This window comes from Pinus tabuliformis, chromosome 2_1, assembly GCF_031772625.1.
Source record: "Pinus tabuliformis cultivar Carrire ecotype Pingquan chromosome 2_1, CPIR1, whole genome shotgun sequence".
Taxonomy (NCBI): domain Eukaryota; kingdom Viridiplantae; phylum Streptophyta; class Pinopsida; order Pinales; family Pinaceae; genus Pinus; species Pinus tabuliformis.
The window spans coordinates 404,080,000-404,152,088 of NC_142299.1; the positions used below are offsets into that span (position 1 = coordinate 404,080,000).

The 72,089-nt window shown below is 36.7% G+C and overlaps 1 protein-coding gene and 1 pseudogene across 1 annotated transcript; one reads left to right on the forward strand and one right to left on the reverse strand.

Moving 5' to 3' along the window:
- The first annotated feature begins 11,219 nt into the window (after nucleotides 1-11,219).
- On the forward strand, nucleotides 11,220-12,068 carry LOC149200590 (uncharacterized). Its single transcript, XM_089399599.1, has one exon. The coding sequence runs from the start codon at nucleotides 11,220-11,222 to the stop codon at nucleotides 11,949-11,951; it is 732 nt and encodes a 243-aa protein (XP_089255725.1). The 3' UTR covers nucleotides 11,952-12,068.
- Nucleotides 12,069-31,647: 19,579 nt separating this feature from the next.
- On the reverse strand, nucleotides 31,648-32,130 carry LOC149200591 (uncharacterized; annotated as a pseudogene).
- Nucleotides 32,131-72,089: the final 39,959 nt, after the last annotated feature.

The following is a 72,089-nucleotide window of genomic DNA, read 5'->3' on the forward strand; positions in this document are numbered from 1 at the left end:
CTGTCGAACCATACCTGCGCTCAACCGTGCTGTCCATCGCTCGGCCCGTCGCTCGCTCGTCCGCCCATCGGGCCCGGGTCGCCCACGGGTCGCCCGCCCATCATGCGCGAGTCGCCCACGGGTCGCCCTTCCGTCTATCGCACCAGCTCGTCGGGTGGCCGCACCGGCATATCAACTCGCCGCCCATCCGCAGCTCGGGTGACCGCACCTTGGTTTGCCGTGCCTAATCGCCAGCTTGGGTGACCGCACCTCAGCTCGCCGTGCCTAACCGCCGGCTCGTCGGCTCGCCGGGTGACCGCACCTGCGCCTCGGCTCGTCGTGCCCATCGCACATCAACTCGTCGGGCCGCCCGCCCATCGTGCAAGGGCGCCCGCCCGGGTCGTGCCCACCGCCCGACCGTCGTGTGAAGGGGCGCTCGCTCGTCGCGCACCTGCCCGAGTCGCGAGGGCCTTACATTCTCCTCCACCTGAAATCGTTGTCGTCCTCGACAACATATCATCTCGGTAGCTCTCCACCAAGATCATCATCAACGGGAAGTCATCTCAATCCATGATGACCAACCATCATGTGTCGTCCTCATGTGAACTGCTACCATGATACTTCAACAAATGCTAACACACCTCTGTACACTACATGTCCCCATGTCTGAACTAGTTGGGTAGCTAATCCAACCGTCACGCCCAAACAATGAGAATGCACATCCTCATGCCACCATCAGTCGTTTCTCAAAGCACCCTGTCACATCCCCGACTCATCAAGAATCAACTCCCATAATCCATGCTCAGGTCCATGAAAACTCCATCCATCTCATCTGCAACATGCTGTCCACGGTGTGTTGGTGTCAATGTGCTACAAGTGATCAGCCACATCTATCCCAACATCATCATGTGCGTAAAGTAGTTGAGTCTCGGCTCAACCCATGCCCAAGTACATCCACCAAGGCATCATCATCATCGTAACTTCAACACTCCAAAGTGTCTCATATCGATCCTCCACATCAAGTCACCCTTCCAAGCCATGCCCATACATGTACTTTGGAAGTATGCATCCCATACTGCATCAAAGTCTCCCGACCTCGGCTCCTCAATGCTTCAAATCCTCTAAGTCCACCATGTATGAAGTCCCCAGAAGTCACAATGATCTCATGTCAACATGAGCTCCAACCTGATGTCCATGACTAAGTTGCCCATGAAGTCCAACCTCGTAGACTCATCACAGCAATTGGTCATTCTCATCCAAGCTGCAATCTTCGGTTTAGTGAACTCGATCACCAACCATATCATCATCTCATGAGTCCCTTCATCACAGCTCCTCCACCAAAGGTCCACCAAGACTATCTCTTGGTCTCGGCCATGAGAAGTCCATCTAAGCATCACCATCACGAGTCCCTTCCATAACAGCTTCTCTACCAAGGTGTCCATCAAGACTATCTATTGGTCTCGGCCATGAGAAGTCCACCCAAAAGTGTACCCTTCAACCTGTCCATGAGTCATGCCAGGCACCTAGCCAAAGTGGCTAAAGCATGACCCAATCATCCACAATGATCATCAAGTTCCACCCTTGTCACGGGCCTTTGCACCTTCAATCATAAGGTCACAAGTAGCCCCAACAAGTCCTGCAATAGTCGACAATCCTTGCTTCCTCGTATAAGGTTCCATCATGGTCATCCATGTCAAGATCCTCCATAGCATAGGCAAACTGGCTTTGCCCTTCCTTGCACACGGTCCATCTACCAAATGTCCAAATGAAACACAAGTACCATTACTTACTTCATCATCATGAGGCTCCTCCATGTGAGTGACCTCATCCATACATGTTGACAAACTGCACGATCCTGGGTCGACCTGATCATCCTCAAGTTCATCCTTCATCGTAGTCAAGCTTGCAACATCTTCATCACGGGAGGGAGCAACAATAGCCTTGCTGCCCTTCAAGAAATCTCGTCCAAGTATCATGTCGAAGCCATTCAACTTCATCACTATGAAGTCCAACTGACCTCTCCATTCTTCTATCTGTATAGGTACATCGTGTACCAAACTGACCACCTTAGCTCTAGAGTCCACTGTCTCGACCTCCATAATAGATGTCAGCCCCGTCTCTTTTGCTAACCGTGTAGTCATAAAGTTATGTGCAACATTCGTGTCTACCAGAGCTTGAACGGTTTTACCATAAACCATCAAGTCTATGTAACCCAAACTGTTCTCCATAACCTTGTCACGAGCAACCCTGCTCAAATCGAGTCTTGAAATCTTCACGAGCAACCCTGCTCACCAGCTCTAGACCGAGCTCTGATATGCTTCAACACCTGAACCTTGTTCAAGTCTCTACGAGCAACCCTGCTCTGATACCACCTGTCACGCCCCCAAACCTACGGTAGTCTTCCAACCGTGTTCGGCGAGGTGCGGCACCACCGTGCACTTTCTTTTTTCCAATACTCATGCACATGGACTACGCCTTTCACATAAACATACTTAGCTTGTTTTTCTCAACCAAGTAAAAGCATTAACCTTTATACTTAATGAAGCCCATACTCATTCATTATCCAATATGCAATTAAACCGAAACAACAACAATTGCACACAAGTATAAAGGGAGGGGCAACTCCCGGTAAAGTCTGCCCGATAATATATTATGAACTTTTCAATAATACATCATACAAGTGTGCCCGGCAGAATCCAAGGCCAACACTTAGAATATTTCACAATATAGGCATAGACAGCCTTTTACGTACAAATCTGTGTACCTTTGCCTAAGAGCGAGTGCCCACACGGGTCACCAAGACGCTCATACAATCCTACACAAATTTATGCTCCAACCGTAGCTCATAACCTCTTCGTTCACCCAAACTCCAAGTAGAAATCCTCACGCATTCACCTTGTCATGCGCATGAGTTATGCGCATTAGAACTGCGCACTTCCCACTTGAGATGCGAAGACAAGAGCGAAGTTCGATGGTTGAAATGGCATCCCAACATGCCATATATATATGTGTATCATTATATTTTCAAAGGGTGCGTACAGCCATAAGGCCGACCCCCAAATCATAACAATATACTTCACATACATGTCGGTTTGGGTAACTTTATATTCATATCGCATATACGCTCTTCATATGTTTTAAGGAGGGGTGCATAATCCATGGCCGACCCCACCATTATACATATAAGCCCACGTATATATATTATATTTTATTTTAATTATTTCCACATATTTACATATGCGTACAAGCCTCCATAACGTATGTTTATGCGCTTTAATATATGCGCTCAACACTTAGCCACATCCCGGCCTAAGTGCCTTTCGTCACATATTTATGTCGCACTGCTGCTCGGTCGTCACTGTTCGTCGCATTGTCCGCCCGTCGTGTGAAGGGGCGCCCACCCGGGTCACCCTTCCTTCGCACTTGCTCTCCGCTGCCCGAACCGCGTCCGCCTATGTTGTATCGCGCCCGCCTGCTGTCGAACCATACCTGCGCTCAACCGTGTTGTCCATCGCTCGGCTCGTCGCTCGGTCGTCCGCCCATCGGGCGCGGGTCGCCCACGGGTCGCCCGCCCATCGTGCGCGGGTCGCCCACGGGTCGCCCTTTCGTCCATCGCACCGGCTCGTCGGGTGGCCGCACCCGCATATCAACTCGCCGCCCATCCGCAGCTCGGGTGACCGCACCTTGGTTTGTCGTGCCTAATCGCCAGCTCGGGTGACCGCACCTCAGCTCGCCGTGCCTAACCGTCGGCTCGTCGGCTCGCCGAGTGACCGCACCTGCGCCTCGGCTCGTCATGCCCATCGTGCAAGGGCGCCCGCCCGGGTCGTGCCCACCGCCCGACCGTCGTGTGAAGGGGCGCTCGCTCGTCGCACACCTGCCCGAGTCGCGAGGGCCTTACAGATAGCATGCAGTGGAAACCTTTGAACATGCCGACTACTATCTGGCAGAACATATAGGGAGGCACACAACAGAGGCAACCAACCCAGAGATCGACCCTGCTTATGCCAACACACTCAAGCTAGCCCACCCAGTTATATATTTAGCTTATGTATAAGCTAAATAAGAAGTGTACATAAGTAAACATTTACTCTGTCAAATTTAGATAGACGCGAGCGAGGAAATTGAAGTTTACTGATTCAGTGCAGTCAACAAGGGAAATGCTATTTCCAATTTTATAGTAAAATTAATGCGGTTTGACATGACGGTTCGATGTTCGATATTTCGATATAACACTCTATTTTTTTTCCTACTCATCATCACTTGCGTGTTATATCTTAATATCAAGCCGCCATATCAAACCGCATTAACTTTACTATAGGATTGGCAACCGTAATCGCCAAAACAATGTTGCACATCAAATCCCATAAAGAGAGAGCCTTCGGCGTAACAAGTAATGACAATTCATTTATTAAAAAACACCATACATTCATAAATAATAATTAATAACAGTTATCCTATCTATTCATATACTAATCATTATCAATTAACCGCAATGTCTATTCGTAATAACTTGGTCTTTTAAAATATCCAACTTGCATCAGGCGTTGAGCAAGTCAAACGCGTGTTGGAGAATGAACCCGCAATATCAGGAAGAAGATTAATGTTTGGTACCTAGTGATTGGTATTTAGTGGTTGAAAGTATCTTTAGGTTAGATGCCACCCACTTACCAATACCCCATGTTTAATAACTCTTTCAATATTCATTCAAATGAATAATGAAACTCCATTACTGCAAATGCATTCAAATGAATAACGAAACTCCATTGAAATGCATACCGTTTCTATTAAATGTACTCATGGCTATGCGCTGACGTGCCAAGTACAATGATAGCACAGTAAGGGTCTAACTAATAGATACAAACAAATTAATTAAATTAACCATAAATAAAAATAAATTTAAATATTATAATGTAAATTTGATAAATAATATTTGGTAAAATCACTTTTAGTTTTCCATGAGTTTTCTAACTAAGTGAAGGTCAACGTTTTTGCCGTAGAGTAATCACCTACTTCCTTCCCTTTTTTTTTCTTCTTCCCTTGGGTAGGAAAAAAGGAAGTATATTTATATTCCAAAACATATGTAATACATGTTGTATAAGGATAGTATATAAAGATACCAATATATTTCTTGAGATACAATACATTCCATAATCGAGTCTTTTCTGACTCGACAAAACATGGTAAATGCAATCATTATCAAATATATGTCTCTGTGCACAGTGGTCTGTACATATAATACAGTCTAAACATACAAACAAAATGATCTAATATATCAGTAATCTAGCCATCTAAAATGTGGGAGAAAGATATGCAAAAACCAAAACACAAAAAATAAGTCTTTGTCACATAATAAATCTCTGAAGATAAATCGTCAGCATTAGCATATGAAAATCTCCACAGAAATAATTGTTATCCTGGTAGTGGAAGCACCCTGGTGTCCATGATGTTTTCCCGCAGCTTGATCTCAATGTGCATCCCATCCAACTCATCCTGTAACCCCCTCTTAGAAATTCTATTTGCATTTTGATTAAAGTCCCTTCCAATGTGCTCAATCATTGAGTCTTTAAAAGAGGCCCAAAGTTGCTAAATTTGATATAGCCAACCATGGAGCGTGGGTTGGTAAACTTTTGCACATCCCAGGACATAGTCGATGATTATCTTGGAGTCCCCAATAATGTGAATTGAAGGGATGTTAGGATATCTAGTGAACCAGAGAAGTCCCGATAGTGCCATGGCTTCTGCCCTCGTGTTCATGCCGCTGCCAACACCCCAATTGTCATGCCCCTATCCTAGCGGTAGTCTTTCAACCGCACATAGACAGGTGCGGCACCACCACCCGATTTCTTTCCACCAATACTTTCAATTGTGGAATACGCCTAACATTCAATACTTATAATATTTCACTTCACTAAGATTCATCATTCATTTTACACAACGAAAACATTCATCTTTGACTTCATTCACATATAAAAGTATACAAGTACACTTAATATTTTAAGGGAGGGGAAACTCCCTGATAAGAGCTTGCCCACAATAATATAACAGTGCAACTTTATAACTTCATATATAGTTCAGCCTCTCAAGGCAACCCCAAAATACCTTTGGCCAAAACAATGCCAAACTGCAATTTCAGAATTTTACCCAAGTTGTCGTTCAGCTCGGCCCCACTATTTTGCAACCCTACTTGGGTTAGTCCACCCTATCATGCGGCCTTACCTCAGTCTCGCCTGCCCGAGTCTCTATGCACGCTCCACTATTTTCTATTGTGTTACCCAGTCTATGGGTCGTGCCAAACTTCCACCCGACGCTTGTGTCGTACCCACCGACAGCGCTCAGTTCATAGTTTTCCTGACCGTCATGTCACCTGGCTCACAGGTCATGCAGACTCACTAGAGTTCGAGTAGCCCCACCCAGCCTTTGCGTTGTTGTGCGAGTGTGCCCAACTCACCTGTCGCACACTCTACTTGTTCACTTAACCACTAACTCGTCAGCTCACCTGCCTTGCCAAGTTACCCACCCATTCGCTCGTCCATCTACTAACTTGTTCGAACCAACTCGCCTGCCTGCCCAAGCTTCTGCCTTCTATCCAGTTGTTCACCCGACTGCAGTTCATCGCGAGAAAACCTGCCCTACTACTACCCGATTCACCCGACTACGGTTCCGCTCAGCCCTTGCACTTTTCCAGTTCTTCTCCTTGCCTTGGCACTTCGGTCTATACACCCACCTGCCTCTCAGCCTTCCTTCATATGTCTTCACACCTTCACACTCCAAGTTGTATGAATTTTGATGCTCTTGCTTATGCCTTTCTCCATCCATGCGTCCACTTACTTATATGCTCAACTTTCCATGCCCCAACTCAAGGTCGGCTCACCCCCTCATGTCGCCCTGCCGGGTCCACCTACCCGACCGCTCATCGTATAAGGTCACCTCCATGAGTTTTACACTTAGCCAAATTTTCATCACTCTGTTGACTCATCTCACGCCAACTCATCGCAACGTCACATAACTTTGCACCCAACTCACCTGCTCACCAACTCATTGCCCACTAACTCGTCACACCAGCTCATCACATTTAACTAAGGGTGCTTCGCTCCAACTCATCACATGTCGCATGCACGACTCATGGGCGTGACATACTCCCCAACTCTAAAAAATTGTCATCCTTGACAACACCATCCCAGCAACCATTATCGCCAAGACTGTAAATCCACCCAAATGTGTGTATGGGTAATCCAGATGTGTCCACCTTTCAACCTGCCTCATGCCATAAATATGCCAAACTTTGCAAGAAATCATGTGTTTGTACCCGTCATGTTGGTGACTAGTTGGGTAGCTAATCCAACCGTACATCGTCTCCATAAGAACGCATGCCCCTACATCATCATGACTTAACACTGCACATTGCATGCCAATCTATGTCCATCTCACCCCAGATGTTTGCTCAAAATGTTGAAGACTCAATGCCATGAGAAGCTAACAATGAGCCGCATCTCCATGATAATCTAAGATGAGGAGGAAGTGGAGCCTGAAGGCTCTTCCTCTTCCTCACATATCAACTCAATCTATCTATCAAGATCCTCCATTTCTAACCTTTTCAAGTATGCTTCTCGATCTTCCGTCTGAACATCTGGTCTAGCATCCTCATCCTTCTCCATTGCCTTTAGTGTGCTTGATAGATCCAAGATGCTATGAGACAATGTTGAAGACTCGCTGCCATGAGAAGCTAACAATGAGCCTCATCTCCATGATAATCTAAGAAGATGAGAAGGAAGTGTAGCCTAAAGGCTCTCCCTCTTCCTCACATATCAACTCAATCCATCTATCAGGATCCTCCACTTCTAACCTTTGCAAGTATGCTTCTCGATCTTCCGTCTAAACATCTGGTCTAGCGTCCTCATCCTTCTCCATTGCCTTTAGTCTGCTTGATAGATCCAAGATGCTATGAGACAATGTGTGAATCACCTGTGACTATTCCATAAGCTTTTCCTTCATAGAAGACAACCTCTTATAGACCTCTTCATCTCGCCTGAAATCCTCCACATTCATCATTGTCAACTTACACTCAAATTTCGTAGCCCCTATGGTTGGCACACCAATGGGTACATCCTCTCACCTGTTGTAAATGTACAACTTCCTCATATGTGGAACTATCTTAGCTTCGAATTGATTCATGAATTCCATGCCCAACACAGCTTCATAGTCATCTATCCGCACCACTATGAAATCGACCTTTCCTGTCCATTCACCTAGTGTCACATCGACCTTCTCAGCCACAACAATCATAGAATCAGGAGGAGAGTTCATTGCTTTCATTTGAGCCTGAACTGGCACAAACTTTAGCCCAATCCTCCTCGCAATATCTTCACTCATGAAGTTATGAGTTGCACCACTATCCACCATCGTGAGAACAGTGCCATTACCAATCTTCATCTCCACATACTCCAATTGGTTTCTCTCAGGATCTCTTTGTGAGATCACTTTCGTAGCCACTGTAGCTCCTAGAATCTGCATAACCCCAACAAAAGTTTCATTTTTCTTCTTCTTCGCATCAGATTGTGCTATTGCTGCCACTTTCGATCTTGAAGGACAATTCTTCACTGTATGTGGTTCTTCACATATCCAACACTTCAATGGTTTCTTCATCTTTGTCTTATCATACGATCTCGAAGGATCTTCTTTTGTAGGCTTTTCTATCGGCTTGTTAGTCTTTTTCTTTCTCTCTTCAGTTCCTTCATCATAATTATCTACCAAGCGATCAACAACTGCAAATGATTCTTCAAGTGTTTTAATCTTTTGCCTCTTCACCTCATTGTGTGCCCAAGGTTTCAATCCTATAATGAAATCGAATACCTTGTCTCTTTTTGCCATATCAGGTAGTTCCAAAACTGCACTTGAGAATTCCCATCGATAAGCTTGTAGGCTCCCTGTTTGCTTTATATACTTTGTCTTCATCCTTGCATCCCGTGTTTCATCTTTTGGACTAAAATGAGTTTGCAAATCCTTCTTCATGTCATCCCACGAAGTGATCTCCGTAACATTTCCATTAGGAATCTGGTCCATCTTGCTTCGCCACCACTCTTAGCATCCTTCGTCAAGAATTGAGCAGCTACTTTGACTTTGGCCTCCTCATCAGACATCGCCAAACGTTCCAAGTATTGATCCATATGCCATAGACAGTTACCAAGAGTTTTTAGATTTCTTGTCGTGTCATAAGAATTAGGTTCCTTGACTTTCACATGAGCATATCCCCCACTAGAGGGAAGACCTGCCCCACTGCTACTTGATTTGCTCAACTGCGGTTCCGCTCAGTCGTTGCGCTTGTTTGGTTCTTCTCCTCACCTTGGCGCTTCGATCTATACACCCGCCTGCACCTCGACCTTCCTTCGTATGCCTTGACACCTTCGCACTCCAAGTTGTATGACATGTGATGCTCTTGCTTATGCCTTTCTGCATCCATGCGTCCACTTACTTATACACTTCACTATGGTTATAACGTGGGTTGGTCTACCCAGGTTGACCTTCCAACTCGGCTGTCCATGCCCCCACTCAAGGTCAACTCGCCCCCTCATGTTGCCTCGCTGGGTCCACCTACCTGACCACTCATCGTATAAGGTCGCCTCTGTGAGTTTTACACATAGCCAAATTTTCATCTCTCCATTGACTCGTCGCACGCAAACTCATCCCAACATCGCATAACGCCGCACCTGACTCACCCGCTCACCAACTCGTCACACCGACTTGTCGCCTACCGACTCGTCGCACGCCAACTCTTCACGTTTAACCGAGGGCATGTCGCCCCAACTCGTCGCACATCGCACACACGACTCATGGGCGTGACACAAGTGAACCCAAAATTCATGTTCCTGAGATAAAGCAATCACGAAACCACATCTGCATCTAATCCTTTGTGTTGCCCCGTCAAAGAAACCAGTCAGGTAGACCATCCTCAGGCCAGTTTGTTTGTGAATGATTTTCTTAAGCCCCATGCCTAGTTGTGTACCAATAGAGTACCATTTGATAATGCGATCCAACACCTACATAACATTTTCTCCGAAATTTTTAAAAATAATATTGTTTCACCATCTCCAGATCTCCCAAAAGAAAATAAGGTGGATTTTTCGCCATGTTGAACTTTGATTGCTCCACCACCTCAAGCAATGAGTAATATTATCAAATTGATTATAAGGGAAACTGATAAAACCAACAAGATTGTTCCAGACCTGAACAGTCGTAGGACATTTCAGGAATATGTGGAAATTTCTCTCCTCTACTTCCCTGCATAGTGCACATATCCCCAGCCCATACCAATTCCTCTTTTGGAGGTTTTCCCACGTTAGATTTTTATCTTTCCAAACCAACCAAAGAAAAAAAATAATCTTAATGGGGATTTTGGATATCCACAAGTTTGGATTTTTGGATTTCTGAAAAGTAATAACTTTGTGATAATTTAACCTCTATTTATTATTATAAGTATTAATCGAATCAATAATGTTACTTATGTGATGCATATTATGATCACTCAGGTTTACCAAATATTTCATAGTGATACCATATTAATATATATGAAATTTGGTTAATTTCATGTAAATTCAAAGCTCTCAATTTCATAATATTGTATTCATTGTTATTTTTTAACTTAAAAGATTACCGTAATTTTAAAATCTAATTAAAAGATTAATATATAATAAATAATAATAAGCTTGATTTAAATTTTAAAAAATTGATTAATATATTTAATTTTGAAATTAATCTCTATATTTGCCAATGTTACTTATACATACTCATTATACAACTAACTCATTTTCTTAAACCATGGAAGGGGAAAAAAATCTAAATAATTTTGGTATTCTTTGACCTCCATTTATTACAAGTAGAATCAATCAATGATGTTAACATATACCGACCTCTCACTTGATTTATATTATAATCAGTCAATTTTAATAAATATTTCACCCCTGATACCGCTGTTTATTAGCGATATAGCACGAGCGTTGAAACCTGCTCTTCCCCGAATTTATATAAATAAGCCGATGCAGTCATAATTGTGGCCCAGCGATCCCAATATCGTCCACCTTCGCATTTACTGAGAGAGAAAATATGTCTGTCATTAATTGAGATTGCGCCTCCTGCATGGCGGAGCCGAATCCATAATTCTGGCCTAGCGATCCCAATATCGTCGACCTTCCGCATTTAGTGAGAAAGAAAATAGGCCTGTCATTAATTGAGAGTGCGCCTCCTTCATGGCGGAGCCGAATTCAAATCGAACAGCCAGAGATGATGAAAAGCAGGGAGAGGGAGAGGGAGAGGGAAAGGTAGGGGAGGAAGTATTGTTTAACGCTAACCGCCATGAGCATGAGCTCTTGCTATTTGAGGGTCTTCCGGCTTACACATGCAGCGGATGCAAAGAATACGGAGCCAACAGGGGTTACAAGTGTAAGATTTCTTCTGGTTCTTGTATGAATTTCACTCTGCACGAGGTCTGCGCCGCCCTCCCTGACGACATCCAACACCCGTTTCGAAGCGACGTGATCATCAAGTTTCGTTCCAACACGTTTCTGAGGCATCACTGCAGTGCCTGCTGCGAGGTGATTAAAGGTTTTGTGTTCGAAACTGAAAGGCATAACAGAAGGCTCCATCCCTTGTGTATGGCGCTTCCTAAAATACTCGACTATGGTGGGCACGCAAATCACAAACTCAATATTGTGACGGGTGATTTAAAGGGGAAAGCATACACTTGCAGCGCCTGCGATGGTTACATCGCTCGTGGTGGTTGGAGATATCGGTGCGAGGATGTGGCATGTAAGGTTTATGTCGATCCGAGCTGCGCTAAAAATGATATTTTTGGACTTTCAGAACATGGTATTCATCGAGTTGCATCCATCGGTCGCAGCACATCTGGCGGTAAAACGGAGACTTCAGCTGCTTTGGTTCAGTCAATCATCAATGGAGTAATAACTGGGCTGCTCAGCTGATGAAAGAATGGTAATGCTTTAGAAATTGGGTGGTATTTGGTATTTGTATGTGAAGGGTAGATTTTAGAAATATTTTAGAATCTGGTGGTATTTGTATGTGAAGTGGTATTTGTATGTGAAGGGTAGATTTTAGAAATATTCCAGAATCCGATAGATTTTAGAAATATTTAGGAATCTGATAATGAAGAAGGGCGTCAATTGTTTGAGACTCTCCTAAAAAGATTTATAAATATTTCCAAATTTACAATCTTTAAGAATGATTATTCATTTTATTATTTTATTTCTTATTTTAGACTTACGAGTATAGGTAAGTTTTTGTTTGTTACTTAAGCATCAGGACCAGAGTATCTATTTGTAAGTTTGAAGTCATCCTTATTATGATTGTCTTGTAAATTTTACTCATAAGAATGAATATCTATCTGTAAAGTTGCAATCATCTTCATCTTGATTGTCATCTTTTTGATTTTATCATTTTACCTTATTTTTGAGTTACTGTTCTTAAAGCATACCTAAAAAAATACCTAAAACATTCCGAATTCAACTATCCTCAATGCCTTGAAAATTAGGTCCCGTAATTGAGGGGAAGAGAGAAAAAATACTTAAAATACTCGGAACTCAACTATCCTCAATACCCTGGGAATTAAGCCCATAATTAAGGGAAAGAGAGGAAAAATGCCTAAAATACTATTTCCGCACAAAGATAGCAGTCACCGGTCACCAATATCGCACACAAACATAGCAGTCACCGTTCACCAATATCTGGATCTCTCCATAAACCACACTCAAATTAAAAAAAAAAATTAAAAAAATTGATGCATTGTTTTCCATTAGCTTTCTGTACTTTTATCCTCTGTTGGATGCAACATAACAGACAGCGAGGACTTAAATTTTTTGTGGATTATATTCATAACTTATAGCGTCTCCGTAACAATGGTGAGTGATAAAAAGCAAGGGGGCAAAGTAACCGTTTAAGGTTTCGAACAATCCACTATTTTACTTAAAATATTAAGGAATTGAGTCAATGGGATTAACAAAAATGACCAGGGTTTCTAATTTTATGTCATTGATGGTATTTATCATTATTATTTGACACAAATGAGATGAATACCATTATTATTTGATAAAAATGAGATGATAGGATTTTTTTTATTTGAAAATTTTATTTTTATAGGTTGGAAAAACAGAAGAAAACTTTTTAAATGGGGTATTTTAAAAAATATATTTTTATTCAATTAATTTAAAAATATTAAAACAAATCATTATATTATAATTTTATTTGAGAATTTGTTTTTATTTTAATTTTATATATATATATATATATATATTATTTTAAATTACCTAAAAATATAACTAATTATCAATTTAATAACTAACTGAATTAAATAAAGGTTATGCCCCTAATCCTAACCAGCTAGCCATTTTCATGGTCAAATTTAACCGTTAGTCAATTTAGTCGTTACCTGGTCAAGAAACATAGTGGTTGGTTGTTCTGCTCTGACTATTTAATATGGATAGCTAGATCTGATTCTTCAACTTCCTTTTCATGGTCAAATTTAACCGTTAGTCAATTTAGTCGTTACCTGGTCAAGAAACATAGTGGTTGGTTGTTCTGCTCTGACTATTTAATATGCATAGCTAGATCTCATTCTTCAACTTGTCCTGACGATGAACCACACTGGTTGGTTCGAAACACTTCGAGAAATGAAATACTATGTGATTTATGCCAAAAAAATCTCTCATAAACATAAAGGTTTACTTGTTACAGGTTGAATGGCTTAGTGAATTTTTTGTTTTATATATCTATATATATTTTAATTTTAGATGATTTTGTTTTTTTTTTAATATTTATTGTCTACATTATATTATTTTTATAGTATAATTTCTCTCTATATTTAGATGTTTGAGTATTTTGATTTATAGGGTGAAGTAATTTTAAGAAATTTGGTTTCCAACTAGTGCATCTACATAAATTAAATGTACGATAAATGTAAATAAACATTTAAAAAAGTTACCTTACTATACAACTTACACTAGTGAAATAATTATATTTTTAAGTCTAGATTAACTTAGCTCAACATTGTGGCTTCAACTTCCTTAGCAAACTATGCCTTATATGGTTTCTTTTTTTGCAAATTTTGGTATGGGTTTCTCTAGTTGGGGAGATATTGAATAGCTTAGAAGATCACAAAAAATACAAACTCTCTTAAGGAGGGAGATTTATTAGATATAATATATCAAAAGTTTCTCACAAACAGATTGAACATAATCACTCAATCAAGAAAACATTCAAACAACCGGTTCCAATTTGATGAAATCAACAACTCAACTTGCAACCAATAGGAGGATACCAAAATTAGAATGTAGTGCCACCTTTGATTATGGAATTAGCACTCCTAAATCTATCAAAACTCTATAGAGTCCTAAGTTTGTAGAGGCAAAATCTAAGATGAAAACCAAAATGCTACTAAAACCGATCTAAAATTTCAAATCATGAGAACTGCAACCCTCTATGGTAAGGCCTAGTACATGAACATTAGCTCCAAGAATACTGAGTCAAGTGAGGATCATAATCAGCCGAAAGACATAGAAAAATACCAATAAATGATCCTAGAGCTAAGAATGATAGCTCGTCCATTGGTCCATGGGTCAATCCCCATTACAAGTTCTCCACCAAGGATGATATGGAGGGTGATGCAATTCCTTCGTGGGATGAGAATCTTATGATCACCATTACCAACAAATCCTTGTTGATTAATGCAGAGGAAATTAATTCTCTCCTTGATTATTTTCCCCATTCGATAGAACTGGCAATAGAGATTCAAGAGTCAATCGTTCACTGTGATCTATGGAATTTAGGCTCATATTTGATGTTAAGATTTACTCTGGAGTCCTTCACAAATCTCCTAGATCTAGACGAGAAGGTTGGGAAATGCGTAATGGTATACATGGGGAATAGTTGCTTAATGGCTACAATAATACTATTACCAAGTACTCCATGTACCTGTGGGAGCTTTAGGAAGCACTAGATGAGCTTTCTTAAAACATTCAATGTAGTTGCATACTCATGCCTCATTTGGTTGGTTCTATATTGCATGTAATAGATTAATGCCTTCTCTTCTTTTAGGAATCTTCAAAAGTAATGAATGTTGTGCCACCTCATTCTCCTTTGGCTAGATTAACTTAGCTCCACATTGTTTCTTCAACCTCCTTAGCGAATTATTCCTCCCAAATTTTGGTTTGGGTTTCTCTACTTGAGGAGATTGAAGAGCTAGGAAGATCACGGAAAATCCAAACTCTCATAAGGAAAGAGATTTATTAGATATAATATATCAAAAGTTGCTCACAAATAGATTCAACATAATAACTCAATCAAGGAAACATTCAGACAAATGAATTGACATTCAAACAACTGATTCCAATTTGATGCAATCAACAACTCAACATGTGACCCCTAGGAGGATACCAAAATTAGAAATTAGGAGCCCAAAATATGATATTGACGCCATCGATTACGAAATTAACACTCCGTAATCTATCAAAACTCCATATATTCCTAAGCTTGTAGAGGAAAAATCGAATATGAAAACCAAAATGTTACTAAAACAAATCTAGAATTTCAAATAATGAGAACTACAACCCTCTATGATAAGCCTACTACATGGAGGTTAGCGCCAGGAATATTGAGTCAATTGAGGACCAGAATCAGCAAAACGAAACTGACAAAATAATAATAAATGATCTTGGAAATAATAATGATAGCTCGTCCATTGGTCCGTGGGTCGATCCCCATTACAATTTCTACATCAGGTTCGATTTGGAGGGTGATGAAAACTTTTCGTGGGATGAGAATACCGTGATCCCCATTACCAATAAATCCTTGTTTATTAATGTATATGAAGTTAATGCCCCTGTTTATTATTTTCCCCATTAGATAGAACTGGAAATAGAGATTCAAGAGTCGACCAATCACTATGAGCTATAGAATTTGGGGCCAGATTTGATGTCGATATCTACTCCTGACTCCCTCACAAATCTCCTCAACAAGAGGGCAAGGAAATGTGTAAAGATATTCATTGAGGATAGTTTCTTAATGGCTACAATAGTACTATCACCTAGTACTTGTGTATCTGCAAGAGTTGTAGGAAGCACTAGATGAGATTTCTAAAAACATTCCATGTAGCTGCATACATCACATGCCTCATGTGGTTGGTTTTATACTTCATGTAGTAGATTCTATGACCCTATAGCTACAACATAGAAAGTCCAACTTACACAAGTGCCAATGAACAATGCTTCATTATTGTTTCTCACATGTCATACCACCTCATGGTTTTGATACCAAAACCAAAAAAACCAAGACAACATAGAGATATAGAATAACTATGTAACTCAAAGATTTTCTTAATTGGAAAACACATGTAACACATAATAGAGACTCATTTTATGGCAATGGTACCAACATAGAAGATAATGATGATATAGCAACAAATAAATGTTACAAACTAACAACATTAACTAAGTTAATATAGAAGAATGAATTAGAACAATGCATTCCTCCAATTAACTCTAACATCTTATTATTCCTAATTTGATACATTTTTCAACAATAATTCTTTAAATTTTGTAGTGAATATGTATTGAATGCTTAGGAGTAGCTATCTCAGCCTCTACTTACTGCATTAAAATTATTTTCTACATTATGCAAAGAAATATATTTTCTTCTAAAACAACATATATTACAAACTTTCTAATTTGCTTTGCATTTATATGGCACTGCATAAAACACATTTTATTATCAATTTAAGTACATAAGTCATGTATAGAATGCTTCAGAGTGACTATTTCACACTCATTAGCCACTCTCATTTTATTATTGTAGCTAATACTCACTAGTGACTATCTCATTGTCTCTTCTTTCGCTTTATTCAAATTGTTTTCAAGGTTATGCAAATTTATCTATTTGCTTCTAAAAGCAACATATATTACAAACCACATTTCTAATTTGCTTAGCATTGATCTGGCATTGCATAAGCCACATTTTATTGTCAATCTCATTATATAAACATGTGAAATGAAAATATTATATAGGTAGAATTATATTATTTGTAATATGTTCAAATATTTTATTAACATTTAAGGTTGTAAATTTACATGAAATCTATTATTGAATTATATTTATTTTTTGTAAATCTAGTTGTAGTAAATATTTAATTATGAAGTTCTAAAATTTTTATAACAATATTCCATTTAATATATTTCAAAAAATATTTTTTTTTCTATTAATATTTTTTTAGATGATAAATAATAATGTTTACACAAAATCTAAATTGTAGTTAATTGAAATAATATATTACTAATGTCTATGGGTCTTGGATCGATGGTGATCAGGTGTTATGTTGTTAAGGCACTCCTTGATGTGAAGTCATTATTTCAATTCCATCCCTATAGAGATGATATATTGGACATGATGAAGATGTAGTCCCACCAAGCTTTAAAAAAACAAATGATATATTAAACATGATGAATATGTAGTCTCACCAAGCTTTAAAAAAACAAAAAATATTAATAGTGTTGAAAGAGATAAACTTTAAATCCTACTTTTCTATCAATCCATTTTCTGAAGATGTAGTCCCACCAAGCTTTATATAAATATATATATATATATAGTGTTGAAAAAGATAAACTTTAAATCCTATTTTTTATCAATCCATTTTTTTTAATCCATTTTCTTATGCAAAGAAAAATAAAACCTAACAAAAAATTTCTAAAGAAAATCTCATAAATCTAATAATAATTAATTTACTAATTTGTTTTCATAAATTAAAGAAAATAAAACCTAGCGAAAAAAAATCCATTTTTGGTTGATTTCTTACCTAAAGAAAAATAAAACCTAACCAAAAATTTCAAAAAAATTTATTTTTCCCGTTGATTTCTTACATAAAGAAAAAATGAAACCTAAGTGAAAATTTGTAAAAAAAACCCATAAATTTAATAATACTTAATTTACTAATTTGTTTTCATAACTAAAAAAAATAAAGCCTAGCCAAAAGAAAAACCCATATCTAATTTTTCTCGTTGAAAATAAATTAAATAAAAACAAAACTGTATAAATCAAATAAGATTTCTAATAATGAGAAAATAAAATTTCTAGTAATTAGAAAATAAGAAAATAAATAAATCAGATAAAAATAATATATAATCAAAAAATCTATTTTCTTTTGGAAAATAAATCAAATATGAAAAACCGTATAAATCAAATAAATTTATTAATCTATTAATTCATTTTCATACATAGATAAAAATAAAACCTAAAAATATATATATATTTTCATCCGGAAATTAAATCAAATATGAAAAAGCCTGTGGAAACCAAATAGATTTTTTAATAATAATTAATTAATCTAAGGAAATAAAATCTTTTGGACCATTCAAGTATTTGAAGAAGACTTAAAAGAAGATTAGATTCCGTTGAAAAATAGTTTGATTTGATTTGACGTTTATGTTGCGATTATGAATTCTAAACCGTTGAATATTCCATCCAATGTTGATAAATGTTATTTTCAATTTAATTATAAAATTTACAGATTGTATGGGCTTAACCCGAAAGTTTAACTATCTGTAAATTTGAGGCAATATGAGTCATTGAAGGGCTTAACCAAAAAATTTAACAACAATGTTTGATTATTGTCTTCATTGGTGATTCAAATAATCTAAAACCGTAGTCAAATCAGATTGAGAGGTTTGAAGTAATTCAAATAAACTTCGCTAGGTTTTCAAATAATTTAAAACTATATAATCAAACAAGATTGCAATGCAATGGTATACCTGTCCAAACAGGACACAACCAGGAAACCAACATTGAAATTTAGGACGGTTTGAACTGGCAGCATCAACTCTGTAAAATTCCAAGGCCCAAACTCAGAAGTAAAAACATTGTTTGTTCACGTGGTAGCTGAATGGAGCTTGTGCACCATCTCCTGCAACTAATTCTCTTATGGCAATGACTTTGAAAGCGGAGGCATCCTGCACTTGAGCGCACGAGCAGCAAATAAATTTCTATTAAGAACATCCATACCAAGAGTCTTACAGCAAGCAATGCACATCCGTACGAGAGTCTTACAGGAACACATGGAACAAATCTGTATTGAATGCCAGTGGATCGAACTCCCAGAGCTGTGGTAGCTCTAATTCTTTTAACCAGATCAGGTTCCTTTAAGAAATAATTCGAACTTCCGGAGCTGTCGTAGCTCTAATTCTTGTAACGAGATCAGGTTCCTTGTATAAATAATTCATTAATACAAAACAAGCTCCAATTCTTTTCCAGATCGGGATCCTTGTATCAATAAAACATTGATACAAAACAAAATAGAAGCACTCTCTGAAACTATGCAAAATGAAACTTAAAAAATCATATAATAATCATACTGTGTCTTCAGATTGCTATGTGCAAATGCATCCTGTGTCAAGAATGACAGAAATACTGAAAATTTAAAACAAGAAACCAAATGTGTATAATTTACTTCTTTACTGCTATTTACAGTCATATTTTGTGCATTCAAAAGTCATAAGATAATCATATTGTGTCTTCAAATCGTTATTTGCAAATGCATATGATTTTATCCTGCTATTTGCAAATGTATCTTGTGTCGTAGGCATATGCTAAGGATATCCTGCTATTTGCAATAAGGATATCCTGCTATTTGCAAATATATCTTTTGTTTTAAAAAACTATGAAAAAAATTGATAGAAATATTATGAATCAAACTGGAATGATGTAATAACATATAGGTAATTAGGTTGGCTTTCGGCTTTCCCTTCTTTTTTTCCCGATGATACGTTGTTTTCTCTTTTTTCTACCTATGATACACTACATAATATATATCTATGATACATTATAATATATATATATATATATATTTAAAATGTGGTGAATTGGTAACTGTCAGACTTAATTTAACAAAGACTCTAAAGCAGACCTGGGATCAATTCTCGTAGCTACCACTATAACACCAAGAGTACATACAACAATCTGCAAGCCAGATATACTAATTTCTTATGATTTTGGCAAGAGCCCAAACTCAAGCTGGGGGAGTCTACTCCTTGTGATTTTGGCAAAGGGGAGTCTACTCCTTATGATTTTGGCAGGAGCATAGGCTCGCGCTAGGGGGAGGGGGAGTTTACTCCTTATGATTTTGGCAAGAGCAGAGGCTCGCGCTAGGGGGAGGGGGAGTCTACTCCTCCTTATGATTTTGGCAAGAGCAGAGGCTCATGCTAGGGGGAGCGGGAGTGTACTCCTTATGAGTTTGGCAAGGGGGGAGTCTACTCCTTCTTATGATTTTGGCAAGAGACTAGAGTCATGCTAGGGGGAGTCTACTCCTTTTATGATTTTGGCAAGGGGGGAGTCTACTCCTTATGTTTTTGGGAGTCTACTCCTTATGATTTTGGCAAGGGGGGAGTCTACTCCTTATGATTATGGCAAGGGTAGACAATCACGCTAAGGGGAGTCTACTCCTTCCCTCTTCTTAAGATTTTGGCAAGGGGGGAGTCTACTCCTCATTATTTTGGCAAGAGCCGAGACTCATGCTAAGGGGAGTCTAGAGTCTACTCCTTCTTGTGATTTTGGCAAGAGCCAGGACTCATCCTAGAGAGAGTCTACTCCTTAAACCACACACCATAGCAAGACAATATACTAAATGTGATTCCAACCGTGTTTCACCCAACTAAACCTAACCATCTTACCGCATAATACATCACTATATTATACACTATATATCTATATCTATGATTGTATATAATATAAAATCCGAAAACATGCCGCTTTCTCTTTCTAAAATATTGAATGGTAAGGTTACTATTGGGTGGGTGACCTCGTTCAACAAGGAAATATTGAATGCCAAGGTTTAAGAAGTTGGACCTCCTCTTCTTTTTGGAGAAAGAGGTGAATGGAATTCATTCTAAAAACGCTGGTTCCGTTGTACCCTGATGCAAGCATAAAGTGATAGATCTGCTCTCCGATACTAGAGGCTAGCTGCAATCAATCGGTAAAGGCTATAGTGATCAGTTGTTGTAACTGAAAGCCACCCTCCCATCTGGTCAATATGCTCAGCTTTGTTGGCGGCTAGACAGTGCTTGGATTACTAAGGAGGTTGCATTTGAGAAATGTCTCATTCAACCTGTGGAGAAAGGTCACGTTGTGGAGGGGAAAGACGATACGCTGGGTGATTTGTTCCAACTGTTGGATCCTGGAGGAAGGAGGAGCAGCATACATGGCGCAAACTGATACCAGTGGAGTCGGTCGGTGGGCTTGTGTGCAACCCAGATCTGATGTAATGTGCTGTGATGATCTGATGCGATGACTCGATCTATTAATGTTGGGGGTTTGGCAGAGGGAATGATTTCCCTAACCGACTTGCTGCAGTGATGGGCTTGCATGTGGAGCTTGTCCAAATGACGATCCCATAGGAAAGGATGCCGAAAAGAATGGGACGGACTGACAAAGTGATGGGGCTTGCGTGCAGAGCTTGGCCAAATGACGAGCTCATGGGAAAGGATGGCTATATGCATTACATGTCTCCTACCCGAGTGTTTTCCTAAATGGAGTGGGAAAACCAACCCGCTGATGAGGCCTTAGAAGCTTTAGGAATGGAGAATCACAGGAGTGAGATGGCTAAGAACAACTTGGGTAGGAGACATGTAATGCATAAATTTTAAATCCAGTCCTACCACTAGCGGTTTACCTTGAATGATATCGAAGAGAACGAAGCATAGATAGCTAATCATGCGAAGAATCAACACAGGAAAGCCATTGATCCGCCGTTGAAAGAAATTGCTTTTTTCATCTGAATCCATTCAATTTTTTTTTTGTAGATATTTCATTACTATAACTGGTCACCATCGGGGGTGTTGATACAACATGGAATTGTAGGATTCCAAACCAGCAAAGTCATAATATTTGTTGAAGTTGATGATCCAGTAGAGTTAAAAAGCTATACACCATTCCTTATTTCATTCAATCGTAAAGAGAGGCTCAGAGCCCAATGAAATAACTATATTTCATTTCCTCCCAAGTGTGACGTCAACCTCCAGGCCTCTGTGCCCCCTTATGGAGAAGGCGAATTTGACCTTGAATGCAAGGAACAAGAGACCGTAAACTGGACTTCGGGAGCATGGGCCAATCTCAGGTGTATGCTATTCCATCGTAAAGAGAGGCTCAGAGCCCAATGAAACAACTAGATTTCATTTCCTCCCAAGTGTGACGTCAACCTCCAGGCCTCTGTGCCCCCTTATGGAGAAGGCGAAGTTGACCTTGAATGCAAGGAACAGGAGACCCTAAACTGGACTTCGGGAGCATGGGCCAATCTCAGGTGTATGCTTCGATGCATGTATGTAGACCAAAGTGTGGCAGGTTTTGTGATGTTTTTCTTGTTCGTCTGGCATGTTATAAACAAAATCCAAATCCAAGAACCAGAGGGAAATCCGAATCCAATAACCAAGGGAAGAAAGGAGGAGAGAACAGTCACATAAAGTGATTTAGTGAAATCAATTTTAGTACAAGTGAAATCAAATTTTAGGACAGAATGTAATATCATGCTTTTTAAAATAAGATACTTACTTCTGCATGAGGAGTCAGTTAATTGAGTGTTAATTGAGTGTTGAGTTAAGTGATAGAAGATTTTTAAGTATGTAATTGAGTGTCAAGATGTTTTAGGTAATTAGTTAGTTGAAAAATGTTAAATACTTTTCCCAAATTCATTCTAATCATCATGTATGTTTTGTATATGGTCAATTAAAAAGCATGTATGATCAATTAAAAAGCATGAGCTCATGAAGTGTGAATTCATATTTTGTCTTTTCTATTTTTCCAACAAATTGGTACCCAGAGCTAGATAATAACGACAGAAATTCTGTAATGGCAGCCTGCAGGGTCGAAAGTTTCAGCGTAGCCGTTGAGCGATAGGTCGTAGCTTGTCGATTGTTGAGCAATTAGCCGTTGAATTATTCTGGGTAGAGGGAGGGTCGCAGCCCTAGACGCCGCCGGCTGAGACCGTAACTTCGTCAACCACAATCGCCGCACCTGTTGTAGCAGCCGGCACAGGAAGGAACGAGAGAAAGGTCTTTCATACAGCACATAGAGCGCATTAAAAATTCAGAAGCGGTTAAAAATTGAAAAGTTTGTTAAGCTTTTTCGAAGGAGTACTGTAAGACTTCCAATTAAGACTTCATACGACTAACGTGAAGGTAAAGTGAAGGTTTTTATGAGACAATTTTTTAAGAAGCGTGAACATGACTTTTTTAATTAATGCTTTGTAAACGTGTAGCGAAAGATTTTTGTTTTTATATATAGAGAATTTTTTATCAAAACATTTTTAATATAAAAATAAATAAATAATATTTTTTTTAATTTTTTTTTTTGGAAAAAAGGTTTTTTTTTTAATTTTATTTTTTTAAATCAAAAACTTAAAACTTGGGTTTAAAAAAAAAAAAATCTAGGGTTTTTTTTCTTTAAAGCGAAATTTTCGGAGAAAGATGGCTTTCTCAAATTTGTTGCCTTAGTTCCCACCGTTTACAAGGAAAGATTATGATGTGTGGGCCATTAAGATGACGACCACGTTGCAGGCACATGATGTTTGGGATTATGTCAAGTTTGGGTTTATAGAACTTAAGAACGAAGAAGAAGAACAAGCTCTCAGTGATACACAAAGGGAACAATGGAAGAAAGACAAGAAGAAGAATGCACACGCGCTGTAGCTTATTTAGCGGGGAGTGAACCGAGTAGTGTTCCAGAAGATTATGATCACGTCTTCTAAAAAAGTAGCATGGGATACTTTGACGACAAACTATAAAGGTATGGCCAAAGTCAATATTGTTAAGTTGCATAAAACTAGGAGAGATTTTGAAAGTCTGCAGATGAAGAAGACAAAGGATATCGATTCTTTCATGAATCGGGTCATAACTGTCGTAAATCAATTAAAGATTTATGGTAAAGATATAAAAGATCAAAGAGTGGTTGAAAATGTCCTCCGATCTTTGTCTACCAAATTTGATGTTGTGGTAGCAGCCATAGAAGAAGCCTTGGATTTGGCATCATTGACAGTTGATGAGCTGATGGGATCATTTCTATTGCATGAGGCAAGGATAGACAGAAATAAGGATTCCACTTTAGAGACCGCTTTCAAAAGTCAAGTTTTTATTTCAAGAGACAGAGGTTGAGACAAAATTAGATCGAGAGGCAAAGGACGAAGTGGAAGATATGGTGGTCAGAAAAATGGCCGAGAAGAGCATGAACATGCAAATGGAAGCAACTATAGAAGCTTCAACAATAATCAAAGAGTTGACAAATCAAAGGTGAGATGCTATTATTGCAATAAATTTGGTCACTATGCTCGTGATTGCAGGAAGAAGATAGTTGATCAAGGGAACCAAAGAGCTAATGTCACTACAGAGAGTTCTAACTCCATGCTCTTAGCTTGCCATACCATGCATGAACCTTCTGCTAGTGTGTCGCTGTTAGACAATGGTTGCAGTAACCACATGACAGGAAACAAGGATTTGGTTGTAGATTTCGATCAATCTGTGAAAACATAGATAAAGTTGCAGACCAACAAGACTATGGAAGTAGATGGCAAAGGAGTGGTCAACATTCTGACCAAGCAGGGGGAGCTGAAGACAATCTAAGAGGTATACTATGTTCCTAGGCTCAAACATAATTTGTTAAATGTTGGTCAATTGACATAGAAATGATACATAGTTATCTTTCAAGGTCAAGAAGTTGTTATATATGACAAGACTTCAAGCAAGAAGCTGATTGCAAAGGTGCAAATGATGAGGAACAAAATCTTTCCTCTAATTTTGAATTACAGTGGTCAGGTGAGTTCTTTTACAATTGCATGTTCAGGTGATTATTGGTTATGGCACTTTCGATTTGGACACTTGCACTTTTCTATTTTAAGATTGTTGCAACAGAAACAGATGACCAGAGGATTAACTCTCATCAAAGAACCTTCTAGTACTTGTGAGTGTTGCATCTTGGGAAAGCAACACTGGGAAAGTTTTCCAAAGGGAGTTGCATACAAAGCAAAGCAACCTCTTGAGCTAGTGCATACAGACTTGTGTGGACCTATGAGGACACAGTCGATTGGTGGAAGTTGTTACTTCCTCACTTTCATTGATGACTACAACATAAAGACTTGGGTTTACTTCTTGAAGCAGAAGTCTGAAACTTTTGCAAAGTTTAAAGAATTCAAAGCCTTAGTAGAGAACCAAAGTGGTCGACAGATCAAGGTCTTAAGGTCAGATCATGGTGGAGAATATGATTCAAAGGCATTCCATGATTACTGCAAACAACATGGGATCAGAAGACAATTTACAAACAGGTACACACCACAGCACAAATGGTGTAGCAGAGAGAAAGAACATCATAATTATGAACATGGTAAGAAGAATGTTGAAAGGAAGAAACTTGTCTAATGAGTATTGGACAAAAGCAGTTGCATGTGCTATATTTGTGATCAACAGATCTCCTACAAAGAGTGTGATGAACAAAGTACCATAACAAGCATGGTCAGGTATGTATTGCAACATATCTCATTTCAGAGTATTTGGATGTGTAGTTTATGCACATGTGCCTAAGGAGTGAGGAGGCAAACTGGATGATAAAAGTGAAAAATGCATATTCACTGGTCATAGTCAGCAATCAAAAGCTTACAAATTGTACAACCTTGTCACAAAGAAGACCATAATTAGTAGAGATGTTGTGTTCAAAGAACAAGAGTTATGGAATGGAACTATAGACAAAACAATTGATGCACAAGTGCCAATGATGGAAGAAGATGATGTAGCAGAAAAGGAGCAACAAGAATCGTAGGTGAAGACACCAAACAGAGACACACCAAGAAGGACTCCAAGATTTTTTGAGCAACATGGATCTTCAAGCAGATCAACAAATAAAGGTTCTCTCAGCAATCAATCAGGTGATGAATCAAGCAATGGTAAGAGAAATATGAGAAGTTTGAAAGATATTTATGATGAGTTGGATGTTAGTTCAAATTTTGCATTGTTATCATTCCAACCTTCCTCGTTTGAAGAAGCAATCAAAAATGAAAATAGGGTGCAAGCCATGGATGAAGAAATTGAAGCTATTGAAAAGAATTATACATGAGATTTGGTTTATTTGCCAAAGGACAAAAATCTCATTGGTGTGAAGTGGGTGTAGAAGACAAAGTTGAATGAAAAAGGTGAAATTCACAAATTTAAAGAAAGACTTGTAGCAAAAGGATTCTCGCAGCAACCGGGAATAGAATTTGGAGAAACGTTTGCTCCGGTAGCCAGATTGGATATTGTAAGAGCAGTTCTAGCCACAACAACTCAGAACAAGTGGAAAGTATATCAGATGGATGTGAAATCAGCCTTTTTGAATGGAATTCTAAAAGAAGAAATTTATTTGCAACAACCTTCAGGATATGAAGTTGAGAGTAATGAAGAGAAAGTTTACAAGTTGAAGAAAGCGCTCTATGGACTGAAGCAAGCGCCTAGAGCTTGGTATAGCAGAATCGACAACTACATGATTAAGAATGGATTTTGCAGAAACAACATTGAGCCTACCTTATAGACAAAGGTAAATGAGCATGGACATATTTTAATTGTTTGCTTATATGTTGATGACATGATTTTTAGAGGTGATTTTGACATAGATGAATTTAAAGCAGCCATGATGAAAGAATTTGAGATGGCAGATCTTGGTTTCATGTATATTTTCTTAGCATAGAAGTTGAGCAATCTGAAAAAGGAATTTTTATTTGTAAAAATAAATATTCCAAAGATTTGTTGAAAAGATTCAGGACGGAAAATTGCAAACCTATCCCTACACTAGTTGCAACACGTACAAAGTTAAGCAAGGATGATGAAGGATCAGATGTCAATCCAACTTTATTCAAAAGAATGGTTGGTAGCCTCATGTATCTCACAACTACAAGACCAGATATCATGCAAGGAGTGGGTTTGATTTACAGAGTTATGGAGACTCCAAAAGACACACATTGGAGTGCAGGAAAAAAAATGATGAGATACATAACAGGAACTAGAGATTGTGGCATAATGTTTGCAAGCACAGAAAAGAAAGATTTGATTGGATACACAGACAACAATTTTCGAGGCAGTTTGGATGATAGGAGGAGCATTTCTAGTTTTTTGTTCCACGTTGGTTCAGGAGTGATTTCATGGGCATCTAAGAAGCAGCTCATTGTGACACTTTTGTCAACAAAAGCATAATATGTAGCAGCAACATCTACAGTATGTCAAGCAATGTGGTTAAGAAGAGTACTTGATGGACTCAAGCAGAAACAACAAGGATCAACAACAATATATTGTGACAACACCTTAGTGATTGCACTATTCAACAATAGTGTGTTTCATTGGAAGAACAAGCATATTGATACTAGATATCACTTTATTAGAAGACTTGTGAGCAATGGAGAAGTTCACTTGAAACCTTGTAAATCTTGTGATCAATTGGCTGATATATTTACTAAGTCACTAGCACAAGATGTGTTTGAGTTTCATAGAAGACACTTGGGTGTTGTAAGATTAACTGAGACATAGACCAGCAGGCATGTTTGAGTTGTCATGAGTCATGTTTTAGTTTAGCAGTCGTAATTAAGGGGGAGTGTTAAAATAAGATAGTTACTCTTGCATGAGGAGTTAGCTAAAGATAGAGAGCCAGTTAACTGAGTGATTGGGTGGTTGAGCGTTTGAGTGTTGAGTCAAGTCGCGTTAAGTGATAAACGACTTTGAGTGTGTAATTGCATATCAAGATATTTTAGGCAATTAGCTAGTTGGAAAAGGTTAAATACCCTTCATCGGGTTCATTGTAATCATCATGTTTTGTGTGATCAATAGAAGAGCAACAACTCGTGTTTTGTGTGAATTCATGTTTTGTCTTCTCTGTCTTTACAACAATGTTCATGTATTCAAATACTTTCCATATAAACTGCGAGAACATGTTCACGTATTCAAACACTTGCCATATAAACTGCGAGATCATGTTCATGTATTCAAATACTTGCCATATAAACTGTAAGACATTCTTGAGGCTACCAACCCTTCTAACTACAAGGTACAAACTGTAGAGACATTAGCAAGTCTTCGCAAGTTATGAATGAGGGGGGAGGCAAGTTATGAATAATGGGGAAGGCATGAGGTACTGGTTACTAGAGCTAGCAATAAAGCCATCATACAAATATGAACAAAAGCCATCATACAAATAAGAACAAAGCCACTAGCCTAGAATAGATAGTGAGGCCAATAAATTTATGCTTCTTTCACTCGAACTACAAACAAACCTAGGAGCTTGGAATAGATAGCGAGGCCAAGAAATTTATATTTCTTTCACTCGAACTGCAAGTAGCTTATAACTAAGAGAGATGGTGTTTAGTGATTAATGACAGATGGTGAACATGCCAAGAACCACACCGAAAATTAGACACTGTTTACAATGTAAAATCAATTCAAAATTATAGAAAGTTCATTTTCATGAAAATGTAATAACATTTTATGCTGTGGACTAATACTACAAAATTATAGAAAGTTCATTTTCATGAAAATATAATAACATTTTATGCCGTGGACTAATACTAATTTAAAATAGATTAATGCTAACCTAAAATAGAAATGATAATATGAACTTTGGTTAAAAAGAGAAGTCATTGTTGGGTGAAAAAGGAAAATGAACAGCAACTGCGCAATAAAACTCCAAAGCTATCCAGCCAATGATATTTCAAATAAATGGTATTTACGAATTATTTTTAATTAATATTGATAGAAGCTTTGGTTTAGATAAAATAAGTTCGCTGGTGAACCATCAACCAATCGTCAGTCAACGCCAAGATATATACCATGCCTATGGGCAGGTATAATAAGGGTGAGAGTTCTTCCAATAATCCAAATCTACTTTTTCGAGTCTTCAATTAATCCAAATCTATGACATTTTAACTGTGTTCATACGTTACAGTCAATGATGGTGAGATAAATATTGTATGTTACCAAGCAGATACAATAACAGTTTTTAAGGAGTATAAATATTTTAGTACCTTTTTTGTCGTGAATAATTCAACTAACAAAATGAAAGATAAGTAGTAAGTCAATTATTCAATTATTAAACTAATCAGTAATTAACTTAATAACTACTCTACTCACTGCTAGACAGATCTGAATAATCACAACAGATAGTTGTGAGGTGGTAGGCTGCCAGGGATAATGGCATTTAAAATCCTTATTGTCACGCTCCTCATTCCAGTAACCCTGGGTGTCACCGACGATTTTTGTATGGCACAATAGCATTTTATATATATCCACCAAATTTTTATCAAAAGGATTCGAAATGAAGATCTGCAAATCTTTAACTACATAGGAAGTTTTCAGGTATGATCCAAATATATGCGATATAATATACCGTTCATTTTACATGAGTAGTAGGTATGATGATTAATAACATGTATCTTGTTGAGAAGTTATTTGGATTATTTATAAAATAAAAAGATAGATTATGGAAAATAGATTATTAGTTTTATTATTAATTTCTTCAATAAAAAATTAGATTATAACATGTTTATTTTTAAAAGCTTTTACATGGTTTTATATATTTAATTAGCTTTTATATGTTCATTTTCTCGATTATGTATAGGCATTTTTTGGGCTAAGTTATTTTTATAATTATGTATTACTTTGTGTAATTATTTGAATTTATAAATTTAACTTCCACTTGCATTTAATTAGCTTATTTTAATTTAATGTTATATATTGAAATTTAATTTTTATTTGTATTTATTAGCTTATTTTTAACCCAATGCTATATATTGAAAGCGAAGAAATTAGTAATTTACAATTTATTTATAAATTTAAATTATATATAAATGTAGTTTAGTATGTGTGGCATTTTTTAGGCTAAGTTAATTTTGTAATTATGTGTTATTTTGTGTAATTTATTTGAATTTATAAATTTATATATAAATTTAACTTTTGCTTGCATTTAATTAGCTTATTTTTAACCTAATGCTATATATTGAAAGTGAAGAAATTAGTAATTTACAATTTATTAATAAATTTAAAGTGTGTGTGTGTGAAATTGGCAATTGGGTTAGTCTTGTGATTGCATGACATTAGGTCAATTTTAGCATCCCTCCTCTCCATAGACTAAATTACTCGTTGAGATTTGAACCTTGTATCTTTTAATTTACACAATACTTTATCTCATGGTGATTTCTAATAATAAATTATGTGAAATTTGTATTAAATTTTGAATTAAACTAGCAATTGCACCAAATATTGCAAGGAAACGCCGTAAGTCAGTAGCATATGAGAAGAGAGCATAGATAAAAAGTGATGTGTTATGTTATGCTATCTAAATGTAGCCCAATTTGAGTAAAAGAGAAATCTTAATGTTGTCCTCCTTGTGCCTTGTGTCAAAGGAAACATCGTAAGTGGATAACATATGGAAGATGAGCATAGATGAACGTAAACTTATACATTGGGAATCCTGAGGTTTGGTTTTGGAAAACTCGGTACCAGATCTAGATTTAGTATCACCTTGTCCAATCTCATTCTCTGCAACAAATTTGAGATCCAAGAGCTCACAATACGCTTTATGTTTTCCAAAATTGATTTCACTTGCTTCTAATATCATATTGAGTAGAATGGAATTACTTGAGCAATTTAAATCAACAAAGAGCTATTTCAAAATATAGTATCCAACACATACCTTGAAAGGGGAGAGACAATGTATGATAACTTAAGAAGCAATCCCATGAATCCCATTCTATGTGTGTTGGGGTTTAAAGCTGCCAAGTTGCCTTAGTTAAATGAGATCAAAGAAAATTACTGGAATTGGGTTTTGTCTCACTCATAAGAAATTTAAAGATAGCCATAAACCCCATGAGGTCCACACTACAAGTCATTTTAAGTTGTTGACCATTAAGGTTCTTTATTAAACCAAATGGTATTAAAATTCTGTAGATCATTTTGTCAACTTCATTTTCATGGGGATCCCGTAATAATCTAGGAGTTGTAAGGGCTTGGGACTAAATTGTAAGTGAAGCTGAAGAAGTCATGGTGGCTTACATGAAACTATAGAAAAGAAATGTTTGTATTAATGAAGTTATGGCACAAGAAGTTGTGAACGTTGAGAACTTGAATGTGGGTTAAGAAGATTGACTTTCAGAGCCTGGTTTACCTCCCTTATCCAAAAAAAAGACTTCACATGTACCGGTCGAATATGGTTTGATGACTAAGTTATCCAGAGATTAAAATATATGATATGTACTAAAATAATTAAGAGACATCAATGGAATCAAATAGGTGTAAATTAACAAGAGATGAAAATATATAATATATTTCAAGAACAAGAATAGAGGGACAAGTTACAAATCCATTCCCTGAGTTCATACTATCTAATGTCATCAATAAACTGATGCAACATCCACATAAGTTATACCCATATTGACTTAAATTAGTTATATCCATTTAAGTATTATATTGTAATCTAGATAAAGATCACAAACACAACCAACATGATGACAAGAAAATAAGCAATAGTAATTGAAAGCAATTGTCTACATCTAGACGGTACAAATAATTGTCATAATGAAGTTTTAACAATTATCTTCAATTCTCAGGACAAGGAAAATGTGTTGTAAGAACAAATAGATCAGAAATACAATAGTTGATGAGTGTCATAAATAGATTATTCAAAAGACCTCAACAACTACACATTAGTAAATTGTTTGATTCCCTGATGCACCATGCCAGGTTGATCATGAGAATGATTAGTTTGTGTTTCCAAGGACCTATACATGAGATCTATGGTGCCTTGAATATCTTGTGAGCTTGCAGCCTGAGAGCCCTTGAAACTTCTCCCCTACATCACGCCAAATACATTTCCTCCAAAGTTTCCCATTTCTCTTACATTGGAAACAAGTGGCTGACCTTGGTGGTGTTTATCCATAGAATTCACAATAGTTGCGGGGAACCCACTTGTTGCAAGATTAGTAGAGGACTGGGGATAGATTGTTAATAACTTTCTTGTTGCAAAAAGACCAAAGTAGTGTTGTACTCCTTGCATCAATGATACTTGGGACATAAGAGGTTAATCCTTTAGAATAAGTTGATCCATTGTGGGACCTGACCGCATGGTCACATGAAATGAAGTTGGATGTTAAGCATTTGAATGTGGGTTAAGAAGATTGAATTTTAGAGCTTAGTTTCCTCCCTTCTCCAAAAAAACTTCACACGTAGCCATAGAACATGGTTTGAGGACTAAGTTCACAAGAGATGAAAATATATGATATGTACTACAAGAATTAAGAGACATCATTCATGGTTATTTTGATGAAATGCTATGTAGGGATTCAAATAGGTGTAAATTAACAAGAGATGAAAATATATGATATATAATAAAAGAGTTAAGAGACATAAGCCATGGATATTTTAATGAATGTTATACATGGATTCAAATAGGTGTAAATTAATTTTGTTGAGAAATAATGCTCTTTTCAAGTGAAAATCTAAGAAGATTATAGAAAGTTCAATCAGTTTTAAATAAATAAGAATCATGACTTTCTATATGGCTAGATTTTATGAGAACAATTTGCTACAAGATTAAATGCCTCCATTTAAATATATAAATATTAGGTTTAGTAAAATACAATAATAAGAACCATGCAAATTCTTGGAGAACTCTTGCTAGCTCAGAAATGGAAAAAACTATCACTAAGAAGGTTGGAACCATGAACCATGAATGATTCCAACCTGCCCCAAGACAGTTCCAACCAAACATTTATTACAAGTCTGCATCGTGACACGTAGTAAGAAAAGTTAACAAATCAAAATATACTAATATGGAATAGATATAACAAGTCAATGTATACTTCATATACAAAAAGAATTAAGTGACATCAACCATTCATCCCTTAATGAAATACAAGTCAAAATATATGAAATATACAAAAGGAATTAAGCAACATCAACCATTCAGCATTTGATGAATTGCAATCCACACGAGTTCAAAATCATTAACCATTCATTATTTAATGAAATGCAATCCACACGAGTTCACAATCATTATGGTGGAAAGTGAGAATACGTTAATTGATCAACAAATTTCGAAAATTTCCATAATTTTGTGGCATAAATCCCTAAATTGATAAACATGAACCACCACAATAGCCATTAAAATATTGAAATAACAAGATATTTGGGCATTGGATGGTTGGAAATTGTGTACAAAATGAAGAAGACCCTACAATCTTAGTATTTGGATTGGTAACTTGCACTGGGAGGTCGACCTTTATAAAGGGTGTGTACCACCATATAAGATTCTTCCACAGATAGATAGATACTAAATAAAAGAGGAGGAGAAGTTAGAATATACTTTTGTATGTCAAGTAGGGAACCAACAAAACCATTTATCAAGTTCTATCTAAAGTACGAATAACCAAAACAACAGGGTATTTCTTGGGTTGTATGTTTGTCACATTGATCAAACAAGAACAAGTTTTGGATGTTTAGTTTAAAACTAAGTACCAAAATCATAACCATAAGAAATAAGGCTCGTAGAGAAGCATCCCATTGTATATTCCAAAAGAAGTGAAGTGAGTTGCTTGAGAAGTGGTTCCGGTTAATTTAAAAAGCATTCTGAAATGCACATCATCCTATAAAGAACAACTTGATTTGAACGGGCTTGCAGGCAATCATATTGATCCATTCAAGTCGAGAATTCACGTTTTTCCTCTAGGTAAATTGATTTCATGTAATGTTCCCTCCAGCTTTGGCCCAGGCACCTTTATCTATGTTATATACCTAGGGGGGATAATATGGGGTACCAAGGGAGGTACCCAAGGTAATAATGTAATAATGGGATGGGCCATAGAGAAGATCCACCCATTACACATCAACACAGAAGAGATGCCACGGTCAACTTCCATCTCAAGCGAGCGAGGCACCAGCGAGATCGAGGGTTCACCTTTCTCTTGGATGGCTAGATGCACGTGCATGGTACCAGTGGACTACTCTTTTGAGTAGATCATATTATTTATGTTCTTCCCATGTTTCGGGGACGAAACATGCTTAGGGGGGTGGAATGTTATATACCTAGGGGGGATAATATGGGGTACCAAGGGAGGTACCCAAGGTAATAATGTAATAATGGGATGGGCCATAGTAATAAATAAGGTGGTTAACCCATGTCATGTAAGGGACCACAAGTAGTTAATAATAATGTAATGGGCCCATGGTATTAGTTGATGGTATGAGGGAACCATGGTAATGACCCATGGTATTGTATGTATGAGGCCTATATAGAGGCTAGAGACTCCATGTCAAGGATAGTGAAGGATTATTGTATGAACAGGCATATGGCTTGTGGAGTGTTCTCCTTCCTTAAGGAGTGAATGTATGGTGTTGCCCTACCTTAAGGGTTTGATAATAAAGAAGAATTTCTATCTATTTTGATCTTGTCATTCTTGGGTCTATTTATATTATCATATATTTCTGGGTTAGATCTACAACAAGTGGTATCGGAGATGCAACAAGTGGTATCATAGCACTTTCTTGGGCACAAAAGCCCTTGGTACCCCATATTATCCCCCCTAGGTATATAACAATCTACAAGTGGTGGCTAATTCTATGGGCAATAACCTAAATCTAATTTATTCTCATTTCAATGGGAGAGTTGCATAGAAGTAAGTCTAATTTCTCAACTATTGGGACTCAGAGTAGCACTACAACTGTTTCTCGTTACAATGGAGAATGTATTGAGTTTTAGTTCAAGAAAGGTTACACATATAGATGCGATATCGTATCATTTAAAAATATCTCAAATAAAGATTTTAGATATTAATGAATAAAGTCAATCAATTGATTTCAACTCATATCAATGGAATTTTAAAAATATTTCTATTCCTATATCTACAAGGATGGATAATTGTTTCCAAAGAACTTGTTTAGAAACCCTTCAATCATAGCTAACTCTAGCTTTTTGAGATAGTACAAACGACCCGAAGATATATGATTTTTTTTGGGTGTTGGGTGTAAGACTATCCAGATGTGTAAAAACATGTACACTGATATGGGGAAATTACTTGCGACCTGACATTAAGAGTGGAGCATTCTCCATGCATGAAGATCTCATCATCATTCGTCTCCATGCTATTCTTGGAAATAAGTAATGCGTTAACTTCTACCTCCTAGCCTATTATAAGATTAAGCTATTGTTTTATGCTTTCCATGCATAGGAATTACAATGATTCATTTCCAAGATTGCATGTGCTTTTCTTACCTTGCGAAAATATTGAAGTCCTTCATTTTATTTTGAATTTTAGATGGTACGCTATAGCCTCCCATATTCCTGGAAGAACGGATAACAAGATAAGGGATTACAGTGATTCATTTCCAAGATTGCATGTGCTTTTCTTACCTTGTGAAAATATTGAAGTCCTTCATTTTATTTTGATTTTTAGATGGTCTGCTATAGCTTCCCATCTGCCTGGAAGAACGAATAATGAGATAAGGAATTACAATGATTCTTTTCCAAGATTGCATGTGATTTTATTACCTTGTGAAAATATTGAAGTCCTTCACTTTATTTTGAATTTTAGATGGTCTTCTATAGCCTCCCATCTGCTTAGAAGAACGGATAACGAGATAAAGAATCACTGGAACACTAAACTGAGAAAATGACTTCTTTTGATGGGAATCGATCCAGTTAACCACATGTCATTGCCTACACGAGATATGTTGTCATATTTCATGGCGTCGTCTTCGGCTGCCATAGCTACTCGATTGAATCGTGCATTGGTTGAAGCTCAATTAGGACAACTTGAAAGATCTACAATAAGACGAAAATAACCACTGGGTTAACTTGTTATTCAATTGAGGACAATGCTCCTGATCTTAATTATATAAGGTTACGACTCCCTAGTTAGTAACAACATGTGTTGTGGAAATTTCTTTGCATGGTGTGTATATGTTCCAGAGCATTGTGCATTCTGCATGTGGCCTGCCTTATCATTTTGCATTGATTAAAGGAAAATAAGAATTGCTTTCACTAATTCTTTGACAGTGCATTTATTTGTTATATTTAGTTGAAGGCAATTGGGGATGAAGGTTCTATACCATTGGCGTAGTTCTGTTGCAGAGAACCATAGCACGTGGGCACATATTCTATAAACAAGCCATCGTTGAACTTTTCCATCCCTGCTATCGATTTTGGATTGGTTTATTTAGATGGCTCACAAGGTACCAGGAAAAATTGACAAAATGGGAACAAAGGGTTGGCCACCTAATTTTGGATCTTACCTTTACACACTAAAACTATATTGAAAGACTAATAGCGAACTATATTCTTTTACATTGTACATTGTAAGAGTAATTCAAATGTATGGAAGCAAAACTTGTGCTAGAGTTAGGTGTCCTTGAGGGCATTAATATAGATGATATTAAAAAGGAAGGAGAGCGTCTTGCATTTCAGGATGGATGTCCAAACTTCTTTGAACAAATCCTAATGAAGATGGATGATTTAAATGTGGGAGTGCACATAATTTATGTTTGTTGGAGTGGAGATATCATCAGGGACGCTTTTTCATCAAGTGGCTTGGATGGTTTACAAATTCATTCAAATAAACTTACCTTTGTGGAATCAGTCTCGATCGATGGTATTGATAGGTGTGTTGAGTCCCCAATTGATAAACATGGTGATCTCTTCTTCATGACAAGAAGCCTCATGAGTTAACCTAAGGGGCAAGTACTATAGAGTAGGAGGGATAGCAACATACTCGGTCATGGTGGCTGTGGCTCTTTCAAGTTTTTTTTTTTAAAACTTTACGCTCTTTCCCGTGAAATCATGGCATGTTCTATGAAATTTTGAAATGATACCTATAACGAGACACCTCCACCATATAGATCTATTTTGGTGCACATAAATAATACATCAGTATACTCGCCATGGTACAAATTAGGGGAAAAATCCATACCATTTCACCCACAACATCTACCATCCCCTATATTGTAAATACAATTGCAACAGTCGCAAGCAATCACAGCCACCATACACTGGTAGCAAACAAAAGTATTCCATATTTATGTTATTAAAGTCCCTAATCTCCGCAAAATCAAAGGGAAGCTAATGAAAAAATTCTGCACAGTTATACAAATTTGTATTTGTATTTGACCTCCTCTTCTTCACTACTATGCGAGTGATTTCTTTGACACTGTGCAACATTTAGAGTCTCAAAGAACATTAAAACCCGAGAGAGTTAGTTAGTTAAGGAGTTGGGTAACAGTTGACAGGGTGTATCTAAGTGTGGAAAACATTTGAATCATCTAACATCAAATTAGATGGGTATAAGGAAGACGGGAGAGAAGTTTTCCTAGAGGAAGCGCCTTATGGCATAATTATTACTTAATAATTATAAACTTTAATATCTGCAAATTCTCATTTTAAGTAAAAAGTTTAAATCAAATAATCTAACATATTTTTTTATAATTATAAATTTTAATACTATTTGCTTATGACATAATTATTATTTAACAATTATAAGCTTTAATACCTTCAAATTCTTATTGTAAGTAAAAGGTTTAAATCAAATGATCTAACATATTTTTTTATAATTATAAATTTTAATATACCTTTAAATATTTCACAAATTTCATATTTTGATTGTTATGTTAAATTAAGGTATAATACATTCTAAATGTTAATTCAAGAAAATAAAATTGATATAGATTTTAAAGTTGATGTCGATTTTAAAATCTGATTAAGAGATTAATTCAAAATAAGTAAGGAGGTTGACATAAATTTTAAAATCTGTTTTAATTAAATATAATAAAAATAATTAATATATTTATTTTTTAAAAGTAATGAAATTAATTCATATATAATTATACATATCATTATATAGCTTACTATTTTTAAAATATTATATAACTAGCTATATCATTATATAGCTTACTATTTTTAAAATATTACATAACTAACTTTTTTTAAATAAGGAAAAAAAATAAAATCTAAATAACTTTGTTATTATTTGGGGGAGAAGATGATGAAGACAGAGCTGGCGCGACCACGCCCTGTCACGGGGTAGGCCATCCACAGTACACTTGGGTCCAGGCTGCAGACTAGGTCTATTTTTGCTGTAGCTTGCCTGTAACCAGTTGATGACCCCGTTTCTTCGTTTCCTACTTACCTCACGAAACAATGGCTCGAGCTAGCATTTTCAGTTTAGCGTTGTAGGGTTTCTTCTTCTCCTGTGTCGGTTCCTCCAGTTTACGACGACAGTTGGCGTAATCCACGGTGAAAAAATGGAAGGTGACCTTATAGATTATTTTGAGGACCCCCTTGAGGGCATCTCCATTTTCGACAGACAGACCAGCAATGAAGCATATTTTCCATTCAGCAAGGATCTCACTGAGGTTATCGCTCCACTTTCGTCACTATCAGGACAACCCAATGCCATTATCGATCTCCCGGAGGTTCCTGTGACCTGGTCGGCTTCCACTATGCCTCCCCTGACATCGATCTCCCATCATCTCGGCCCCAGGACTTCCGACTCTGAACAGGTGGCTGGATCTTCTGGCTTATCCTCCCTCCACCACTCTGTGGCCTCACACTACCCATCTCAGTCCCTGCTCAGAGAAGCTCTGCCCATTTCTGCTCACTCTTCCCTGCCCACAGAGCCTGCTCAACCGTCCGACAGCTATACTACCGCCCCTCCTCTCTCAGAAACCTTCCATTCTAGCTCTGCACTGTTACCTCCAAACCCTAACCCTAACCCTACCCTCCAAACCCTAATCTTGAAGAAACCCTTGAGGGATCTGAGGAAGCAGAGCCTGCCCACGGAAAGAAGCAAAGGTGTGTCAAGCCTAGGACACAGGAAGTCTTCATTGATTGGGAAGAATACTTTCAGTGGAAAGACACCATGGATGTGGTAGCGATTGTCCTGGCTAGCAGGATCAGAGGCAGGAACTACACAGCAACAAGACTCAAACAATGGGTTGCAGAAATTTGGGGCCATCACTTGGCAGATCTGCCTATCGTACAAACCTTTGTTCGTGGTTGTTTCACCCTTCGTTTCACGTGATCTGAACATACTAACTGGGTCCTATCCTCCTTCTGTCACATCAAACAAGCCCCGGTCATGCTAAGGAGATGGAGTCCACTGTTTGATCCAGACAGAGAACAACTTGGGGTGAGGCCAATATGGGTTCGACTTCCTGGTCTGCCTCTCCACTTCTGGACCGAGGATATTTTTAGAAGAATTGGTAGTTCACTAGTGACATACATGGATTATGACAAATCCTATCTCTCAATGGGGGTCATGGGCTATGCAAGACTATTGGTTCACCTGGACATTAGAGGTGGATTGCAAGAAAAAGTCATGCTCCGCTGGAGGAATTACAACCGAATCCAGATATTGGACTATGAGGGGGTCCCCTTTTGTTGCAGACACTTACATAATGTTGGACACCTCTACAAGGACCACCCTCTCCTCGCAAAATCAAAGATGGGCAACAAAGGGAAGACCTCATTAGCTGAGGGAGCACAAACACAGGAGGAACACTCGGATGGGGCCGATATGATGGACACTAGTGCAGATGGATCTAGGCTTGCCTTGTCGACACCGAAGAAGCGTGGGAATGCACCCTTTTGGCCACCTTCACCTCCACTGACCAGGTCTAAGGCGGCCACTGGAGTTGCACTATCTTCGGGTATGTCCAATCCTAACACTTGCTCTGCATCCATTATTTATTCATCTGCAGATAAGGTAACCTCTAAGAAATCTGGGCCGAATCTGGACAATCCTCATCTCTGTTTAAACCACTCGGTAAGCCCCCTCATTCCTCATATGCCTGATCCCTCACCACCTGTGCCCTTGACCATACCAGAGCCACAAAAAGTATCAATTCCTGGATCTGACCCCGCTCCCCATCGATATCATCTCTGATCACTTTCTTGTGCAACAATGGTGGATGCTATTGGCATTGGTCTTACACCTTCCTCCTCCACTCAGAAGCTTCCCCGAGGCAGACCCTCCTCCCTGTCAAAAGAAAAACAAAAGGTAGGAATGGAGGTGGCCTCCAAAAAATAGGATTCACTTGATAGGCTCCTTAGAGAAAAGAGCCCTCCTCAGGTGTCTCCCCCATGAAGGTTCTCTCCTTCAACTGCAGAGGGATTTCTAGTCTTGAGAAAAAACTAGCGCTGAGGAGGCTTCTCTAGAAGGAGTCGAGTGATATGGTCTTTTTACTAGAAACCTTGGGTATGGTTGTTATCATTTCTCCTTTATTGCAATCTATGCTCCCAGGATGGCATTTCCAAGCCATTGAATTAAATGAATGCTCGGGGGGTATTTTCTTGTGATACAACCCCCGCACAATTAATCTATTGGGTTCCTATGGGGGTATAGGGTTCATAGGGGCGGACTTATACTCGACTGAGCTGGGAGCTGAGATTAGAATGATAAATATATACGGGCCCTGCTGTCATAGAGAGAACTTCTGGAAAAGGATTTTGGCAGCCAATATTTTTCAGTCTGATAATATCATTCTAGGAGGAGACCTAAATTTCTCCCTAGGCTACTTGGAATCTTGGGGTCACCATGCTCAAGCCGACCCCTTAGCAGGTTTCTTTGAGCAACTCCTCGACTTTCACAAGCTCATAGATATCCCATCTGCCAAAATAGCCCCTACTTGGAGGAACAAAAGAAGCGGGGAGGCCAGCCTTGCCAGGAGACTAGACCGATTCCTCATTAAGGAACAATTTCTGGAGCAGGGTTATACTTATCACCAATGAGTGGCTTCCGGCGGACTCTCAGACCATCTGCCAATTCACCTTGAAATCTGTGGCAATATTAGCAAACCTAGAGCTCCTTTCAAATTCAACTCCACATGGTTGAAAGATATCTCCTACATCTACCTTGTCATGGACTTTTGGAAGGCTCACCCACCGGCTAGAGGTGGGAACATCGCTGAAGGATTCGTGGCCAATCTGAAGGAATTGAAGAAGCTATCCAAGATTTGGGCTCACAACAAGAGGTTTGCCGAAGAGCATCGGTTAAACGAGATTGAACTGGAGATAGCCAACCTAGAGGATAACACTAGAGGCACCTTCCCCTCAAATGAGCTGAGGGACAAGCTCACTGAATTAACAGTCATAAGAGGAAACATTCTCAAGGATAAAGAGGAAACCTGGAGACTGAGGAGTAGAGCTATATGGCTGAGGGAAGGGGATGATAATTCCAAAATTTTCCACAAATTTGCTAATGGAAGGAGGGTCATTAATACCATATGGAAATTGACAAATGAGCAAGGAGTAGAGGTTGATACCTTCCCTCAACTGGTCTCCCTGGCCACCTCACACTTCAAGCAGGTCTATCAGGCCCCCCTAATGCTACCCTAGCAAAGGTCATTAGAGTAGCACAATTGTTCCCTCGGTTCATTGATAATGAGGAAGCCGAGAAGCTTAACGAGAAGTCATATTAAGGGAGCTTGAGGCCACATTGAAATGGTTTAAAAAGGATAAGAGCCTTGGTCCAGATGGATGGTCTGTAGAGTTCTACCTGGCCTTTTTTGACATACTCGGAAATGACCTGCTCAAGGTCATCGAGGAATGCAGGAAGACTAGGCGTATGCATGGGGCTATTAACTCCACCTTCATTGCCCTCATCCCCAAATTAGATAACCCATCATCCTTCAATGACTTTCGACCCATCTCCCTCTGCAATTGCCTATACAAAATCATATCCAAAATCATTGCAAATTGCCTCCATCCCATCCTATCCAACCACATATCATTAGAGCAATTTTCCTTCCTACAGGATCGACAGATTCATGAAGCCATAGGCACTGCCCAGGAAGTACTGCACTCCATCCAAACCAGGAAGATCAAAGGAATGATCCTCAAAGCTGATCTCTCAAAAGCCTTTGACAGGGTAAGCTGGCTTTACCTCAAAATTCTTCTTACTCATTTAGGATTTCCAGTGGGAGTTATTAAATGGATCATGTGTTGCATCACCAATATATCCTTTAGTGTACTAATTAATGGGGCTGCATCACCCTTCTTTGGCTCTGAAAGAGGTCTCAGACAGGGGTGTCCAATGTCTCCTCTACTCTTTCTCTTAGTCATGGAAGGGCTAAGTAGACTGATCAAGGACATGCACCATAGAGGTAGACTCTTCGGAATCCGAATATCGGAGGGTTGTACTATAACTCACCTCCTTTTTGTGGATGATGTACTAATGTTTCTAAATGGAGGAATCGGTGACCTCACTACCATACAGAACACCATCAATCATTTCAAAACTGCTACTGGCATGACCATTAACAACTCTAAGTCCACAATAACAGTATCAGAATGCTCCCCCCATGAGATACACTTTGTGATTCAAAGGTTCCCTTTCACTCTAACCTAGATAGATGGAGGCCTCTGGTACCTGAGTTACAGACTGAAACCGCTTGAATATAAAATTGTGGACTTGATATGGTTGCTCTCCATAAACATTTATCGAGAGCTGGAAGATTGGTGCTCATCAAAGCGGTATTGGAGGCCACCTCGGTATATTGGATGTCCCTCGCATGGATCCCAAGAGGCATTCTCAACCAAATACAAAACCTTTGTTGCAGATTCCTGTGGAAAGGCTATCAAATAGGAAGGATATTTGCATGGGAAAGATGGGATATTCTGTCTATCCCAAAGAAATGGCGGGGGGGTGGGGCATTAAAAAATTGGAGGATTTTTCCTCTGCACTAGCAGCCAAGATAGGGTGGCAATTAATTACCTCCAACAGTCTTTGGACCAAAATCGCAGTCGCTAAATATATTGCTCCATTAAGGCCGATGGATTGGCTGAGACTAACAAGTTGGAACAAATCGGGGATCTCAAATATCTGGAAAGCGGTTCTGAGCTTGATGCCTCTTATTCGGGACAGTCTAACTTGGAGAATATCTGATGGGACATCCATCTGAATCGGCCGAGACCCTTGGATAGGATGTGGGAATGCACATCACCTACCACAGGGCTTACTCCAGAACCTCAATGAGAAAGGTATCACCCACATAGTGCACATTGCGAATCTGGAGAGATCGACCTTTCTCCACCAAGCTTGGAAGACACCCCACAACTTGCTGCTTCCTATATAGTGGCACCAAGCTTGGAGTACCTACACTATTGCTCTCAAGGAATCCCACATTCGACTAAGAGAAGGGGAAGATGATATCACATGGGCCATCGCCAAAAATGGTCAGTACTCCCCAAAAGAGGGGTATCTACAACTGGCCAATAGACACAAGCCACATCACATTGAAACACGGTGGAAGGACATGTGGAATCCTAAAGCACCTCCCTGAACTAGATTGCTTATGTGGTCTATATTGAAAAATAAGGTGCCGACGAGGGATAACTTGTCTAGAAGAGGGCTATATGGACCTTACTGGTGCTACCTATGTAAGGACAACACTAAATCTTTGGATCACCTCTTCCTCTTTTGTCCTGTTACAAATGATCTTTGGACCTCCATTCTTACACACACTCTCTCACCTATCAATTGGACGGGTCAGACTACCAAGGAAGTACGGGAAAATTGGTGGTCATCTGTAACACCACCCAAAGCTAGAAACCTCCCCCTACTCATTAGTTGGGAAATCTGGATAGCAACGAACCGCTCTATTTTCCGGGACACCGCCCCTCATTGGCCATCCATCACAGCTAGAATTATAGACGATTACAGTTAACTTCCTGAGGACTTGGCTACCTCTCCACCCAGGAACATCATTCCCGAGTCCATTGATCACTCACAGCCCTGGGAACACTTTGATGGACTAGCACAAGGAATAGGATGTGGAGCTGGGGTTGTCCTATATATTTCAGATACACATCATTATCATATTCAAATGGGACTTGTAAATGGTACAAACAATTTGGTTGAACTCTCCACGGCCAAATACCTCATCCAATTTGCAATTGAAAAAGACTATCATAATCTACAAGTATTTGGTGACTTGAAAATTGTATGTGACTGGATTAACAAAACCACAACATGTCATGCATTCACATTGCGACATATATTGGATGAAGTGCATAGATACATCACATACTTTGACAATTTTGTTTGTCACCACATATACAGGGAATGGAACTCCATCGCTGACAAACTTTCCAAAGAGGTAGCGATCAGGCCATGCAACATCTAGATGATCCAGGAGCAGCGGGGAGGTGAACAGTACCAATACTACCACCGCCCATATATGGACCAGGCAGATCAGGCTCAACAGGAGCCTGAAATCATTTGATATTTGACTGTTTTATTTCTGTTTATATTTACTATGTTTATATATATTTCAGTACATGTCCTCAGGAATACTCTCTGCGTAGAGTAGAAATTTTTGAAGTGTTTTAAACAATACTATTAAAAGACTGTCTCCCTACATGGAGATCATATTTTTGGCTCTTAAATTTTGAACTAGCACACAACCACTATATTTTACATATGCTCATAGCATCTACAACATGTAATTTTCCTATTAATGAAAATTACGATTTTTCGAAGGGGAAAAAACTTTGTTATTCTTTAACCTCCATTTATTATTATAAGTATTAGTAGAATCAATAATGTTAACATATACTAATTTATATTATGATTATTCAATTTAGAATTAATAATGTTAACATATACTAATGTAATTATGATTACTCAATTTTACTAAATATTTTATAGTGACATCATGTTAATATATATACAAATTGGTTAATTTGATGTAAATCAAAACACTTAATTTATAACTTTTTTATTATAAAATTTTATACTTTATTATTCTCTAAATTAAAAATCTATCTTAATTTTAAAATTTAATTAAAAAATTAATTCACAATAAATAAGAAAGAAATTGATATAATTTTTAAAATTTGATTAAGAATTTAATATTTAATTAAATAAAAAAATGATTAATATAGTTTATTTTTTAAATTATTGAAATTAATCAATATATTTATCACTTTTAATTGTATCTTTACATATCATTATACCCATTATACAACTAACTTTTCTTAGACTCTCGGTAAAAAACAGGAAAAAAAACTTTGACATTCGTTAACCTCCATTTATTATAAGTAGAATCAATGATCTTAAGATATACCAATCTCTCACGTGATGTATATTATAACCACACAATTTTAATAAATATTTCATGGTTACAACATATTTAAAATATAATATATATTTATGTCGATAGGCATCTTTTCTATTGGAATTGGGCACTTTAATCATTTTACTAATTAAAAAAATTGATATGGTTTAAATTTAAAGATGCTAGTATATTCTCGTTGTTGCCACAATATCAATAGATTGAATTCACACCATTAACTTCCCTGCATATCTAAATCGCATGAGGAAAAACTTGTTTAAATTAATTTTTTACAAAACTTCATTAAAAATTTACCATGCCATTTGTTAATTGACATCTATGAAGATTAACCATAATGGGAAGACTACAAAATGTAACACACACCTTACACATACACTTGTCATAGTAGTGGAAATGTGCATTTCCGAATAAGATGATCATCGGTTTCAAACCATTGGTAACACTTGTTCAATTCCAAATAACAAGTGTTGGTAGTTTCATTAGCTTGTCCATCAATTTCACCCTTTCGTTCTCTTAATAATAACTCCAAAAAACAAGTGTCGGTAGTTTCATTAACTTGTCCATCAATTTCACCCTTTCATGCTCTTAATAATAACTCCACTACTCCATCTAGGATTGTAACATGAAGGAATAAATCAACTTGAGGGTTTCAAATTGTGATTAAATATTTATTGTACATGTTATTCATCACCATTCCATCTATTATAAGAAAAGTTCTCCATGGATTCATGCATTTCTTAGTGCTTCAGTTGTTGAAATTGTTGAAGGATTACTGGAATGATTTGAAAGGACTTCTATAGGCTTCTATATGCTAAGAAAGATGCAGAATCTATTACCTATATTTGGAATATTACTACTCTATATATTAATATTGTTTTCAATGGCCACTGTTACCTAGATTTGTCATTTAAAAGACCAATAACACTCTAATGTGGAATGAATTTGTTCAGGATATCCTGATATTTAATTAGGATATCAAATAGTTAATCAGGGTATCACAATTTGTGGTTTAATATCTGTGTTGGATGGCGCTTTGTCAGATGATCCGTAAGGTTATTTTTTAATTATGCTTTAATATCTGCATTTGTTGCTTGGCTTTTGGTAGACTACAACTATGGCTCTTAACATATTGAAACCATATGGCATACGTTATATGATTGTTTTTTAAACACAATTTTTTTGGTTTATCGTTCTATCATGGGTTCTTTAGTTGTTGTGAAAATCTATTTATCTTTTTGTCGATTTCGATTCACTTTTCTTTTCTCTATGCGTTGTGCAAATATATTTATTCATTCCATCGACTTTGAGTTCTTTAACTGCTGTGAAAATCTATTTATATTTTTGTCGATTTCGATTCACTCTCCTTTTCTCTATGCGATGTGCAAATATATTTATTCATTCCATCTACTTCGATTCACTCTACTAAACAATCAGGGAAGTCATTTTCCCCTTATGCCACCTTTTAAGATAAAATCATTCCATGCGTGGAATTTAAAGTTCTGATAAAGCCATCAAATTTTATAATTAAGAAATAGATTTTCCACAACTTTCAATGTATCTTGATATTTATATGTATACTATTATTATTTATTGTAAACCAATAAAACTATACAATTAAGTGAATATATAATTAAAATTTAAATACATAATATTATAGATCGTAGCATGTATTGTATATGAAAATGATTAAATAAAATCAATATTTTTTAAAAATATGTGAAATATAAAATGGGAAATAGATAGTATGAATTGGAGGTGAAAATGGTTAAATAAAATGAAAAAAATCTACAACTATCTCAAATAGAAAATGGGAAATTAATTTCTAATTTTTGGTGAAGTCTTGTTGAAGTTAAATGTAAATTGTAAATGAAAGGAACACTTACATGATGCTAATATTCATTATATAATTCGAGATTTCCTTCTCTCAAACCAAATGGATTCCCAATTAGTTGTGGATGACCAAGACCACTACAAAAACCAAGGGCTTATGGAGTTTTCACATAGTCTATACACACTGTGTTTGTGGTCTCCCGGTCTCCCCACCTCAAGGTCTAGTGATAGATCCATAGGTAGGGGGAAACAAAATACATGCTATCCATCCAAACACTTATCATAGTCAGACCATGCCTAATAAGTAGTAGTCCCATATTGAGTAGCCCCAAATTTCGATATAGATATTTGTATTTCCACAACTCACAATAAAAAAAGGAATACAATAGAATGAAAGATGATAATTTTCAGGCTTTAAATATTTGTTCAACACTTTTGCATCTGCATTATTCTCCAAATTGTTAGATTAGGGATCCAAGTAGACTGCCATAATTTAAAAATATCTTACATTTTAATTCTTTTTATATTGAAGGCTCTAAATCATTGTTCTTATTGTTAATACTCCACTCCCACTCAGAACACGTTTACCTATTGCACCCATAGTTTCAATAAAACCATTCCTACACCTTAAAGATTGGTATCTATAGGATTTCCTCTGTTAGAATTGGGTATTTGAATGATTTTGTTAATTAATGTTTTTTATTATTTTTTATTATTATCTTATAGCTACTTAATGAAGATATGTATAACCATTTATGAAATATGTATTGGGATTAGTGAGAGCAAAATCAAATTAAAAATAAAATTGGAATAAGTGGCTTTGTGTGTTGAATTATGTGGGTTACATTAGAAACTCGTGATTTTAGATTACTATCATGCCATCGGCTACATTTCAAGGGATGTTTAATGCATTTGATGATGGAATTACCTCGACCTATTGTTATTGTTGGATTTTCCAAATGCCACTTTTCAGTTTTTCAAATAATTTTGATATACCCGACTTTAAAAAAATGATTAATTACATAACTATTTTAATAATGGCATGCTATTACCATTTCATCTTCTTGCCCCAGGGCTATTATTATGTGTTTTCTTTTAACAAAATCACATTCCTTAATTTCTATGCTCATTAAAAGATTTTGAGCATTTCAGAGTTTTTTCTTCATCAAGCGTTTGCAAAAGAAGTATATACACCAACTAAAGCTTTATCAAAACATTTGCAAAAAAAGTATATACACCAATTGACAATGATCTTAAGGTTTATACTAATTTTAATGAAATCAGTTAAGCTTTGTAATAATGGTTAAAAAAATATTTATTAAATTAGAAATTGCTTATTCAAATACTTATATTAGTATAAATTAAAACTATAACATAAAATTAGCCGATTACTCATAAGCTAAATAACTCATAGTTAATGGTAATTAGTCATAAATCTAAGTTACTTATAATTGTTTATTATAAATTATTCATAAACCTGAATTCCCTATAAATGATTGAAATATAAAATTAACTATGCAGCATTCATTATTCATGATTTAATTTGACAATGATCTTAAGGTTTATACTAATGAAATTAGATAAGTTTTGCAATAATGATTAAAAAAATATTTATTAAACGAAAAATTGTTTAAATCACAAATAATTAATAAATATTTAAATTAGAACTATTTATTAAATGAGAACTGGTTTACTCATATACCTGAATTACTAGAAATTACTCATAAACCTAAAGATTGAAACATAGAATTAGTCAATTATTCATAAAGCTAAATAAAGCATAGTTACTTATAATTACTCATAATTATTCATGAATCTAAATGACTCATAATTAACCTAAATTGTTCATAATTGTTGACTATAAATTAGTCATAAACCAAAAAACACTATAAATTATTGAAACATAAAATTAACTATGTGGCAATATAAATTAACTTTTGCACCCAAAAAAGTGGAATCTGGCTTCTAAAATTTATAAAAACTCAATATATGAAACATTGAATTGAGATTTCTACTACCACCTATATGTTGTTCTATTCAGTGTTCATTGTAAAGCATGTCACACATTTTTCTACTTTTCTCTATTGACTGCAAAGCATACCACAAATTTTTCTAATTTTTTCTATTCGTTGTTTAATGGAAAACACACACCACTTCAAATATATTAAAAAAATGATAGACATCCATTCCACTTCAAATATATTAAAAAAGAAAGCCTAAAATCTCTCCTTATATTCCATCATAAGGATTTTCATTTAATGATATATATTATAAACCTAAAATTATATTGAGTTGTTTTTGAATTTGTAAAAGAATAATATTATAAACTTAGAACAAAGGACTAAAACCTAACTCCATTTAAAGAGTTAAATGTTTAAAAGCCTTGTAAAATATTTTTTTGAAAAAATCCATCTTAAATCCTTGTAGATCTAAATAACCTTAATAATTTTCTAATTCAAAAAATAAAAAATAATAGATAATTATCTAAAATATGTTGAAATTTTGGATAACTAGAAAAGTATTTCCAAAAAAACAAACCCATCAAAAATAATTGGTTGGGCAATTTACCAATATTGAAGTTTTAGAACCAAAGAAAGTATTTCCAAAAAAACAAACCCATAAAAAATAATCGGTTGGGCAATTTACCAATATTGAAGTTTTAGAACCAAAGAAATAGATTTAGAACTTAAATAATTTATTTAATTATTTGAATGGTTAAATATGGATTTGTGGATGGACAAGGATAACACGAAGTCACTGAAACAAAAGTATGAAAAAATAACATAAAGAGACGCTCGTTCTATACACGTGTAAAGGATTGCATGTGTGGAGTGAAAAATTTGTCTAAAGAAGCATCATATTTTAGGAAGAAGTGCAGCACCAAGGAAGGAGGAAGAGTTATGGTCTAGGAAGGAAGTCAATTAGGCCAAGTTCTGTATGTCTTAAAAAGTAGGGGTTTTCAATAGTTTTTTTGTGGTTTTTGGTTTGTTCATGTGTAGATTTATGTGATAAAGAAGGTTACATAAGCATAATCATGTAGATATTAATGTAGTCTATTACAATGATTAAGTTGTAATATTAATGTAGTGCATTACAAAGATTATTTTATGATATCAACAATTTATTGTTTTATTAATAAATAAGTAAGATGATTTTAGAGTAATTTTAAATATGGAAAAAATTAATATATATGAATGTTTTGTTTTAGAAATTTAATAATATCATTTTAATTTGATATTTCTGGATTCATCATATGATTGAGTCAACAAAAAATTGTGAATTTGAGTTTTAGACAACCCATTAAAAATATTTATAAATATATAAAATAAAAATAATAATCTAGTTTTAAGATTAAGATCAACCTATATATCATTATTTTTTTAAAACAATGAAGACATATAGACTTAATTGTTTTAGAAACACATTTTCTTAATGGTTAAGAACATTTAAATTATAATTTTTATGATTATTGTGTGATTAAAAATTATATTATTAAATAAGAAAGACTATCTTAATAAATATTAAGAAATTCAAATAATTAAAATAATTTATAAATATATAAAATTATGTTGAAAAATCTCACAAACTTAAAATAGACTAATATATAAGAATGTGTTGTTTTAGAAATTTAATAATATCATTTTAATTTGATATTTTTGGATTCATTACATTAAAAATTTTAGTTTAGATTTAGAGCCAATTATTGTGACTTATTATTATAATATTGATATTAAATATCATTAAGTTTTGAAAGATAAATAATTAAAAATATGAATGTGATTGTTTATTATTTAAATTTCCTAATATTTATTAATTTAACCTCCATATACCATATAATCATAATCATGTAGATATTAATGTAGTCCATTACAATGATTAAGATGTGATATTAATGCAGGCCATTTCAAGGATTATCTTATGATATTAATAATCCATTATTTTATTAATAAATAAGTAAAATGATTTTAGAGTCATTATATTATGAAAAAAATTAATATATATCAATGTGTTGTTTTAGAAAATTATTAATATCATTTTAATTTAATATTTCTGGATACATTATATTAGAGATTTTAGTTTAGGTTTAGAGCCAACAATTGTGACTTATTATTATAATATTGATATTAAATATCATTAAGTTTTGAAAGATAAATAATTAAAAATATGAATGTGATTGTTTGTTATTTAAATTTCTTAATATTTATTAATTTAACCTCGATATACCACATAATCATAATTGTGTCGATATTAATGTAGTCCATTACAATGATTACGTTGTGATATTAATGCAGTCCATTACAAGGATTATCTTATGATATTAACAATCTACCGAAAGACTTTGCTTAAATCTAAAGTTTTATTAATAAATAAGTAAAATGTTTTTAGAGTAATTTTAAATATGAAAAAAAATAATAAATATGAATGTGTTGTTTTAGAAATTTAATAATATCATTTTAATTTGATATTTCTCGATTCATTATATTAAAAATTTAAGTTTAGGTTTAGAGCCAACAATTGTGACTTATTATTATAATATTAATATTAAATATCAATAAGTTTTGAAAGATAAATAATTAATATTTAAATTTCTTGATATTTATTAATTTAACCTCCATATACCATATAATCATAATCATGCAGATATTAATGTAGTCCATTACAATGATTAAGTTGTGATATTAATACAGTGCATTACAAGGATTATCTTATGATGTTAACAATCTATTGTTTTATTAATAAATAAGTAAAATGATTTTAGAGTAATTTGAAATATGAAAAAAATTAATATATATGAATGTGTTGTTTTAGAAAATTAATAATATCATTTTAATTTGATATTTTTGGATACATTATATTAAAAATTTTAGTTTTGGTTTAACATTTTTTATCCTTAACAAAATGGAAAATTGTGTTGTCCAATAAAAAGAAAAAATTGTGTTTTCTAGGCAATTTTTTGTTGGCATTGTAAATTAGGTTTTGCCATTATTCCCTTAGGTTTACAATATCGATCATGGTTAACCATTATCAATCATATCCAACCATGGTTGAATGTCGCATTGTGACAAGGATTGTCTCACCATGAAAATAAACCATGTTTATTTTAGTGTTTGTAATATGTATATTGTTTACCAATGTTGGGTTTATAATATTAGTATCTTGGGTTTAATATTATTCCCTTGGGTTTATTATTAGGTTGGGTTTATAATATCAATCATGGTCATTTTTATTAATCTCTTGTGTTTGTAATATAGATCCGTTGCACTTTTTGATCCCTTAGGCTTTTAATATTTATCCCTTGGGTTCACTAATTCGTTGGGTTTTTAATATTAAATGGTTGGGTTTATTAGTTCCTTTGGTTTATAGTATTAATAATCCATTTGGTTTATTAATCCCTTGAGTTTAAAATATTAATTCTTAGGGTTTATTAATTCAACCATGTTTATTTTAGTATTTTTAATATTTATCGTAGGGTTTATTTTATTAGTCCCTTTCATTTAATATTATTCCCTTAGGTTCATAATCCCATGGGGTTTTAGTATTAATCCCTTGGGTTTATTGTTCCTTTGTGTTTATAATATCAATCGCTTGGGTTTTTTATTCCCGAGTCAAACATGGTTTATTATGATGTCGACCATGGTCCAGTATGGAATTGTGATAAGAATTGTCTCAATATGAAAATCAACGATGGTCGATCATGTTTAATTTAGTGTTTATAATATTTATCTTAGGGTTTATAATATTAGTCCCTTGGGTTCATAATCCCTTGGGGTTTTAGTATTAATCCCTTCATTTTATTATTCCTTTGGGTTTCTCATATTAATTCCTTGGGTTTATTATTCCCTTAGGTTTATAATATCAATCATGGTCAACCATTGTCAATCATAGCCAACCATGGTCAACCATGATTGAATGTCACATTTTGACAAGGATTGTCTCACCATGAAAATAAATCATGTTTATTTTAGTCTTTGTAACATTTATATTTGGGTTTACGAATGTTGGGTTTATAATATTAGTCCCTTGGGTTTAATATTAATCCCTTGGGTTCATTCCCTTGGGGTTTTAGTATTAATCGCTTGGATTTATTATTCATTTGGGTTTATAATATCATTCCCTTGGGTTTATTATTCCCTTAGGTTTATAATATCGTGTTCAACCATTTTCAATCATAGCCAACCATGGTCAACCATGTTTGAATGTTGCATTGTGACAAGGATTGTCTCACCATCATAATAAACCATGTTTATTTTAGTGTTTCTAGTATTTATATTTGGGTTTACCAATGTTGGGTTTATAATATTAGTCCCATGGTTGAATGCCACATTTTGACAAAGATTATCTCACCATGAAAATAAACATTGTTTATTTTAGTGTTTCTAATATTTATATTTTTACCAATGTTGGGTTTCTAATATTAGTCCCTTGGGTTTAATATTAATCCCTTGGGTTTATGTTTCCCTTGAGTTGATAATATAGATCCGTTGGGTTCATAATATCAATCCCTTGGGTTTATTATTAACTTGGTTTATAATATCAATAATGGTCAACCATAACCAACCATGGTCAATTGTGGTCAATCATGGTCCGATCTCACATTATGAAACAAATTGTCTCCACTTAGGGTTTATATACCTTGGGTTTTTAATATTAGCCCCTTGAGTTTAATATTATTCCCTTAGGTTCATAATCCATTGGGGTTTTAGTATTAATCCTTTGGGTTTATAGTATCAATTGCTTGAGTTTATTATTCCGCAGTCAACCATGGTTTATTACAAAGTCAACCGTAGTTAACTATGGTCCAACATGGAATTGTGATAAGGATTATCTCAATATGAAAATCAATGATGGTCAATCATGTTTATTTTAGTGTTTATAATATTTATCTTAGGGTTTATATACGTTGGGTTTATAATATTAGTCCCTTGGGTTTAATATTATTCTCTGGGGTTCATAATCCCTTGGGGTTTTATTATTAACCCCTCTAGTTTATTATTCCTTTGGGTTTATAATATCAATCGCTTTGGTTTATTATTCCCTTAGGTTTATAATATCGATCATGGTCAACCATTGACAATCATAGCCAACCATGGTTAGCCATAGTTGAATGTCACATTGTGACAAGGATTGTCTCACCATGAAAATAAACCATGTTTATTTTAGTCTTTCTAATATTTATATTAGGGTTTATCAATGTTGGGTTTATAATATTAGTCCCTTGGGTTTAATATTATTTCCTTAGGTTCATAATCTCTTAGGGTTTTAGTATTAATCATTTGGGTTTATTATTAACTTGGGTTTATAATATCAATCATGTTCAGCTTTATTAATCTCTTGTGTTTGTAATATCAATACCTTGCGCTTCTTGATCCCTTAGGTTTTTAATATTTATCCCTTGGGTTCACTAATTCCTTGGCTTTATAATATTAAACGGTTGGGTTTATTAGTTTCTTGGGTTTATAATATTAGTCCCTTTCGTTTAATATTATTCCCTCGGGTTCATAATCCCTTGGTATTTTAGTATTAATCCCTTGGGTAATAATAATAATAATAATAATATATTATTATTATTATATAAAAAATATATTATATAATTATAATAATAATAATTATATACTATATAATAATAATAATAATAATAATAATAATATAATATATTATCATTTTTATATTATTATAATAATTATTATTATTGTAAAGGCTATAGAGATCACTTGTTGTAACTGAAAGCCACCCTCCCATCTGGTCAATATGCTCAGCTTTGTTGGCAGCTAGACATTGATTGGATTACTAAGGAGGTTGCATACGAGAAATGTCTCATTCAACCTATGGAGGAAGGTCATGTTGTGGAGGGGAAAGATGATATGTTGGGTGATTTGTTCCGACTGTTTGAACCTGGAGGAGGAAGGAGCAACAGACATGGTGCAACCTGATACCAGTGGAGTTGAAGGACAAGGGTAGAAAATGGTTGCACTAGTGATCTTAATAGCGAAGGACAACATTAATGGATGCAACAGTTTAACCATTCAAACAATTGAACTGATGATAAAGTTCTTTACATAACAGGCATTGTAGTCTCTAAAACTATGATAATCTCCCTAAAACTACTCAGCTAGTACTTTCCAGAGACTTTTGTGCAAAACACGTATTACATGCAAGAGGGCCCACATGAGACTTTTACGGAAAACACATTTTACATGCAAGAGGGCTCACATGTGGCAGGATGCATGTAGTAGTGATAAATATTAAAAAAAATTGATTAATTAATTATTGTTACCTTAATTTAAATAAATATTATTTTTTCATGCTACTTGTTATGTAAATAATGATCTACATACCTCATATGAAACTTTTATAATGATCTTCATACCTGATGGTCGTTTAGAGAATGTAAAGAAACCTCGTACTGCGACTCTCTCTCATCGGTTGGTGGGCTTGTGTGCAACCCAGATCTGATGTAATGTGATGTGATTATCTGATGTGATGGCTCGATCTATTAATGTTGGGAGTTTGGAAGAGGGAATGATTTCCCTAACCTACTTGCTGCAGTGATGGGCTTACATGTCGAGCTTGGCCAAATGACGATCCATAGGAAAGGATGCCCAAAAGAATGGTACGGACTGAAACAGTGATGGGGCATGCTTGCATAGCTTGGCCAAATGACGAGCTCATGGGAAAGGATGGCTATATGCATTACATATGTCTTCCTAAATGGAGTGGGAATACCAACCCGTTGATGAGGCCTTAGAAGCTTTAGGAATGGAGAATGACAAGAGTGAGATGGCTAAAAACAACTTGGGCAGGAGACATGTAATGCATAAATTTCAAATCCAGTCCTACCACTAGCAGTTTGCCTTGAACGATATCGAAGAGAACGAAGCATAGATAGCTAAACATGCGAAGAATCAACATAGGAAAGCAATTTATCTGCCATTGAAAGAAATTTATTTTTTCATCTGAATCCCTTCAATTTTTTTTCTAGATATTTCATCACTATAATTGGTTACCATCAGGGGTGTTGATACAACATGGAATTGTAGGATTCTGAACCAACAAAGTCATAATAGTTGTTGAATTTGATGATCCTGTAGAGTTAAAAAGCTATACACCATTCCTTATTTCATTCAAGAGTAAAGACAGGCTTAGAGCTCAATGAAATAACTAGATTTCATTTCCTCCCAAGTGTGACGTTAACCTACAGGCCTTTGCACCCCCTTATGGAGAAGGTGAAGTTGACCTTGAAGGCAAGGAACAGGAGACCCTAAACTGGACTTCGAGAGCATGGGCCAATCTCAGGTGTATGCTTCGACGCAGGTATGTAGACAAAAGTGCGGCAGGTTTTGTGATGTTCTTCTTGTTCATCTGGCATGCTAAAAACAAAAGCCAAATCCAAGAACCAGAGGGAAAAACATAGGAGAGAATAGTCACATACCGTGATTTAGTGAAATCAATTCTAGGACAAGTGAAATCAAATTTGAGGACAAGTTGCAAGACCTGCGAGATCATGTTCATGTATTCAAATACTTGCCATATAAACTGCGAGATCATGTTCATGTATTGTTGGGTCTTAGTTTTGTCTTATTTTTATTTAATTCTCTCATGCTGTCGATTGGCTAAATGATTATTTTCAAAGAGTATTTGTTACTTATTTGTTTTAACAAGATTAAAATAACATTAATGAGAGTTTAATTAAGGTTTGTATGTTGCAGGATTAAAACTGGTTTGATTATACTTTGGGACATGCATGCACCATTACATTTACGTGCCTACACCATTGCATTTGCTTTCCTGCACCATTTTATGTCTTCCTGCACTATGAAGGATTCCTAAACTACATTCACGTTCCTACACGATGAGTCCAATGATTCTGCGTTGTTGCTCTTAATTTCTTCGCCAGAACATCCTTTATTTTATTGAAGTTTCTTTTATCATGAATTGTATCTTCGGTGATGAAGTGATTTGGGCAGTAATATATCTGTGTATTGTTAGTTTGAAATAAGAAGTCAAAGAGGCTTGCAATGGAAATTACTTGAATGCAACAAGTTCTCTTTGCCAATCTCTAATGGTTATGATCGTAAGATTCATTCAGAGCTAGTTTCAGGCATGATTAGAAAGATGGTCTTAGTGCAGGTATCAAACCCATCAAGCCTTTGATATTGGCCTAGGCATTTGTACGATAGTGGAACGATGCCATTACCTGCTATGTGTCAGATAATGGAGGCATCCAAACGGTTTGCAGCCACAACAAGTTTAGCAGAAGAGGATGTAGAACCACTACCATTTCCAAGGGAGAGTCCAGGAATTTCGTATGAGTTAAATTGGGCCCTTGCTTCCAAAAATGTTTTCCGAAAGGAGGAAGCCTATTGCAACTTGAAAGATGTTGATTTAAAGAAGCATGGTGCAACTTCAGCAGAACCCACCACTAGAATTCCAGTATTTGCTCAAGGAAACTTCTCTTTGGGGGAAGCTGATATTTCCAAACCACAATTCAAAAATCTTCTAAAAAAGGTCACTTCTCATCTTTCATTTGTCCCAAAACTCTTTGTCCAAGATGAAGCTGTAGGTTCATATCCAAAGAGTGATGTGAAAGTGTGATGTGCAGTAGCTACATCTCTTCACATTATACTGTGTCGAACTCCAACTCGAAATGATAAGCGTGGATGAACTGTGGTCTGAGCATTGTTGTTTTGTGAAGATCAAAGGGAACGGAGGGCAACGGGGATGAGAAGCATACTTCTCAACCGTCTTTTGTCCCTCAGATTGCAGTCCTCAAGGCCAGTCACTGCCATCTGCCATGGTGCTCCATGGGCTTTGGATAAGTCTAAGTCAATATGAATCTGATCGAAGGAGATGTGATGGCAACCTGTGAGCAGCTCACACAAGGAGGAAATCGATCAAGTCAAATTGCACCTCAACAACACCATTCCAGGAAAAGAGCAATGGTTCAACAGAATCATCCCTGTTTCGACATTCAGTTGCAAAGAAACTTTATTCATGGAAAATTGTTGAGATCTACTTCCTATATTCTAAACGTCTAATTAAAAATGCCCAATTGTAATTAAATGCTATATAAGAGATTGTCGAGAGCAAGAACAGTCATCTTAATTAGTCAATTAATTAGACAGACAGGAATTAGGAAATCGATTGAGCTAGAGGCAGTGCGCACGAAGGGAGCCCGCATAAGGGAAGAGGATTTGTCCCAGTGTAGCATCACGCGTTTATCACCAGCGAATCACTCCTCTTGTCTTGCTGGAGCTGAGCATTGTTTGCTTAATGTAAAGATTGTTTTTAAGGAGTTAATTGAAGCGATTTTTATCCATGAACTGTCTATTTATTTTCTGCATCTAATTGTGTTAATTTCTGTGTGAACCAGGCACTCAAAGAGGGTGTGAGCTGGTTGGGTTGGCCGCCATACCAGCTCAACACTGCTCTCATCTTTTGAACTAAATAGCATTTCAATTCTTATTTGCTGTGTGAATTTTATTTTTTTATTTACAGTTCTTTTCCTTCTTCAAGTTAATGTTATTTAATTTGCTGCAATATTTTCCTTTCAGCTCTAAAATTCATTGATTTTCTGCATAAAGAAATTATTCCTGTACTTGAGATTTGTGCTTACACTTGGGATATTTCTCCATTTGTTCTTATTTACAAGATCTGTTGATGCGTTGATGAGCTGTAATTGATTTATATTACAGAACATGAAAACGATGTGAGTGATTATGGTTTTGAGGTACTTACATATCCATTTAAACTATGCTTACAAAAAACATATATTACTTGTATGTCGCGGAGCTGATATTAATGAAAGCAAATTGCATCATGTTGAAAACAATGATATTTACTTTCCATTAAACTTCTCGACAGTTCTCCATGATTTATTTTCAGGGACAAGGAAGGCGAGATTCATATTAATTTGATTTCTTTCATAAGTTATTTACGCAATAAATTCACTTGCCGATGCTTTCAAGTTAATTTCACACAGGATTAGTACAAGTAGAATTAGTATAGGCAGAATGATTTTGAATTTCTTTTGAATTCCTTCCAGCATTTACAGTCTCTTGATATTGTGTCGACACTGTTTGGTTTCCAGTTATGGTTTCCTTTCTAAATTTCCTTTCACATTGTTAATTTCCTTTTATTTCCCACATGATTTAATTGTTTGGATTGGTGTTTTCTTGAATTCTCTTTTAGTGTAGGATTTCATTTATTGATGAGATTAATAAGCAAGATAGACTAGCATTTGTTTTGTAGGTTGCCAGGGGCTCTCTCTGGCATTACCAGTGCTGCATCTCAAAGTTCACGAACTATCCGGATTGACAAATTAAATGTTGGTGCACCCAACATGTATTCAAATACTTACCATATAAACTGCAAAACATTCTTGAGGCTACCAACCCTTCCAACTTCAAGGTACAAACTACAGAGACATTAGCAAGTCTTCGCAAGTTATGAATGATGGGGGAAGGCATGAGGTACTGGTTACTAGAGCTAGCAATAAAGCAAGCATACAAATAAGAACAAAGCCAGGAGCCTGGAATAGATAACCAGGCCAAGAAATTTATGTTTCTTTCACTCGAACTACAAGCAGCTTATGACTAAGAGAGATAGTGTTTAGTAATTAATGGTAGATGGTGAGCATGCCAATAGCCATACCGAAATATATTTATCTATAATATGGATCACAAAAGTCTCATCTATAACAATGAAAAATCAATTCAAAATTATCGAAAGTTCATTTTCATGAAAATGTAATAACATTTTATACTATGGATTAATGCTAACCTAAAATAGAAATGATAATATGAACTTTGGTTAAAGGAGAAGTCATTGTTGGGTTAAAAAGGAAAACGAGCAGCAACTGTGCAATAAGACTCCAAAGTTATCCAACCAATAATATTTCAAATAAATGGTATTTAAGATTTATTTTTAATTAATATTATAGAAAGTTTGGTTTAGATAAAACAAATTCGATTGTTAACCATCAACTAATCGTAAGTCAACGCCAAGAGAATGCTATATACCATGCCTATGGGCAGGTATAATAAGGTTGAGAGTTCTTCCAATAATCCAAAACTACTTTATTGAGTCTTCCATTAATCCAAATCTATAAAATTCAGTTGAGGAGGAGCAACATATTATGACATTTTAACCGTGTTCATATGTTACAGCCAATGATGGTGAGATAAATAATGTATGTTACGAAGCAGATAAAATAACAATTTTTGAGTATAAATATTTTAGTACCTTTTTTTAGTGAATAATTCAACTAACATAATGAAAGAAAAGTAGTAAGTCAATTATTCAATTATTAAACTAATCAATAATTAACTTAATAACTACCCTACTTGCTACTAGATAGATCTGAATAATCATGACAGCTATAAGTTATGAAGTGGTAGGTTTCCAGGGATAATGGCATTTAAAATGATAATTGTCATGCTCCTCATTCTAGTAACCTTGGATGTCTCCACTCTCGAGTGATTCTGCAATCGATTTTAGCGAGGTTGACCATTTTCGTATGGCACAATAGCATTATATCTCTGTGTTCATATTTCCCAGTTTTGGTGTGAAGGAGATAGATAGAACGAAAGTTTAATGGTCGTTAATGCTACAGGCGTGAATTCGTTTGTGGAAGTTTGTAATGCCTCTTGAAAATCGATGATCAGATACAAAATTATTGCTTTCATGGACACCTGGCTTGTAGGTTCTTCATAGTATTCATTTACAACTTATTTTAAAACTACTTTTGAAGTCTAAGGTGGTTCAAAGTCTATAGTCTATGTCCCTAAAGCAAGTAAGGAACATAATCTGGGTGTTTTAAGGTTTGGTTGGTGAAAGAAATGGCATCGTAAAGGAACAGGTTGATATGGCATGGTTCAACGAGGCCAAGGAAGTATGGCTGGTATTGATTGGGTCAGGTTTTTACTACAGGGCGCTCTTTCTTTTTTGTAACCAGGCTATGTGGTTACAGGTTCGTTGTTAACTAGCCCGCTTATAGTCTGTTTCTTTGCGCTGTTTTGTTTGGACTGGCTTGTTATAGTTTATTTGTCTCCATTAGCTTTAGTTTGTGGTATTTGGGGCAGTTATCTTCGGGGCGTTTTTCCTTTTCTGGGGTGGCGGCACTGTTTGCTACTAGAACGTCCTTTTATATGTGTTTCCACGTGATGGGTCTGTGGCTCATAATTTTTTTCTGACTCTTTTGGGCCCTTATTGCACTGTTTCATATCCTTGGATGTTTGGGAAACCCTTGGGAGTTTTCTGTGTTGTTTTATTGTCTCAGGTATTTTTTGGAGAATTTAGCATCTAGTTATTATGCCTAGAACAATAGTTTAAAGTGTTTTAGAATTTCCCTACAAGAAATATATAAGAAGAGAGGATAGAAGGTCTACTTATAGTTCCGCTTTCCTCTCGTCTCCCTTGTATCGATTCCGTCGCTCCTTCCCGTACTTAAACTGCTTGAAAAGTACCCTGTCAACACAACAGAAGAAGAAAAATGATCAAAGCATATGATCTATTGAATATAAATGAAAGGAATCAGAAGCAATTCATACATATAAGCATTATGAAAGAACACAACACATGGAAAAAGGTTCAAACACTTTATTATATAGAAGAAGGAATTACAACCATCAGTGTCTGATTCAAAGTCATTCCTCCAACTTGGATCCCATCCACATCACATCAAAAGCAAGACAAGCTTGTGGCATCACATCATCTACTCCAAAGTCAACTCTCATAGCAGCATTATCTCCTTACAATTCAACATAGTCCAGCCAGCCCATGATCACTTAGATGAGTGGTCAATTTATAGGAGGATGAAGGAGGTTTTTTCATTAATGGTGACATTGAATGGCCTTCCATACTTAGAATTAGTTCCATGGAGGAAGGGCTGAGAGGATAGGTTGATCCTTAACTCATTCCTCATCCATTTTCGAGCTCATAGGAGTTGATAAGACAGGGAAACTTCTAGATGACTCCACAAGATAAGAATATTCCCCAAAACCTATGTGAATTTCACTCATTCTCGCCCAGCGCAGGTGAAAGGAAGCCTAAGTGCTCTGCAGAGAACCCTGGCAGTGGACTTAGCTGCTCTATAGCACACCTTCAAAAGGGCTTACCTACACTGGTCCCTCTAGAGGCAATTTCTGGATGTCTTCAAGTCATGAAACTGTCTAGGAAGGAGGCATTCAAAGGGTTGACTTGTTTAGGGCATGAAACAATTGATTTTAGGGTTTGATGAGTCCTAAATCAATGATCTGAATGTTGGGATTTGATTTGCCCAAATGGATCTGTAACAGTTTCCCCCTAAAGCATGAAGTCGGAAAAAATGCCAATGTCGAAGGAAATGCTTCACGATGTGATGAGGAGGTATCGAAGTGGAAGGTGACCTGCATCAATTACAATACATATATCATGATATTTGATTTTACATGAATAGCTGAGGGAAGGCATACACATGCTCAGCTTATAAACTTTCATTACATGTACATAAACAGTCGTCTATAGATATAGACCCATGATCGGAATGACTATCAACGTAAAGCCATTGTACATATGATTTAGTACTCCTGATATCGCAGCCCAGATGGATGAAACTAGAACCGGGGTCTTCAATCTCGTTCAACCGTTCGCTCAAGTACGAGTCTAGCCATGTGAATATGTGATCTGAAGACGAACATGGGAAGACACCATCTGGTTACCAGCCGATGATGTAAACTATTAACAGATGCGAGAGAAATCATCGATAATGATAATGATCCTCAAGGTACTGCAGTACATTCTGCATGGTGTGAATGGATGATTTGATTTTGAACACCATACAAAGTCTTTTGGTCAAAGGCCATTGATGTATGCCTATCACCGAAAGCGAGAAACCTGCCATTGATGTATGCAAGCCTCAAGGTACTGAATGGGTGTTTCTAAGTCAACTTCTTGGATAATGAGTTGATGTCGACAAGAAGTGACTTGTCACAGGAGGGCCTTGATGTATCCCACATCAATGACACGAAATGAGTGTAGTGATTTTAGAGATGGAATTTGACTGACGGCACAAAGTTCAGGAATGGCGGTCATGAAAATGAAGTGGTATTACAAAAGATGGATTTTGACTAGATGACTTCTCTTGAACATGTCGGCAACACTAAAGTGAATTGGTAGCATTGACCCAAAAAAAAGTGATGGATGGTATGATAGACCAATGGTGTGATAACCATCAAGCTAATAACCCAACTCAGATAGTCACGGTGATGGAGTGAAAGTGTCATGTTCAAGAGCGACCTGCTACCATAAAGTGGTTTCCCCTTTTTCCATTTTCCCCAGTCATTGCTGACCAGTACCTCTTTATCTTTATCAAGCTTGAGGAGGATAACATATGCTTGTTGTATAATTTTACCCTTCAGGCGAATCCATCGATATTTGATGTTTTAACGAGTCTAGCGAAGGTGAAACTCAGTCTTGTCTAGATGGACAAGTTCGTCGCTATTTGATGTTTTTAACAAGATTAATGACAAAGATAACTCAGTCCTTTTCATGTTTAGAGAGTTTGAAAAGGGACAAAAAGAAAACTCCACAACTTCTTTTTCGTAAATTAATCTCTCAAGTCCGAAAAAGCGTAAAATAATACAAGAGAGATATTGTTTCCAATCCTTTAACGAGCTAGAAAGGACATGCGCTCGAGTCTGAAAAGAGCTTAAAGAGGACTCCATTTTGAGGAACGAGTGGTGTCTAGGGTAGCAACTAGTTCCGGTGATGTTGGAACCTCTCAAAACATGTTGATTTATGTGAAGAGGCTAGCTAATAAGACCACTCATTGCAACTATTCCTCAAAAAGGGTAAAACAACCAAGTGAAAGCGTATGATTGGCGAAAGGGATGGTGGCAATGGGATGAAAACAAACAAGGCTCATCTAACGAAAGAGGCTGATAGAATGGAAATCACGAGGGTTAAAATGGAAATGGGTTCATTTTTAGACAAGCTTGAACCATAGGGAGCTATGCTTGGATTCAGTTTCATTTTTACACAAGCTTGAAACGAAAAACTATGCTTGGATTCAATTTCATTTTTACACAAGCTTGAAATGAAAAATTATGCTTGAGATTGGTTTACATGCCCCCAGCATGATGAAAGGGAGAGTCTCCTGTAACCAGATGGAAGTCGCTGCGGTGAAGTAGTACAGTTATCCAACACCTTTTTGGCTTCATCCTTTTAGGGACAAGGTGAATGGGGTGATTCCCTTCACATAACCTACAGGGAAACTTAACTTTACCACTAGGTGCATGCCCCCCAAGCTTCATTACATTCACCTAAGTAGACTACTCGTCGCTATCAGGTGCATGGAATGAAGGTTCGTTTACGAGATCAAGTGAGAGACTCGACTGGGATTTTATGATATCTAATCAAAGACTCGAATTGGAATTTTGCTCGAGGGAACGTTGTTTCATTTTTTAATGAGCTTGACACAAGACAAGGAACTATGCTCATACCCTTTGTTTCATTTTTTAATGAGGTTGACACAAGACAAGGAACTATCCTCATGGGAGTTGTTTCATTTTTTAACGAGGTTGACATAAGACAAGGAACTATCCTCATGGACCCTTGTTTCCTTTTTTAACGAGGTTGACACAAGACCAGGAACTGTCCTCGTGGGCCTGTTTCATTTTTTAACTAGGTTGACATAGTAAAATAACTATCCTCGTACTCCTTTGATCACAACTCATAAGAAGTCATGAAGGAGAGATCTAGTTCCAATGCCCCCAGTACATGATGTACGTGATCGTCAGTTGATGTAGGTATGGAACGGGTTGCCACATAATTAACCCGTAGCGGGGATGATACCATTGGTATAAAATGACCATTTAGGGAAGATGGTTGACTAGGAGCCATATTTGGACCGGGAAATAAAAGTTTGTCAAAGGTGACAATTCTGCCTTCATGCGGGAAACAAATCACTCGAAAGAGTGTTGAAATAATAGCTCCCATGTCATAAACATAGTCGTACCCTAGAAGTAAATTGTAATCTAAAGGGCCTGGGACTACCATCACATTCAGATAAACGATTTTTCCTCCCAAAGTAATAGGTAACTAAGGTAGGATCCCTAATGGTTGACTGGTTCCTCTGTTAAAACCCAACAGATTCTGGGTAACAAGCACAAGCGGTGGCGAACTGAGCGCTTGCCAATCAATTGAGGAAAGGATACTCATAGATGCGCCTTCATCTATAATAGTGCTAGATATAATCATATTACAAACTTGTACTATGATCTGAAAGGCACATAAGAAGGAAGACACAATCCTGCCAGTCGATTCCAATCAAAGGAAGTGACTAGACTACTTGGAGGGGGTACCGTAAGAATGGGAGAATTAAGCCCTTGAGTTACGAGAGTAGGAGGATTTTCCTCCTATCTTGATGGAACAGGATGACTGCCCCCAAGCTCATTAGAATCTGAAGAAACAAAAAGAACTTGAGTGGTATCATATTCACTCTCTTCGGGAAAGGTACGATTAACTGAAGGTGAAACCGGGTCAACTATTTCCTTGACCTATTGATTTGGGTTAGATATAGACTCATAGGATTCACTTTTTGAGAGAGTGGGTTTGACCAACGGTTGATTTTGCTTAGTCAATTCATCAACTAATGATGGATTTAGGGAGAGTTTCCTGTAACCAGATGGAAGTTGTTGCGGTGAAGCAGGACAATTATCCAACACTCTTTTGGCTTCATCCAGATAGGGACAAAGGTGAATGGGGTGATTCCCTTCACATAACCTATAGGGAAACTTAACTTTACCCTTGGTTCCATGAACTTTACTATCACTAGTTGATGGTGTGTCACCAGCGTGATCTCTTGAAGTTGATGACATAGGATGATGTGAACGGGAAGACCATTCTTCTAAGATCTGAGGAATATCAGGACAATTTCGAAGAATATGGTCTCCCGCACAAAGTTTGCATGGATATCGAACTTTGTGAGTGTTGATGAACGGTTTCTCATTAGATGTTGCATTCAAAGCAATGGGTGCTTGGTTGCCCCTCTGCTAAATTTGCTTCTTCTTCTTCTTCTTCCCTTTCTTCTTCTTCTTAGCCACCTGGTTACTAGTACCAATACTTTCATCAGGCGAAGAGGAAGAAGGGGAGGAAGAAACAACCAAGGAAGAAGGCAAAGGGTCAACTTTAAGATCAACTGGAGGTTGGTTTTGTCCACTTGGAGGTGTACTCGATTGCGGAGAAATCACGAGATTTTGAACCAAGGAGGTTGAAAACAACCATACTGGCAAGCCAATGGTAAATCATGGAAGGGACAATGTAGCCATATATGGAGCACCAATATTTCCAAAAGGAGGAAAAGGACTAGGATTCCCATCAAAAGGAATTCCTTGATCAGTGGACTTCGGATTTGTCGCCATATGTTTCAACCTAAGATCAACTAAGGAGTGAGTGTGGAGGATGTTATCTGCAGTCAATTAATTTTATTTTAATCAAAGTAACATAACAAAACAAAAGAGGGATATTCTGGGCAAAAGGTTCTGGGTTCGATCCCCAGTGGAGTCGCCAATTTGTTTTGGAGAATTTAGCATCTACGGATAAACACTAATTCACTAGACAAGTAGTTGTGCCTAGAACAACAGTTTAAAGTGTTTTAGACTTTCCCTATAAGCAATAGATAAGAAGAGAGGATAGAAGGCCTACCTGTAGTTCCGCTTTCCTCTCGTCTCCCTTGTATCGATTCTGTCGCTCCTTCCCATACTTAAACTGCTTGAAATGTACCCTTTCAACACAATAGAAGACGAAAACCGATCAAAGCTTATGATCTATTGAATATAAATGAAAGGAATCAGAAGCAATTCATACATATAAGCATTATGAAAGAACACAACATATGGAAAAAGGTTCAAACACTTTATTATATAAAAGAAGGAACTACAACCATTAGTGTCTGATTCAAAGTCATCCTCCAGCTTGGATCCCATCCACATCACATCAAAAGCAAGACAAGCTTGTGGCATCACATCATCTGCTCCAAAGTCAAGTCTCATAGCAGCATTATCTCCTTACAATTCAACATAATCCAACTAGCCCCTGATCACTTAGATGAGTGGTCAATTTATAGGAGGATGAAGGAGGTTTTGTCATTATTGGTGACATTGAATGGCCTTTCATACTTGGTTTTGTCATTAATGGTGACATTGAATTGCCTTTCATACTTAGAATTAGTTCCATGGATGAAGGGATGAGAGGATAGGATGATCCTTAACTCATTCCTCATCCATTTTCGAGCTCATAGGAGTTGATAAGACAGGGAAACTTCTAGATGACTCCACAAGATAAGAATATTCCCCAAAACCTATGTGAATTTCACTCATTCTCGCCCAACGAAGGTGAAAGGAAGCCTAAGTGCTCTGCAAAGCACCCTAGCAGTGGACTTAGCTACTCTGCAGAGCACCCTGGCAGTGGACTTAGCTACTCTGCAGTGCACCTTCAAAAGGGCTTACCTGTGCTGGTCCCTCTAGAGGCAATTTCTAGATATCTTCAAGCCATGAAACTGTCTAGGAAGGAGGCATTCAAAGGGTTGACTTGTTCAGGGCATGAAACAACTGATTTTAGGGTTTGGTGAGTCCTAAATCACTGATCTGAATGTTGGGATTTGATGTGCCCAAATGGATCTGTAACAAGGTGACATCTAGCATGCCCTCTTTGCACCTGAATGAACTTCTCTTTCATCTCCATTCAGAAATATTTAATATTTTGATGATTTTTTGTATTGCGATATATATTCTATATTGTATATTTTAGACTCACATCCCTCCCCCTCTTCGGCACTATAATGCCTCTCTGGACTAAGATCCTTAATCTTATTTGTCCACAGTTTTCGCAGGGGGAGGGATCTTGCCTGCGTCCCAATCGTTTTCTTCCTCTTTGGAATCGGTGGGTAAATTATTTCATCATTTATAGGCCTTGCAAGGCATTTGGTTTTTGGGTTTGCAATAGGTGGTGTACTTGTCTAGGGCACATAGATATTTCCCTTCCTTAGTGGATCTGTTTAGATGTTGTATCTCTGGTTGTGCTCTACTCAAGATCCAAAACTCGGGTGGTTTGTTTTTCAAGTGTCGAGGGATTGTATTTCCAAGGGTTTTTTATTTTTCAGGTGGTGGTGATCTGGAAACTTCTCATTGAGATGACTTGGGTCTGCATCTCATTGTAGCTCTCTGACATTCGTCTACTGACTATTTGGATTGGGATTCTCGTTCACATGCCCTTGATCGAGAATTGTTTTTTTTATTCCCATACTTTTGGTGCTTTCCCCTTTTGGATTGATATCCGACGCAGTTCCTCTCTTTTGGCGGTATGTGGGTGTTATGCTCCGTGGGTCCTGTACTTCGTGACCAGTGCTCTGCAGATCCCTAGATATTCCTAGCAGAGATTTCTTATGGTTTCTCTTAATTATGACCTACCTCCCACATGAATTATTAAGACAACCTTTCAATTATTTTCCTCATCATTTCGTATCACTAGTCCGTATCTTGCTCTATGATTATGGACTTGTTGGAGTCAGACACATCAACACATGAGGCATTTATCCGTGTTATGCTGGATGCTGAATCAAATTATAGGTTAGAAAAGCCGGAGCGGATGGGGGGCCAAACGACCAGGACATTTGGCATTCGAGTCAAGACCCGATGCACATGCCAGATGGTGTACATGCGGCTCCTGGTTTGCATGGGGTATATCAAGTGGAAAACGGACGACGATCCCAGTGTCAACAGTGATCCATAAAAATTACCACCCCGGTGAGTGCACTGGTTTTTGGTCACGATGTGTTGATCGACCGAGTTACCAGCCTGCAGAAGTGGGCGCTTGTTGTTAAGTGGCATTTCGCTGATCTGAGTGAAGATGACATGAGGCACTAGGTTGACACTAAATGGAAGTGATTGTTGAGCTACATGCCTACGGTGGTGAGATTGTTAAGTGGATGGTACAGCTTCTAGTTTCTAAGCCAGGAGGGCTTGATGAAAATCAAGGGTATTCCTTAGATTAAAGGGAGGAGTTTTCTGGCTTTGCATTCTTGGTATATTGGATTTAATCCTTTGAAGGAAACTCCACAAAAAAATTGATTTGAGTAAATTTTCCGGGATTTCCCATTGAATTCTAGACGCAACAAGTTTTTATGGACATTGGAAACGTTATTGGGAAGTTTGTTTATGTTGACTCGCAGTTTTTGGGTGCACAGGATAAGCGAGTTGCATGGATTCTGATTGAAAAGGAGTATAGAGGTGGGCTTCCAGACCATATTGAATTACAATGGGGGGACACCCATCTAGTCCAACCACTAGATTTCTGGGGTGTTCCTTTCTGGTGTCTAAACTGCCATCATAATGGACATCTATTGGCGCAGTGTCCCCGCTGACTGGGTGGCAGGCATATGGCACATCGGTGGCATTGATATGGTGCGTCAGAGAAGGATGATGAAAAATTTGAGATTCCTCATAACAGTATTGGGGTGACTAATCATAGGCGCAAAACACAATGGTCATCAAGTACTCTGACTTTCTCATATCCTGTAAATTCCACTATTTATCAGTCTACGATTCTAAATGATTATGCCCCTAACAATGTTCCTTCATCCCCTGGGACTTCTGATGGGTCGATTGTTCCTTCAGCTAATGCCAACTCACCACCCCTGCTGGATAGGATTACACCCCGTCCTTGTGTCGACCCACCACAACTGAGTTATGCACCTCACCATCCTATGTCATATGATGCACCCTCCTCCTCGCATATTATGTATGTCCCTATGCCATCACCTTCACATGTCTCACATCCATCCCAGGGTCTAGGTCCCATCCTATGTCACCTATTTTGCCCCTTTATTCCCCTACCAATTATGTGGATAGTGATATTGACTTTCTCCTCCAGAAGAAGACTCTGGATCTTTGAACTCTCACTATCCACAAGCGATCTGGCTCATCCCCCCCCGCATCAGCCCTTCTTCAACGAGAAATATCACTATTCATCGAAAGCACAACTAAGATAACAAGAATTTTAAAGGACGCCCTCGGCCTCTCCCCTTTAGTCCTTCAGATGCACATGCTCTCATTGATGTTCATATCACTACTACTACCTCTCCTCGGGCCCTTGGAGCATGAAATCTTGCACCTGAGTTAACATGGCTTTCATCCTTTCATTGAATATCCGGGGTCTTGGGGCTGCACCTAAATATCTGGCCCTCAAGTAGCTATTCCTTTCTCTTCGTCCATATATCATCCTTTTACAAGAAACTATGCATGTGGTTCCACAAGTGATAGATTATTTCAGGAAGATGCTTCCTGATTGGCATATGGCTTCCACTAATGTTGTTGGTCCCTCGGGGACTGGTGGCTATATAGGACCCTCGATGGGTTAAATTAAAGGCTTTTTCATGTTTTGATGGTATCTTCCTTGCTGGTCATATCCATGGTTTAAAGGGTCGCATACATATTTTAAATGTATATGCCCCATACAGAGATCAAGCTGTCCTCTGGGATAACCTGATTGCATCGGAGATTTTGGGACTTGTGTCTCTTGTCATTGCAGACGATCTGAACTGTACGATTGGTCTAGACGAGGTATGTGGGAGGTCCATAAAGGTACCACAGATAAGATTGTGAGGATCCTCAGAAAGCATAATGTTCCATCTACCTTTAGACCCCTTAACAACATCTGTAGGTCCCTTAGATATGTAAAAGACCCTATTGACCCCAAGGACATGAAAGGTGTCTATGTTATTCCTTGCTCTTGTGGGACCCCCTATGTTTGTGAGACGGGGCATTCTGTTAATCAAAGGATTCATGAACACTCAACTGACATTAAGCATAGGAGGACCCAGTCTTCCAACTTGGCAGAGCACGCGGAAAAAACAAAGCATCACATTTGCATTGAGGAGGCCCAGGTCATTGCCAAGATTTCTCCCTTTCATCACCGGAAATTTAGGGAGGCCATCGAAACTGAAAAAAGGTCGAGGAATCTCAATAGGGATGATGGCTAGAAGATTAGTAGATGTTGGATTCTTGCCCTTTCTTCTTAGCTACCCTGTTCCCACCCTCGTCCCTTGGGTGGTTCTTCTATATGGTCTTCTTTGTTTTCCCCCTCATCTTCGAGACCATCTATTTCCTTTTTTCCTTCTCGTCTTTGCCCCCTACCTCATCCCTCTTTTTTACATTTTCTGGGTTTTATTTTAATGTTCGAATTCCTTTTAATTGACATAGTAAGGTATTGAAGCTGGAATTGTCCGCTCCTTCTCATTGATGAAGGAATTCCAATAGTATGGTTTGTCTTTCCAACCCTTTAGATATAATTAAATAAAATTAATATTGGATTAACTAACCTATGGTAAATTCTATATTCTTTCTAATTGAATTACCATATTAATTTTATTAGGTTAAAATCAAATTATGTTGATAATTAGTATGAGGTAATTATTTAACTAATTTATTAGGTTATCTATTTTTTCTTATTTCATCTAAATTTAATGCTTTAATAATACTAAATGGATCTAGTAATAAGATTATGGTTCTTGTTAATTAAATTCAAACTTTTACTTTTTGGGGTAATAAATATAACATACTAACCCCCAAAATAAATTAATGAACTATTTACCTACCTAGTTTTAACTAAAAATCCTATTAATAGATTATTGCCCTACCTTAAGGTAATAATTATAACAAACCAACCTAACATTTTTAATTATTTTATGCCCAGTGAGTAATTTTTACCTTATTACTTATTGAATTTGACACACACACACACACACACACACACATATATATATCTTATAGAATATATTTATGATTAAGTAGTTATAAATTATTAATGGTCCACTATGGTGGGATTCCCTTTAGTTAGTTTGGGGTCTTTATTTAAATAATTTAAACGGTTATCTAATAAAAAATATTTCCTATTATTTTATATTTAATTAAATATAACATACTTTCCCTTAAATTAACTAACTAACTATTGATCGATTTAATTTTAATTAAAAGGCCTATTGATAGATTATTAATTCATACTCTAGAGTTTGGTAATAAATATAACTAAACAAAAATAAAAATTAATCAAATAATTATTTTTTCCTCTTCCTATTTCTTGGTCTTTGTGCCCAGT

Coding starts and splice junctions, on each gene's coding strand:
- LOC149200590 (XM_089399599.1), top strand. CDS start 11,220: ATGGCGGAGCCGAATTCAAATCGAACAGCCAGAGATGATGAAAAGCAG.